Raw genomic sequence first — 70,716 nt, forward strand, 5'->3', positions numbered from 1 at the left:
AAAACTCGAACACTTCTCAGGGACGAACCCATCTGTCGGCTCGACACAACGTCGAGAGACCGACAGAAAGGGAACTTCAGCAGCTCCAGGCACCTGCACAAAAGCGCAAATCTCATTGGTTCGGCAGTTTTTAATGCGGCGCGTCAAACAAAATACAAACGAGCCCGAGGCGTTTTTTTTAAATAACGCTTTTACGCCTGCCTTTTTTGCGTGTTGGTGTGCATAAACACATTAGCTGGGTTTCCATCCAAAGTTGCGAATTTAGCTTATGCGCAAAATTGGAATATCGCATAAAATTTGCGAATAAGTACCGTTTCCATCCAAATAGTAAACCGTCACTTCTTAATAAACTTCCACTAAATATCAGCAAGAAAAGTAAGAGAAGCCACTGAATATAATGATTTAATGCTTTTATCAGCTCTGTCTGCAGCCTCACATCAACGCACGTACACCTGGCTCCGCCTTCACACAATGACGCTGTATCGGGGAGGGGGCGTGGCCAGCTGCATTTTCAAGTCCACATTGAATTTTGCAACACTCGGCACACTGTGTAATGAAAATGCAATCCAAAATGTTCAACACGTGAATGTTAATGCATTTAGGGAAAATAACATTTGAATGATCATTTTGCAACAGTTTTGCTTGGCTTATTTTAAACACATAATACTCAATCCGGGAATGCATTTTCATTTAGTTTTGCAACTTAAAGAGCGTTAAAATATGCATTCAAAATACATATTAAAAGTAGTGTAGGAACGGACAAATGTCAATTGTGTTATTGAATTTTCATTTTCATTTTCATTTTGCACCTAATGTTGCACATATGTTATTTTAAATGTATTTTTTTACATACTGCATTGCCATTTTGCAAATTGCATTTCAATTTGGTAATTGCTACCAATATGCTTACATAAAGAAAGGGAGTGAACAGGTGAATGTAGGCAAAACAGAGTCCAGTCACTAGTCCAGGCGATCGGCGAACAGTATCCAGACGGTCAAGACGACAGGGTAATCCACTACGAACAGGTTATAGTCCAGGCGATCGGCAGACAGAATCCAAACGTGCGAGACGACTGGGTAAACCAACACAAACAGGCAATAATCCAGGTCAATCGAGAAGTTCAGGCGATAAATCCAAGCCACGACGAGAGAGATAAGGCAAGACTAAAGCAGCGGTCAGACTTGACTTTGAGCATGCAAAGATCGTAAGGATGGTGATACGAAAATGGGTGGGCACAATTCCTCCATTTTTTACATTTCTGTATCGAGAGGCCACGCTGTGACGTTTTGATCTTTAATTGGTCTCACGCACTCACGTAATGCAAATTCGCAGTTCAGAGTTCACCAAACTTGAACTTTGCTACGCAGTGAAATGCAAGATATCATTGGACGGGCTTGCGTTTCTGGTCTGTTGCATTTGCATGCGAATGAATGGAAGTCAATGGAGGGAAAAGTCAAGTGTGACCACGGCTTAAGACAATAACTTGACTAGGTTACTAAAAATTGCCTCCATAAAGATGCCATCAACGAATACTTTGATAAACGCATACAAGACTCGGCAACAAGGAACTGAAAGTGACGGTAAAATAGAGTACGTTTAATGAGTCACAGCTGTAGATATAATCAGTGCAATGGCTTCTAGGAAGTGAAGTCCGGGATGTGATATTACCAGTGTTGGGTAAGTTACTCTGAAAAAGTAATTGATTACTAGTTACTAATTACACATTCAATAATGTAATTAGATTACTGTACAAGTTACTCTCTTCAAAAAGTATTTAATTACTTATTACTAATTACTTTTTAATTATCAACCTTGATGAGTTAAGTGATTCAAGGATAGACATGAAACGGCTCTTTTAATTCATTCAAATAAATAATATAAAACTACATAAAGTATTATTATTAATTACAAATGTGAGAATTATACATTAAAGCATGGATTTTAAAGTTAGACTTTGAATTTTGATGTCAATTCCTCTTCTGCACACACACATATTACACAAAGTATTTAGTTTAATTACATCAGAAGTAACTGTCATTAAATTACAGAAAAAATAAGATTAATCCCTTACTGTACTTTTTCAAGGGAAAAGTAATTAAATAACAGCAACTAATTACTTAGTAACTAGTTACACCCAACACTGGATATTACAGTCTGTAGGTTGAATGGTGACCTCTAGTGGATGGAACAGCAGGGCGCAGATCTGTGACAGTATGCAAGTCATCTGCAGATTTATTTAGAAATTGTAATCCTTTTAAATGTAATTAAACCACAGGGACACAAAATTGAGCATCACGTCATTGACCCCCACACCAGAGGTTGCGCTAGACCTTTTCATTGTCCGTCATTTTAACAGACAGGCTAAAAAAATCTGTCATAATCTATTTTTACCCGTCACTATGGTGCAATGTGATATTAGGTGCCAATTAACATGTTTGTGACGTCATCGCGACGTACATGCGTTCTTTGAACTTACTGTATTTTAATACCCAATGAAGCCGAAGTCGTTTACATATTTAATATTTCTGTTTTCAGACATAAAATACTAATTACAGCAGTGGTGAAAAGTATTGGAGTAAATGTACTTAGTCACTTTACTTAAGTATCTTTTTGGCTACTTTGTAGTTGTACTGAGTATTAAAGATATTAGCAACTTTTACTCTCTACTTAACTACATTTTTGAACAAGTATATGTACTCTTTACTCCACTACATTTGTAATGACTAATGCATTTACACCTTACATTTTGCATGGCACCTATCTTATAATTAATATTGCCATTTGGGCAATGAAGGTACTACAATCTTGTGGATTTTGCCCTAACTTACAAAAACTTGTCAACATGGCTTCTTTATATGAATATGAGTGCAGTATCAGGTAGATGTCAATTGCTGGCGGTTTATACACGGTTAGCCCTTACCCGCTATTTCTACAGTAATATATTGGCAACACTGTTGCCAGCTAGTTACTGTAGGTCACACATCTACAAAAGCTCTTATTTTAAAACTAACTCTTCCTAAATGTGCTCTAAACATGTTTGCTCAAAATTTGACCACATGTGGGACTATTGCCATGAAGTGATGTAAACCAGTAAAAAGAATGTATAGTATTTCAATTTTAAAAAGTGCTCTCACACTATATAGACAAAATATTAACCTATAGAATGAGTCGGACACAGAGAAATGAACAATCCACATATGAATCTCAACAATGGTGACAATCAACAGAACAGCTTCATGCTGCAATGCATGCTGGGTACATAGTACAAAACTCATTCATGATTGTTTGTCACCATTGATGAGGTTTGTATGTCAAGTGTCTAACTGTGTCTCAATTGCAAAGAAAGATTTTCTGACAGAGATCTTTCCATTATAACATGTAATCACTTTACCAAACATATCTTAATAAATCTTAAATGCTATATTATTATTATTATTTAATGATTGAATTCTTTCAGATGTATCTTCAGTTACTAAGCAAACATAAAGTTGCGGTTCCTGTAAAGTCCCTTTCAGTGTTATTGTATAAGTGTACATTTTAAAGCTACAAGAAAGTCAAAGAGTCCAACCAAAGCAAACACTGGTCGCCATAATGGTGACTTAAAACATAATTGAACCACTATGAACTAGAGTTAAATCTCAATAAGATCTTACACAGATGACAGAAATAAAGTGAAAGTGGTGTCTGTAATATGTGAAGATGTTATTGATGTTTGTGTTTAATTCTCCTCTGGTGAAATCTTGACGGATTTATTGTGTTCATCTGTTATTTACACTTGTTCATCTAAGACTGTGTGACTTAAGTGCGTTAATAGATTCTTTAATAATGTATCTTCAAACAGCCATTGCAGTAGTTTACTGTAAAACACCTACAGTAACTAGCTGGCAACAGTGTTGCCAATATACTGTAGAAATGGCAGGTAAGGGCTAACAGTGTATGTGAAATGAGGACATGATTGCAGCTGGCGATGAGGCCCAAACCAGCATGTCCAGTGCAAAAGGATTTGACTTTTTAATTCTACTTAACATTATTTTATTTATCCGTTATATTGAAGAGACCCTTTTGAAGGAGATTGGTTTACTTATGAGCACTTGAGCTTAAATGAGACTTAGGGTGTTTGTAATGACGTAGGTTATGGTGTCGACCATGATTTGTTGCAATTTTGAGGTGTTCAGTCTTATTATGATTTAAGAAAATAAATGTGATTGCTCTCCTCACTAATCAACTGTTTCTAGTTTTTCACTGACGTGTCTCTTAAGTGTTGAGGACTAGTGCTTCTTTGAGCCTACATTCAGTATGAGTAAAATACTCAAGTACTGTTAAAATCAGATACTCGAAGACTTTTACTTAAGTTGTTTTGGAATTGGTGACTTGTAACTTGTAATTTTTACTTAAGTATGGTTTTCAGGTACTCTTAACACCTCTGAATTACAGACAAATGTTCATGTCCAGTCAGTAACAATGGCAGGTGCTTGTACACACTGTTTGGTAATCATTCACTTATAAGTAACTTTAAGCTGCTGTTAGGTCATGAAAGGAGAAGACGCAGAGAGACTTTTTTCCACTCAATGAAAGTTAAGGTTTCTCCAAAATGACACTAGTCCCCATCGGACTGTAATTACCACTGGTTTGTGCGCTCCTGTGTATGTGTGAGAGCACGCGACGAGAGGCAGATGACAGATGTGCACTTTGCAGAATCAAATCCAGAAACAACACAACAAACAACGTTAGAGATCGCTGTGTTATTATAAAAAGTGCAAAAAGATTTTCAGTTCATTTTGAAATTATGGCGAAACACATTAGATGGTGGTGGGCCGTCATAGTCGTCTTGATTATACATGCCCCTGGCTCATATGGCTCGGCTCCGTACCGCGAGTCTCCACTGATCATGCGTGGGTTTTCCTGAATGGACGAGGCGTTTATGAGTAATGAATGGGAAACGTATTCGTCCCTACGATCACGTTCTGATGAAAGGAAATGATTGGATGCTACCTGTAACAAGATTTCAAGGGAACAGGAAGGAAGAGGCTGGAATCAGGGTAGAGCTGACGACTATGAACTTTATTATAAAGAAATTACACAAGCGCTGTACGCGCCTAAATTAAACACCGCCACTTCCGTGGACGAACAGTCTTTCTTGTGGTCAGAGCCTCCCGCTCTAAGCCCTCCGCTCACTCGCTCAAAGTCACTCGCCACCAGCCGTCAGCTCCGGTCTCTCTCCCCGACTGTCTCTGCCTTGCTGCTTTTAAGCCTCTCCACGCCAGTTACTGGAACAAGGCACAGGTGTTCATTATTTGTGCGAGCGCCACTCACTCTCAGCGTACACCAGGAGATTCTCCGGAGGTAACTGCAGCGCCGCCACCTGGGCCTCTCCAGAAAGGAGCGGTATGAGGTGTAGGGCCCACTGATCCTCCGGCCAACCCCTCGCGACCGCTACCTGCTCAAAGAGTCCGAGGAAGGCCTCGGGATCATCCTGTGGCCCATTTTCTGGAGGACCAGGTCGGCGCGAGGCCCCGTCCGAACCTCCCGGTGCACCCAGCTCCGGAACGACTCGCGGTCCTCTTGCTGAACCAGGAGGACCGCCTGGAAACGTACATCCTGGTCCTCCCGGAGCTGCAGAAACGCTCTATGTTGTTCCTGATGGAGGACCGCGAGTGAAGAAATCACCTCCGCAAACGGCGAACCGGACGGACCAGACCCCCCGGTCACGGTGCTCCTACTTCCTTCCATCCCGGGTTTCGGCACCAGTGTAACAAGATTTCAAGGGAACAGGAAGGAAGAGGCTGGAATCAGGGTAGAGCTGACGACTATGAACTTTATAATAAAGAAATTACACAATTGCTGTACGCGCCTAAATTAAACACAGCCACTTCCGTGGACGAACAGTCTTTCTTGTGGTCAGAGCCTCCCGCTCTAAGCCCTCCGCTCACTCGCTCAAAGTCACTCGCCACCAGCCGTCAGCTCCAGTCTCTCTCCCCGACTGTCTCTGCCTTGTTGCTTTTAAGCCTCTCCATGCCAGTTACTGGAACAAGGCACAGGTGTTCATTATTTGTGCGAGCACCACTCACTCACCGCTCGTCTCCTCACTCTCTCTCCCGCTGCAGACTTCGCTGAACCACGCCCACCTTGCCACACTACCAATTTGACAAAAAGGGGAATTACAAACTGCCCTAGTTGTAATCCGTCAAAATGACGGACGGCCTTCAGATTTTTCTATCACTGGTATTAAAAATCCGTCAATGACGGAGAATTTTATGTTAACGCGACCTCTGCCCCTCACAAATTTTTATGGTCCCAAAAGACATTCTACTGACTGTACAAAACTTTATACCCAACCCTAACCTTTTTAACCTGGCAGTTTACGTCCTAATAGCGTTAGTTCCCTTTCTGTCGGTCAGAATGGGGTTTGTCTTGAGAACCTATCATCTTCTGAGTATTTAGAAAAGGCCAAGGAAAATTGGCGAATGAAATTTGCATGCCGGACTCCTCACCGGATGTCCGGGTATAAGAAGGAAGCCAGCGTGCTCATTCATTCACCTTTTGTTCTTCAGAGCCTACGCATCTGATGCGCTTCTCTACGATCTTTGGTGATCATTTTTCTGCTGGAATCTACGACGTGGACAGCGGACGGTCCCTTCCTGCAGTGACTCTCCCCTGGGCGTCTCGGCAGTTCCGGAGGTGTTCGAGCAAATTTCCTTTTCTAAAAGAGCAAATTTCTCCAGCGTGGCTTGTCCCGCTGTTCTCATGGGTGCAACACACTCATCGAGGAGGGGGACGGACACAATGCCTGCTTCCAGTACGCTGGGGCAGACGTTGTGGATACGTCCTGCCCGCACTGCGGGCGGTGACGATTCAGACGTTGCGTCACAGGTGGCTGTGTTCCCACGGGACTCAGCCACCACCTCGTTTGCTCCCCGTTCCGTGGCGGCAGGACTACGGCCCTGCCGTCCGCTATGGCAAGCAGCGAGGGTGAGAAGAGGATTACTGTGAGCGATAATCCGCCAGCCACGGCTCACGGACCGTTCACACCTCGTTTCGCTCGTCTGACCGTTCCCCAAAAAAGACGGTCCGCCGTCTTATTCCTCAATCACGTATTCGGACACGATGCGTGATGATGAGAGGTCTCTTGCAGCATCGGGGGGTGACGTACTGCCATCCGACTCCGACGATTCTTCGGGCTCCCTCCCTCGGGGGGTCGAGCCCAGGAAAAAGCGGATGTCGAGATGTCGGCCATGCTTTCCCGGGCCGCCGTGAGTGTTGGGTTGCAGTGCCCGCACTGCCTCTCCCGGCGTTCGCGGCTGGCTACATGGCGCCTCGGGTTTGAGCGCGGCTCCAAGCCGCGCCCGCCCCCAGTGCCGTGTTTACCGGAAGTGCATGAGGAACTTAGTAAGACCTGGAACGCCCCCTTTCCGGCACGTTTCACATCAAACAAAGTTCTGTCACCCTCTCTTCCCTCGAGGTTGAGACAGCTAGAGGATACATTGATGTCCCCCAGGTGGTGCCGCCGTGGTGCACTCGTGCCCGTAGGCGGCGGCCACCTGGGGGGGCTCGACCTAGACTCCCGTCCAAAGCATGTGGTGTCTCGGCATCTCTGGTGTCGAGAGCTTACATTGCGGCGGACCAAGCTGCCTCCTCTCTCCACGCTATGGCTCCTGACAGGCCAGGGCGTTGAGAGAGCTCCACGAGGGTAAGACCGACCCAGCGCTTATGCAGGAACTCCGCGCCACCACCGACCTCGCTCTACGGGCGACCAAGGTGACCACGCGGGCCCTGGGTCGGACGATGTCCACACTTGTGGTCCATGAGAAACTCCTCTGGCCGAACCTTGTGCAGATGAGTAACGCCGAGAAGGTCCGCTTTCTCGACGCACCCGTCTCGCAAGGGAGGGGGGGGGCTGGTTGGTGTTACTGTCGAGGCCGCAGTTCTTGACAGTAAAGAAGCAGTCCTCTGTGCCGTGACTCGGCCGTCGAGTCCCGTGCACCGTTTGCTTCCCAGCAGCCCTGGTCCTCTTTGACGCTCTCCAGCTCTGGCGCCCCCCACTTAGGCAGCCCCCCCTGGAGGAGACAGCGAAGAGGAGACCATCGCCCCATCAGCAGCCGCAGCGAAGCGGCCCTCATGGGAAGACCTCAGTGGGATCGAGGCTACCATTGGGCCCGACCCCAGCCACATCGCTGGGAAATCGGATAGGGACGGATCCTGCCCCGTCTCTCCATCTGCTGGCCCCCTCCGGGAAGGAGGTGTTCAGGTACTAAACTATCTTGACGACTGGCTCATCTTGGCACTCTCGAGATCTGTTGTGTACACACAGGGACCTTGTGCTCCGGCACTTAGATCGGTTGGGGCTACAGGTCAACTGAGAAAAGAGCAAGCTCTCCCCGGTGCAGAGCATCCTCTTTCTCGGGATGGAACTCGACTCTGTCCCCATGAAGCAGCGTGACTGTCTTCAGAGTGCGCCCAGTCAGTGTTGAACTGCCTGAAGCTTTCAGGCAGTCAGCGGTCCCCCTGAAACTTTTTCAGAGGCTCCTGGGATACATGGCATCCTCGGTGGGGGTGGTCCCTCTCGGGTCGATGCACATGCGACCACTCCACTGGCTACAGAGTCAGGTTCCTTGGAGAGCGTGGCACACTGGCAGCAGGCGTATGGTCATCACGCTTTTCTGCCGACACACCCTAACCCCCTGGTCTCCCATGACCTTCTTGCGGACAGGGGTCCCCTTAGGGATGCCTCCCTGCAGGGTTGGGGTGCTGTGTGCAACGGGCACACAGTGTCGGGGCGGTGGACGGGCCCCCACCTGCGTTGGCATTTCAACTGCCTAGAGTTGTTGGTTGTGCTACTTGCATTGAGGAGGCTACTACCTCTCGTGCAGGGCAAGCACGTGCTGGTCCGGTCGGACAGCACAGCTGCTGTGGCGTATATCATTTGGTGGCATTCGCTCACGGCAGCTAACATGACTCGCCCGGCGCCTCCTTCTCTGGAGTCAGCAGGTGATCAGTTCCCTGCGAGCCACACACATCCCAGGCGTCCTGAACCAGACAGCCGATGCGCTCTCTCATCAGTCGACGCCTCGCGGAGAGTGGCGACTCCATCTCCGCGCAGTCCGGCTCATTTGGGAGCAGTTCGGCCAGGCACAGGTGGTCCTGTTGCCTCCCCGGACTCCACCCATTGTCCGCTTTGGTACTCCCTGTCCGAGGCAACCCTTGGCACGGATGCCCTTGCGCACAGCTGGCCGCGGGACAAGCGGAAGTACGCTTCCCTCCAGTGAGCCTCATTGCACAGGTCCTGTGCAAGGCCAGGGAAGAGGAGCATCGAGTGGTACTATTTACGCCCCATTGGCCTAACCAGGACTTGGTTCTCGGAGCTAAGGCTCTGAAAACAACTCCCCCCTGGCCGCTCCCCCTGGCGAAGATCCTGCTTCCCCAGGGGAAGGGGCACGTTACGGCATCCCAGGCAGAACCTGGTCTTCATGTCTGGACGGGACGAGGAGATCCTGAGTGACCCACCCCCGGTCTGGTTGGGACGTCACTCAGGCTAGGGCCTCGGCCACTGGGCAGCTATACGCCCGTAGGTGGCGCCTCTTCTCGTCCTGGTGCTCTTCTTGGCAAGAAGACCCGCGGAGTTGCTCAATCAGGTACGAGCTGTCCCTTCCTCAAGAGAGACTAGGAAGTAACCTCTCCCCCTCCACACTGGGAGTGTATGTAGCCGCTACGGCCGCTCATCATGACCCAGTTGCTGGGTAGCCTCTGGGACAGCACGACCTGTCATTAGGTTCCTAAGGGGCGCGAGAAGGTGACCACCTTATCCGCGCTCCGTACCCTATTGCGACCTAGGTGGCAGGCCTCAACAGGCCCCGCCCCCTTCGTGCCTCTTGGAGTTGCCGCTCTTTCTCACTCTTGATAAAGACGGCTTTCCTGATGGCGCTTACCTCCAAGAGGGTAGGGGATCTGCAAGCACCCTCCGTGTCCACAGATTGCCTAGAACTCGGGCCCGGGATTCTCACATTATCTTTAGACCCCGACCCGGCTACGTGCTCAAAGTTCCCACCACTCTCCCGAGAGACCAGGTGGTGAACCTGCAGGTGCTCCCCACCGGGGAGGAAGACCCAACCTATCCGTGTTGTGTCCAGTACGCGCACTGCTCCTCTACTTGGACCGCACGCAGAGCCCAGAAGCTCTGAGCAGCTCTTTGTCTGTTTCGGAGGTCAGCAGAAGGGAGGGCTATCTCCAAACAGAGGCTGGCGCACTGGATCGTGCATGCTCTCGTTATGGCATACCGATCTCAATTCGCCCCTGCCCGTTGGGAGTGAGGCACACCCCTCATTGGCACTGGCTCAGGGCGCCTCTCTAGCAGACATCTGCAGAGCTGCGGGTTGGGCTATGCCCAACAACTCCGTGAGGTTCTAATACCTACGCACGGAACCGGTGTCAGCCCGCGTTCTGCAAGGCAGTGTGTAGGATCGGCAGCCGGTAGGGCGTACGCCTGCGAAAGCCCTTCCCCCTTCCTCTAGGGGGATCAGTGGCTATTAAGCCTCCCCTCTTTCCCCTACTGGGTAAAGAACAGGCATTTTATCCATCACTAGCACCTTCCTCGGGGCAGGCTGGGCAGAGCAGCCCTGCCCCTTTAGGCCGGGAAACAGTTGAGTTTTCCCACTTAGCTCTAACCGGACCTAGTGCTCCAGACGTGGTAACCCCCCTCCGTGGGTTGTTCCGTCTGATGTATCCTCATGAATGGTTCCCACCTTGGCAACCCATGACCTCCCCAGGTGGACTCCCACCTTGCGGTTAACTCCTGCAGTCCGCACATTTTCCCATGAGTTCTCCCCTGATGGTGAGACCATGTGGTGCCTCCACTAATTCCTCCCTACGGTAGGTAGTGGTCTCTGCAGCATTTTTCCCCCGGGGGGAATAATGCTTACCCAGTGGCCCTTTCGGTGCCAGGCGGCTTCTCGCCATTTAGAGAACTAGGCCTCCGCCCTTGACGGCCGGTGGCAGGGGCTTCCCAACTTTGTGGTAAAGCTCTGGGTCCCCCTTCCTCTCCACTGGATGGTCATAATTTCGCGTTAGCATCTACATCTGACTCGCCCAGGCCAGTCAACGTCGCTCCGCTAGAGATTGTGACGCGGCTCAGTGCTGTGGCGTCTTACATAGGAACCCCATTCTGTTGGTTCGACACAACGTCGAGAGACCGACAGAAAGGGAACGTCTTGGTTACGGATGTAACCTCGGTTCCCTGATGGAGGGAACGAGACGTTGTGTCCCTCATGCCGCAACACTGGCCGCCCACCCCAGCGGTCGGGGGAGGATGCTTTAGGCTCCTCAGACCAAAGGTGAATGAATGAGCACGCCGGCTTCCCTCTTATACCCGGACATCCGGGGAGGCGTCCGGCATGCAAATTTAATTCGCCAATTTTTATTGGCCTTTTCTAAATACTCAGAAGATGATAGGTTCTCAAGACAAACCCCATTCTGTCGGTTCGACACAACGTCTCGTTCCCTCCATCAGGGAACCGAGGTTACATCCGTAACCAAGACGTTGACCTGCAGTTGCAAAGTTAATTATACTTAGTAGTATGTATAGTTAGTAGTAGGCAAAGCAAGGCAAGTTTATTTATATACCACATTTCATACACAAGGTAATTCAAAGTTTTTTCTTTACATAAAATGATTGACAAAGGAAAGATAAAATACATAAGACATCTTTGAAAAGCAGATGATTTAAAACAAAAACAGCTTTAGAATTTAAAACATAATAAAACTGAAATTAAATGTATTTAAAATTTGTGTTTATATATAAAACAAATAAAATCAAAGGAAAATAGAAATAAAGTGCAGTTGATGTAAACCAGCACAGTGCTCTGGTTGTAAATGCACGGCTAAACAAGTGTGTTTTTAATCTGGATTTAAAAATGGCTACTGTTGGTGAACATCTGATGTCTTCTGGAAGCAGATTCCAGCTACGGGTGGCATAATGGCTAAATGCTGATTTTCCTTGTTTTGAGTGAACCTTTGTTATATCTGACTGACTTGATCCTAATGATCTGAGAAGTCTGTTAGGTTTATATCCAATAAGCATATCTGAAATGTATTTAGGTCCTAGGCCATTGAGTGATTTGTAGACAATTAATAATACTTCTACTTGTAACTGGTAGCCAGTGTAGAGACCTGAGGATTGGGGTGATATGCTCAGATTTTTTGGTTCTGGTCAGAATTTTGGCAGCAGGAAGACGTTTTTGGGAAGACTTGTAAGGAGTCCATTACAATAATCCACCCTACTGGAGATGAAAGCATGAACTAGTTTCTCTAAATCTTGGCTTAAGACAAAACATCTGATTCTGGCTATATTTATGAGGTGGTAGAATGCTGATTTGCTTATTACTTTGACATGACTGCTGAAACTAAAGTCAGACTCAAGAACAGGAGTCCTCAGGTTCCATCCTGGAGGGCCGGTTTCCTGTAGAGTTTAGCTCTAACCCTAATCAAACACACCTGAAGCAGCTAATCAAGATCTCACTATAGGCACAGCATAAACTTGCAGGCAGGCATTGAAGCTAAACTCTGAAGGACACCGGCCCTACAGGAACAAGTTTGGGGACTCCTGCTCTAGAATGACACCAAGATTTTTACTTTACTTTTTGTCTTTAGACCTCTTTAGTTTCATCCTTGTTACCAAATACAATGACTTCAGTTTTGTCTTTATTTAACTGAAGGAAGTTTTGACACATCAAGCTCTTAATTTCATCAATTCACTGGCAAAGAGAGTCAATAGGCCTGTAGTCATTAGGTGAGAGGGCTAAGTAGATCTGAATGTCATCTGCATAGCTGTGGTAAGCAATTTGGTTCTTTTTCATTATTTGGCCAAGTGGGAGCATATACAAATTGAACAGGAGCGGAGTAAGAATTGAGCCCTGTGGAACACCATATGCCATGGTTGTCCACTCAGATTTATGGTTGGTTCACATTATGTTCACATAGTAACCCCTCCCTTTAATGTATGACCTGAACCGTTTTAGGATCAACCCAGAAAGACCTACCCAGTTTTCCAGCCTATATGTCATGGTTTCTCCCCCCGGACTACATTACCCACGATCCTCCAAGATCCCGCACCTGTCAGTGATCCCCTCATCATCGGACTATATAAAGAACCCTGTTCTTTGTCCTGTCTTTTTCAATGTGTTCTCTACAGTATTGTATCGCTTGTGTTTATGCATTCTGGGAACATTAAAGCTGTTTTTGTCGTACCTCCTTGTCTGAGGTCCGTGGCAGTCCGTGACACTAAGTAGGAGTATGGTATGATCTACCATGTCAAAGGCAGAATTGAGATCTAGTAATACCAGAACTGATATCTTGCCTGATTCAGAATGTAATCGAATATCATTTGTTATCTTTATGAACACTGTCTCTGTCCTGTGATGCTGACGGAAACCAGACTGATAATTGTCCAGGTAGCCATTTGGTTTTAAGAGTTTGGTCAGCTGATTGAAGACCACCTTTTCAATGGTCTTGCCTAAGGAAGATTTGAAATTGGTCTGTAGTTAGACAGTTTAGTCTAGATTGCTCTTTTTTTTAGTAGAAGCTTTACAACTGCAGTTCTTAGGGACTCTGGGAAAGTTCCTGAAAGCAGTGAGGTATTTACTATTTTTTAGGAGATCTGTTTATAAACAGTTTAACACGTTTTTGAAAAAGGATGTGGGGAGTGTGTCAAGGCTGCATGTTGAGGCTTTAAGATGCTGTACTTTTCCTCCAAGGTTTTGTGATCAATTGTCTGAAATTCAGATAAAGAAAATTTCTGAGGCTGTTGTACTGAAGTCAGACTGACGTTTTGCTGATTGCCATGCTGATATTATTGATCGTCTCAAGGAAAAAAAGTTGCAAACTAATTGCATTTGCCATCAGAGAGCATTTCCCTGGCAACTTGACTTGGGGGATTTGTTAGTCGCACTACAGTAGCAAAAATTAGCATTTGGGAGGTCTGTAAATAATTGTAAAGAGAATGTGTGGTACTTATAAGTATTCAAAGGATGGGTAATCACCAAGTAACGCTTGCATTGAAAGATCTTTAAATCGAGCAGCTTTTCCTCCACCCCTCCTAATAGCTCTGCAGACATTTATAAGAGTAATGTTTGGGGAGGGGCTGATACATTGGGGATTGTAGCACTACAGCTGTCATCAAAGTTTAATTTCAGAAACATGAAGTCCAGGTTGTTACTGGTGTTGAGGTCATTAACCAACTAGGATGTTTTTTGTGAATGGATGTTCTAATTTAACAGTAACTGTTCCCCCCCATCATTCTCACACTCTAAAAATGGCTGGGTTAAAAACAACCCCATTGGCAACCCAGCGCTGGGTAAATATTGGACAGAACACATGCTGGGTTAAAGTAATTTTAACCCAGCATGCTGGGTTATTGAAAAAACCCCAAATGTAGTCATTTTAACTATTCATGTGTTTAATTCTGGGTTATTCTTGCTGGGTTATTCTTAATTTCTCCTGTGCTTCATTGTCAATCAAGACAATTGACATTTATTTAAAAAAAATGATTTTATTTGACTGTAAAAATAATTGTTAATAAAAATGTAAACTTTTACAGTCAGTAGCAGCAATATTTATAGATTTGCTTAAATAAAAGAAAATTGTTAAATTATAATGAATAAAAATGTTTCATATAAAACATTAACAAGCATTATAAATAACATGTTAATAAATAACATTATAAATAACTAATAAACATTTTCCACAATATGTAGCAACAAATGACAATTAATAAAAATAACTAACTAAATAAAAATATGGCTAATATCAAACATTAGCAGTATAGATAACACGAATGAATAAAATTCTGCACAATTACATGTTGCAACAGACCTATGTCACATGTCAATTAGAACAATTATCAGTGAATTATTAAAATCATTCATGAATCAGTCAAATTTGAATTCTGAATCAGTAAAAACATTAATGTGTAAATGTATACTTTCACTGTATTTAAATTAAACGAATACAGATATTAACAAAAACATCAAGGAAAAAAATAAAAGTTAAGTTATTCCTCAGCAAGCAAAGAGCAGCGAATAAATCGAATAGCAGATGATTCATTCCCCTTCATTTGAAAAACAACAGTCTGGAGAAATTCCCAGGTAGAAGCGCATTGCCTGGGAAAGTTAACATCAAACACATAAAATGCGTTGAAACATACATCAACAGCTGAAAGCAGCGTGGTTTGTTCCAGAACTTGTCCATTCAAAATGACAAAAGTGTCACGAAAAGTGAGGCGTGGAGAACCCAATTGCAGGCAGGCGGTGGTAAAGGGGTAAACAAAGGACTTTTATTTAAATAACACAAAACAAAAGAAATACCCACTAGGGGGTGACTGACAAGATAAACTAAAATACAAAACTACAAACCAAAAACTTCCCTCAAGGGGGACAAACACGAGAACTAAGGTGATAAACAACTCAACTTACATATAGGGATGAACAGATCAGGACAAGGTAGGAACTAGGGGAACAAGAACACGAAGCACATCAAACGCGTACAGATACAATGACAGAGCACAGGACAATGAAACATGAGGACTATATAAAGTGGAGGAAATCAAGAGGGAACAGGTGTGAGACATGAACTAATCAACAAGCAATAACGAGGGATACAAAAGGGCGGGAACATAGACAAAGACCGGAGAGAGTATCGAAGACCGAAAGGGTCAAAAAGACTCTCTCCACACATAACAAGGGATCCTGCCGTGATTCTGTCCCATAACCAAGATAGACATGACATGATGAGGTAGAATCACGACACAAAAGCCTGAGATATATGCCGGATGTTTCCCATGGCGGAACAAAATGAAAGGGCTTCGTTAATTCTGTCCGGTGAAGAAATTCCACCACGTTTGGTCCAATCTATAAAGAAGAAAACCAAATGATAAAATATCAATACTCCGATACACTTAGCACTGTGTCTTGACATCAGGTATATATGCAAGTAATTGAAATGTTTGGTTTAAAACGGAGGGAGCAATATAATTGACTGGCCGCTTAATGTCCAGAGTGGACCCCCGAGAGAGGCGTTCCTGAACCGGGAATGCTGGACCGCGCTCGCGGGGCACTCGCCGGTTTGACTCACTTTTAGTTCAATTCTCACTAAAGTTCATAGACTTAGCTTACATGTGATGGGGTTAACTAAAATTGTATTAATTCGCAGTGTCGCGCATCTTAACAGGACTATGCGAGTCAATTTATGTAATTGCGATCTGAGGTAACAGTTGCTGGTCATCTAAGTTACATCACTAATGTTAGTTAAGACACTGTTGCCTTGCAAAATGTTACAAATTCTGCTCATTTCAATAAATATTTACTTAAAACGTAAAAAACGTACCTTTAAATTGCTCCAACCAGTGGCTTTGCCCCATTGTTCTTTATAAAAATGAAAGTTGCGTAGTACACTCAACGTCTTCAGGGCGGGAAGCGCGTGAGCCTCTTCAAACAACCCAGCGGTGGGAAAAACAACCCAGCGGGTTTAACCCAACACCTGGAAAACTAAAACTACCCAAAAAGTGTTTAACATGTGGAAAAATAACCCAAAAAAACAACCCAACGGACTCAACCCAGCGTTATGGGTTAAAGAAATAACCCAGCCATTTTTAGAATGCAGAGTGACGTCTAATAGGCAGTAGATTACATAGGTTTGCCATACGACTAGAAAGGTCCTTAGTTTTTCTCTTAGGACAGATATAGGGAAAGCTAAAGGAAGGCATTGGGTTCCCACTTGTTCTGTAAACATTTGTGATTGTCTAAGTGTCCATAGGACTGCTGATGTGAAGTCCTGTGGTCACTGAGGTCAGGTGTATGTGTGCCATTCAGGAGTGGACTGGCACACTCTGCTTATGGGTGATGGAGGGAGAAGAGGATAGTGTCCTTTAGCACTCTTGCAACTAGTTGTATTGGGTGGAGGCCATCTGTTGTAAAAAGTTGTCTATAACTCCATAAGAGATTGAAATTGTCAATGAAGTTCAGTCCTCTCATGTTGCAGGTTTTTTGCAACCATGTATTCAGACTGAGTAGCTGAGAACACATATTTGTTCCTCGAGCTGGGAGAGGTCCACTGACGAATGACTTAACTTTCAACTTCCCAAAAGTTTCAAAAAGTGAATTAAAATCCTTTTTTAGGAGCTCTGACTGTTCTTTTGGAATATCATTTTCCTCACATGTATGACAACTTAAGTCTGTAAATCAGATTGTGTCAGGATGTTGGACAGTTCTGTGTTTACATCAGCAATCATTGCTTTAGGAAAACAGTATGTAAGTGTAGCCCTGCTACGAATGTTTCTGATAATAGAGTCCCCCACTATCAGAGTGTTTGGCCTGGCTGCTTTCTGAGCGGAGCGCCATAGCCTGTTTGACACAGAGCATCTGCAAGCTGTAGTGTCCACTTTTGATTTTTGCCTGACCACATTTGGGGATTCTTCACCCACACTCATTAGTGCCTCAAATCTATTTTCAAGACACACAGGGGTGGTAGAATACCAACATTGGCTAGTCGAGTTATAGCCATATCTGGGGTAGATGAAGTTAATGCAGCAATTTGTGAAACTCGTGGCAGTCTGATGTCACAAACACCTTTAGGTCTTGCGCCGTGTGTATGCCATCGGTTTGTGTCTTCAGTTACATTCGTTTGCATCTGTCCTTCAGGTTTGTCTGAGCTTACTATAATCTGTTGAGAAGCACTAGATTCACAGAACTCCACGGCTAGGCTCAGCTGTGTGTTCCAGCAGGGATGGCAGAACCGTAAATAACTTTGTTTCGAGAACTGCAATATTTTGTAGAAGTTTGTGGCAGTTTGAGCAGCAAGTGGCTGTTGATCCAAAAGAAGACATTTTCTCGTCGGTTTGAGTGTGGGCAGCTGTGTTATCATTAAGAATGTCAACTCTCGGCAGTAGGCTGGTAGACCACTATCCCAAATATTTCTGGTTGCTGAGTATTCCAAATGTTTTGAAGTAATTCCAAGATACTTTACTTTTAGTTCCTAATTGTTTAGTCTGTGTTTAAATGAGATAAAGTGGAATAATAATACATTACAAAATGACCAAAACATTTTGAATTCACTATTACATTTTGCCATATAAAAGTAATATATTTTTTGTTGTAATCTTTCAGTTCTATCCAGTTAAGCCACACTTTTGGTGAATATCTTCGTATAGTTTGTTTTAAGCATTTAAGTTTTAACCTTCCTAACCCAAAATGTGGAAATAGTAAAACTCTCGTAGCATCTATGCTCTTTAATTACTATGGACTTTATCTCAAGCCTTTAAACATAAGCATTGTTACTGTATTATGTGATTAACATTATTATTGATTCTGTCCAAAGTAACATGGTTTGTGTTTGTTTAGATGACCCTGTCAGGACTTCCCTAAGCACTATAACGGAAGTCAGCTATGTTCAAAAGTCAGACAGTAGGTTTATGCACTCAAAGTGTTTTATTCTATAATAATTTATCAGTCCCCATAGCAAACCCGTTGTTTTCTCTTTTTTCCTTATCAGAAGGCACAGTGAAAACTAAGTCCTACAGTTACTCCAGCAGCACATCAACTAAAAGGATTGGAAGGTGAGTGTATGAAAGTATTTTCCAGACTACTTTTTATAACTAATTGCAAATTGATTGTATTTACAATTGTGTTTTATATTTGTGGACATATGCATTTTGACACATGCACATGCAAGTCCATTTATTTTGACATTTATTTGTTACTCTGCCATTTCACTTCCTCTGCGTCACATATGGGGTCTGTCAAAATACAAATGAAATTGCAATTCCCTTTTCATTTACAACCACCCCCATAGTATAATTACACCCCCAGCAGAGCCAGGGTTTAAAAATTTGTGAGGTCTGGGGTGGGGTGTCAAGAATTGTGCTATAATATTACCAATGTAAACTTAATACATTTTATAAACTTAATAAGTAAAAGCTTATACCTATGAACACTGTGCCTAGTGTTGTGGCAAATCAATTTCCTTGGTGCTAAAAGATATCTCGGAGACTGGGTTTCAGGTGCCAAGAGGTCAAAACTTGAGCAAACATAGTAAGATGCTTCAAAGTTCATCATCTGTCCATACAGCATTTGAGTCCTACATTTATACAATATCCCCAAGTTGTTTTCCACTTTATTACACCAATCAGGTTTTGCTATGATATCACCTTATTTTATTAGCCCATCCTCTCTCTGTTCGCCACAATTGTCTCATATTCCCTATTTCTCAGATTTAAACGTAGCGCGGCTTTCCTGGAATATTTAAAAAATATATACCTCTCTAGTCCACTAGAGGGCACTCCCCTCATCACCCAGTCTGCCAACACGCACTACATTTCCCATAACCCTTTGCCCGGACTCATCAGCCATGATTGTATTCACCTGTGTCTTTGTGTCTATTTATACCTGGTCCATTCTGTCATTCAGTGCAAAGTTTTGTAAAGTGTTACAACTGCATTTCTCTATTGGATTAGTTGCGTTTTGATTTTTGGACTTGCTTTTTGTTTTGTGAATCTCTGCTGCCTGCACCGACCATTGTCTGTGCTCTGATTTATGATTTTGCTGCCTATCCTGACCTACTGCCTGTTTATCTCAAAGCTGCATTTAGATCCTCAACCCCTTCGAATCTCGGAGCAATTTGTAACAAACAGACAGGTGCAAATATTTGGGCACCCCAATGGAATAATCACATCAGTATTTAATAGAGCCACCTGCTGAAACAACAGCCTGTGGACACTGCTTATAGCCACTGATAAGTCCCTGAATTCTGAATGCAGGTATTTTGACTATTTTTTCCTTTCAAAACGTCTGCCAGTTTGGTGGCATGCATGCTTGAAGTCATTCCACAGATTTTTGATAATATTCAAGACTGGGGACTGGGCTGGCCATTCAAGAAGATATATCTGTTTGTGAATTCCTATTGGGGTAATTTGCTAATTTGGGGGAAGTAGTGGCCTAATGGTTATAGAGTCGGACTCGTGACCAGAAGGTTGCCGGTTCGATTCCCAGGGCTAGCGGGTAACGACTGAGGTGCCCTTGAGCAAGGCACCTTACCCCTACTTGCTCCCCGGGCGCTGCAGTGATAGCTGCCCACTGCTCCGGGTGTACGTGTGTTCACGACTTGTTGTACGTGTGTTCACTACTTTCTGGATGGGTTAAAAGCAGAGGTCACATTTCGGGTATGGGTCACCATATCTGACTAATAGGTCACTTTCACTAATTGTCCTGCTACACAGCCCCAAAGCATGGACCCTCCACCAAATTTAAATGTGGGGAGCAGGTTCTTATTTTCTGCCGTGCCTCTGGTGGCGATCAGGTAACTCTTGGTTTCATCTGTCCATTGCGCATTATACCAAAATAATTCTGGCTTGTCCAGACGAGCCTTTGCATACCTAAATGAATCTGCTTGTTGGCCTTCTTCTGCATCATCCCTCCATTGAGCCGTTCCTCGTGCAAAGTGTGCTAGACTGTGGAACAATGTACTGTTGGAGATTGTCTGTGACCATTATTCATTCTTTGCTGTAGCCTTTGAGATATATTTCTCGCCGAACCAAATCTTTACTTGACAATGAGTAAATTCATGTGGGCTTCAATTTTCAAACTATATTTCCGACTGTGGAAACAGAGAGACCTTAAACCTTTGAGAAAATATGTGTATCCTTCTCCTAATCCACATTGACAAATTATCATAGTTTTTAGGTTATTACGAAGTTGTTTTAAGGCAACTCTCTAGTAGAGATTCGGGGAGAACCACAACTAGCAGTAATCTACCTTAAAAATATGTTTTCCATGATGGGTTGCACCTTAGTTTGCAGTGTTAAGGCCAATCAAATCAATATTGTGAATTTGATCATTTTTCAGTAATAAGAGATTAAAGCAATAAAGTATTAAAAAAAACAATGCAATTGAAAGGGTCTGCAGAGCCTATTTTTCATATTTGACTTTCAAACAACTCAGTACTGCTACATGAAAAATTTCTGTCTGCAGCTTTCTCTAAAAACTGAATGGTATATCACTACAATCTTGTTCTTATAAAGAAAAAAATTACGAATTATTATGCAGCCTCAGAGGGGTGCCCAAACTTTTGCATAAAACTGTACTTATTATGAAATAAAAACAATAAATTCAGTGCAATTCAATATATATGTATTATGTGCTTATGATTAGTGCAAATCCCATATATGTCAAATAAAATATTAAACATAAGGAATCCCACCATATTGGTGGTTTTTCCAAAATTACAATCCACCCAGCATTTTCACTGGCCACAATATTGCTGTTAGGATATTATGTTTTATATGATTAAAGTTGGCAATAGCATGCTCAAATTAAATTAGGCTAAAACCTTTTAAATGTAAATGTACACACCCAAATCGTTGTCAATATTTAGCTCTGATAAGTTGGTCTATAGACGGTTTTATACAACTACAACATAAACAAAGATTACTCCCCATGCATGCTTGTGTGGCCCAAACTAAACTTCTGGTACATCTCCGCAAAGAATATAGAGTTCCCTTAGATTATTTCTGATAACAAGCAAAAGAGGTAAAATACATTAGCTAGCAAGTTAAAGCTATGTCTAGCCTGTGTTATTTTTGGATACCAGTAGAAGAACCAAGGGCGGACTGGCCCTCTGGATCACTGGGAGTTTTCCCGGTGGGATGCTGCTCATGTGGGAACTGAAACGAGATCGTGAACAGAGCCAGGCACATGTGTCTGATGAAACCTATTGACTATAAACCTTTTTATAAAAAATACACAATCTAAGCAACTATTAAAGTAGTTTTCTGTTGCAAATAATATGAGTGGTGCTGTATGTAGTAATGAATAAGAAAACACTTTACAGTACACAAACTATTTACATGCTATTTGCTGTATTTTGGTATGATGAACATTGTTAAATTAGAAATAGAAATATAAAAATTATACATTACATCACAAGTTGTTAATTGTTTACTATAGGCTGAGATTAGGGTCCAAAGAGATGGTTGCTTATTAGCATGCTTAGGATGTTTATTAGTATGTATAAAGCACATATTAATGCCTTAATCTTCTGTTTTTGTTTTGTCTTCTGTGTTCCTTGTCTGTGTTCTTTATTAGTTAATTAGTCCCGCACCTGTTTCTGTTCAGCCTGATTATGTTCCCCTGTTTATTTAATCCTTGTCTGTTCCTGCATTCTCTGTCTGCTGTTGATATTGTTTCGTGTGGTTGTATATCTCAAGGGTTTGCGCCTGTTTGTTTATTAAAGTTCTATTTTGGATCTTCTTTCTCATCGTGCGATTTTTATCACAGCCATTCTGTGACAATGATCTTATTCTACATCCCTTAATCCAAATACCTAAACCTACCAACTATCTTCTAAGCAATAACTAGTACTGTGTACTAAGGCAAAAGTCGTAGTTAATAGTGATAACTGGACCCTAATCTAATAAGTGAGACTGATCATTTTATTATTGTCTTATTTTTTTAAATGTAGCTAACAACACCTATTTCTGGAATAGTTCATAAGCATTGCATATGGGTGATAAGAAATTAAACAATCAAATCTGATATTATGAATGTTTTTAGCAATGGGATTTACTAAAATGAATGAGATGGTGTAGCCTTCTTCTGCTCCAGTGTTTGCATATTTTACTCTGTAACCTGTCCTGAAGATTTGTGCACTAGTGTAATGTGACTATTTTTCAATGTTTCTTACTTAAATTATCACGAGAATCACATTTTTGTTACTGGATTGGATAACCAGCCTGCACTTTCTTTTGCTATCAATTTAAGTGCTGCAAGATCATGTATAGAAAAACAAGACCAAAATAAAAAAGACAAAAATGTTGCATATCCTAAACTGCAAATTGCCAATTTATTAACTTCATAAAGTATGTTATTATTTGAAAAATTCCAAAGATGCGTATAAAATCTGGACCTGTCAATTCTGCTTAGACTGCACCCGTGCACTCTCAACTCTCAAGCAGATGATGCCACCAGCCTGCTATCCATCTCATTCATTTCCACGCACAGACAATAAACAATTTTACTTACATTCTGGATACGTTGTGGTATGGAGTGCCAAATACCCCCAAAAGGTTTTTTCATTGAACCTTGTTTTTCCTTCAATATACAGCGCTAGAAACATTTAAGAGACCATTTCAAAACAGCATTTCTAGATGTATTGTGGCCATTCCAGTCCAGTGTCTGTTGAATTTCAATAAAATCAAACCTCGGGAGTGACTTTAAGTCATCCAACAGCAATGTGAAAGACTGACAGCATTACAAGACTTTAAAACTGTGATAAAAATCCTGCTCATCACATAACATTTTTTTAACTTTTCTTAAATACATGTACAAATGTTACTGTTATATTGCTTAAAAGTGAATATGAACTTGTTTTCTTTGCAGTATTTGAGGTCTGAAAAAGCACAGAGCATCTCTTCTGTTATTTTCACCTGTTTATTCAGTTTTTATTTTCTGTAAATAAATGTAAAAAGAAACAACATTTTTATTTGAAATTTGGTAGAAATAGTGTTCGTAGTTAACTGAATAAAACAAAAATGATAATTACCTATAAATAGTAAATTTTAAAATCAGAAAAACAGTCTCTGAAATGGTCTCTTAAAGGGACAGGTCTCCCAAAAATGAAAATTCGGTCATGAATTACTCTCTAGTTGTTCCAAACCTTTATAAATGTCTATGTTTGGTTGAACACAGAGAAAGAAATTTCGATGAATGCTTGTATCCAAACAGTTCTTGTACCCCATTGACTACTATAGTAGGAAACATTACAGTAGCAGTCAAAAATGCCCCAGAACTGTTTGCTGTCCCACATTCTTCAAAATATCTTTGTTTGTGTTTAGCTCAAGTTCACTTTATTTGTATAGCACATTTACCAAAGCGCTTTACAGAAGAGCAACAATTATACAACCCATTTAAAAATTACCATATCCCAGTAGTCAATACGCTAAAGAAAACAAATAAGTGTTTATTGCATTGATTTAAAAACAGAAAAAGAAGGAGCCATTCTAATCTCTAAAGGCAGGGTATTCCAAAGTCGTGGCCCTGCCACCGCAAAAGCACGCTCCACTCTACGCTTCAGCCTAATGTGAGGGACTACCAATAAAGCCTGGTCACAGGATTGTAGGCTTCTAGACGGAGTGTAGAGATGAAGAAGTTGAGAGAGGTAAGCAGGAACAAGGTTATGTAAGGATTTATATACAAAGAGGATAATTTTAAAGTGTACAGTATTCTCTGACAGACCGGCAACCAGTATAGAGATCTAATAATTTTGGACAATCTGAAAACGCGCACTTTGAGATTTAGAATTACTGCAATACAAAGAATTGCAGTATTCTACACGAGATGTAACAAACGCATTAACAGACATTTCTAAGGTTTTTCGGGTGAGAAAGTGTTTAATTTTAGAAAGTAAACGAAGCTGACTGAATCTGATAACAGAAGAATGTGTTTATCAAATTTTAAATGCTGGTCAACAAGAACACATAGGTTCCACACATGTGAGGATCTTAAAACGAATAAACTTTTTAGCTCAGGGCTCATATACTGAGAGTTCTCATTTGGATCAAAAACAGTTACTTCGGTCTTGTCTTCCTTTAGGAAGAGGAAATTTTGGGCGAGCCAAGTTTTAACCTCCTCTAAACATTGTAAAAAGAGAAGTAATAGCAGTGGAGTTATTTCTTTTGATAGGTAGATAGATTTGAGTGTCATCCGAGTAAAAATGAAAAGACACACCATATTTCCATAGCATAGAGCCCAGAGGTGGCATATAAGGAGAGAATAGAGAGGGAGATAAAATTGGGCCTTGTGGGAGTCCACAGGTCAGAGGAGCAGGGGGAAAGGAATAATTACCCAACATTTACTTTTAGACCTACCCAAGACTGTAATCTAGATAATAGTAAGGAGTGGTCTATGGTATCAAAAGCAGCCGATAAATCTAAAAGAATAAGAACCACAGAATCTCAGGAATCAGTAGAGGGGTAGATATAATTTAACACTCTCAAAAGGGCAGACTCAGTGCTGTGAGCAGACTTAAAACCACATTGAAAAACCTCATAAATACAATTACTAGTTAGAACATGTTGCAGTTGACAATTTTCTCCAAAACTTTTGAAATGAAAGGTAAAAAATAAATCTGCCCATTATTTTTTTAAACAGAAGAATCCAGTGAAGGCTTCCTGAGCAAGGGAGTGACTGTAGCCACTTTAAGATTGGCAGGAATAGAGCCAGTTTGGAGACACCAAACCTGGCCCTGTTGAATCGATGATAATCAATCAATCAATGTTTAAACCACCAATGCGGACCAAAGTGCTGTACAAGCAGATAAAATGACTAAAGCAAGAGTATGCCAGTACATTCAGCAACATCATCAAAATTAAGATAAGAATGATCAATTAAGGAACATTAAAAGCAAGAGAAAATAAGTGTGCTTTGAGTCTGGTTTTAAAAATGGAGATATATGGTGCAGTTTTAACATGCAATGGAAGGCTATTCCAGAGTTTCGAGCCAATAGTGGCAAAGGCGCGATCACCTCGATTTTTAAGTCTTGATCTGGGAACCATTTGTAACCCAAGTTCACGAGATCTCAAGGTTAATTTTTCCTACTATGGTAGTCAATGTGGTCCACAAACTGTTTGGTTTCAAGCATTCTTCCAAAAATCTTTCTCTGTGCTCATCAGAACAAAGAATTATACATAATTATAATTTATACAGATTTGGAACAACTCGAAGGTGAGTAAATGATGACAGAATTTTTGGGTAAACTATCCCTTTAATTTTTTTCCACGGCTTTATGTCATATGAAGTAAAATGGGGCTTGAATTGAGGTTTGAATGTTTTTTCATGTTTTTTTATGTTTGGCATTTAGAATAAACATAATTAATGTGATTGAAAACAGCTTTGTTTGGAGATATATCCTTGTGTTTAAAATGTATTTTGTAGTACATCTAGTGATTTTGACCTTGAGAATGACATTTATCACTGTAATGACTCTTGTAGTGAAAATAGGACATCAACTCTTGATCACAGACAGGCAGAAAGAACTCAGCTAATAAGGGCTCAGACTCTGCCCAAGACATCTGCAGCCCATGCACAAAAGGCCATCGCTGAGAAGCTTGAGAAAGACGCTGTAAGGTAAGCCCGAGGTATCGAATAAGAATTGGTCACATTTAGTTGTCAGTACCTCCTATTCACCATTTTTTCATGTTCACGTAGCAACTCTGCAAATACAAAAGTAAACAAGGTGCAGCGTTCCACCAGCTTTGGTGTCCCCAGTGCAAACTCCATCAAACAGATGCTTCTAGACTGGTGCAGATCCAAGACGTATTCCTATGAGGTAAGCATTACTGGAGAATCAAAACCTCCAATCCTTAATGATCTTTATGAAATGTTAGTATTCTCTGACACAACATGGCATAATCCAAAATTTAAAGTTTCTGAATTACAAATATAATTTGAGAGTCATGTCATTGGATCTTGCATATTGCATAGCCAAACCCAAACACCATACAGTGCCTTTAAATATATTGATTTTAACACAAGCATGAACAAGACATGGGATAGTAAATTAAAATAGTAATTTTTGAGTGAACCGTCCTTTTAAGATATGCTATATTTATACAATAACATGCATGTTGCTTGTCTTCATCTCCCACACATCATGAAGAATGTGGACATTCAGAACTTCTCCTCTAGCTGGAATGATGGTATGGCATTCTGTGCTCTAGTGCACAACTTCTTTCCAGAGGCATTTGACTACTCCAGCCTTAGTCCCAGTAACCGTAGACAGAACTTTGAGGTGGCCTTTAGCACGGCAGAGTGAGTATATTTTAATATTTTTGAATCTTCCTTAATACGCTTCCATTTTTTGTACATGTACAATGGAAGCTTAGTTCATTAAAGTATTAATTTGATTAAATGCTTTTATCCAAAGAGACTTGGAGTGCATTCATTTTTTTTAAGCAGTGTGTTTTGCCTGGAAATTTTACTTAACAGATTATTAAAAATGGTTTTCACACACTTATTTTATAACTAAACATTTAGATTAATTCCAGTACAAGAACATGGCAATTATGAGTACATTTGACACAAATGAAATTGTTATAAAATACTAAACTAATACTGCTGTAACAAAGCAGACTCGTGAGACGTGGGTGGATCCATTCGCAAAGAGTGTTAAGCAAGAGCAGAGTGGTAGGCCAGGCAATAGTCCAAAAAACAGGTAGTCAAACAAACCAGGTAACCAAGTCTAAAACTCGATAGGAAAAGAGTGCAGCAAAGCAAAATATTTGCATAAAATATGCAACTACAACACAAATGCCACCATCAGAGATTACAGTTTAATCAATGGCTTTAATCTCTGTGCGGATTCGAAGAGGAGATGAACGGAAGATGGCTTTCTTTACTCCCACTGGTCATTACGAGTGACTTGTAATGCCGTATGGACTTGCCAATGCTCCCTCAGTGTTCCAAGAGTTCATGCATAATGTCCTCCGTGAATTCCTTCATCAGTTCGTGCTCGTCTATACAAGACGATATCCTCATTTACTCCAAAGATCCACAAGAACACCATCACGTTGCAGAGGTCCTCTAGCATCTGCGGGAACATCAACTCTTCTTAAAAACCGAGAAATGCAGCTTTCACCAGACCTCCATGCAATTCCTTGGGTATAACATCTCCCAAGAAGGGATTACAATGGGCGATGGAAAAGTGACCGCAGTTCGAACCTGGCCCATCCCAAACACCTTTAAAGAACTCCAACGCTTCCTTGGGTTTGCAAACTTCTACCGTAGATTCATTAAGGACTTCAGTACCACTGTCACTCCCATCACAAACCTGTTAAGCAAGCAAGCCAAAATCCCCATCCTAGTCCCCCTTGGCCACTGAAGCGTTCAACCTGTTGAAGAAGTTCTCATTAGCACCGCTCTTACATCATCCAGACCCCACCAAGCCCTTCATCGTGGAAGTGGACGCCTCCTCCACTGGAGTGGGAGCGGTGCTGTCACAGTGGCAGGGGACGCCCCTGTACTCCATCCATGTGCCTTCTATTCTCACAAACTCACCCCGGCGGAACGAAATTATAACATCAGTGACAGAGCGTTGTTGGCCATCAAACTCGCCCTTGAAGAATGGTGACACTGGTTGGAGGACACTAATCATCCGTTCCTTATCTACACGGACCATAAAATCCTCTGATATCTCCGCAAAGCCAAACATCTGAACCCCCGCCAGGTCCGACGGGTGATTGTTCTTTTCCAGATTCCAGATCATACCGCCCAGGATCCAAAAACTCTCGTGCCGATGCTCTCTGTCCCGTATGTTCAGCCCCCCTAATGAAGAACTCTCAGACGAACCCATTATTCCTGAGTCCCTCTTCGTCTGCCCAATCCAATGGAAATATGATGAAGCCATCACAGCGGCCAACACTCCCAATGCCCGTCCGTCCACGTGCCCCTTTCACGTATGTATGTACCTCTCCCTCAACGTAATGATGTCATCCGTTCTGTTCACAGTTCACTGGGCACTGGCCACCCAGGGGCCAACACAACCCTATCGCTAGTTAGAAAGTGCTTCTGGTGGTTTGGCATGGCAGCGGATGTGAGACGGTTCATCCAAGGTTGCAGAGAGTGTGCCATCTCAAAAAGTGCTCGTCATCTGCCAGCAGGAAAACTTCTACCGCTCCCTGTACCCAATCGCCCTTGGTAACACCTGGGAGTGGACTTTGTCACAGATCTGACCCCGTCGTCCGGTAACGCATGTATTCTCATAGTTATTGACCGATTTTCAAAATCTTGTCATCTGATCTCCCTGAAAGGTCTACCGACTGGAAACTGCAGAACTCCTGTTCCAGTGCATCTTTCTCTACTTTGGCATCCCAGAGGACGTCGTATCGGTCCGGGGGTTGCAATTCATCTCCAGGGTATGGAAGGTCTTCTTCAATCTCCTCTGTGTTTGTTGTCAGGGTACCATCCACAGTCCAATGGGCAAAGAGAGCGCAAGATCCATACAGTTTGTAGATTCCCTACACGTTCTGCCATGACCACCAGGAGACCTGAAACCAGTACCTCATTTGGGCCGAGTATGCCCAGAATTCCCTACGTCAGCCCGCCACTGGACTCACGCCCTTCCAATGTGTACTCGGATACCAACCACCCTTGTTCCCCTGGTCGGGGGAACCGTCTGAGGTACCTACTATCAATCTCTGGTTCAAGGACAGCGAGAGGCGCAGCACATCACCACCTCCAGAGAGCAATCCTCCGAGTCAAGATCCTGGCAAACACCACAGTACCAGCTGGGTCAAAAGGTGTGGCTCTCGACGAGGGGCATCCGGATGAGGCTGCCTTCAAAAAAGCTAAGTCCCAGATTTGTTGGCCCCTTTCCCATAATCCGCCAAATAAATCATGTTACTTACCTCCTAGAACTCCCACCTAACTAGCACATTCACCCTACATTCCATATCTCGCTACTGAATCCTTATCTCTCACCCGCATCTGATATTTCCACAGAGCCTGGTCTGTCAGATTAACCCCATCCTCCTCTTTATCTTCATCTCTTTTCCCTCTGCATAAGTGTACAGTAGCTTTAAGGAAACATGGCCAACCCTAAAACATTAATAAACGCCTGAGCAGTGTACTGGTCTCTGCAACTTTGTTTATCACAGTGTCATTGTCCAAAGACATGAGAACTTATTTTCAGTGCACATGAGCATGAATGCCTAAATGTGCTTCTGTGTTAAAGTGCTCCTGGGCCTGTTTTTATGAATTTCACTGTTGAGAAGCTTCTCTCACATGCTATTTGTGTGATGGACAGTGTCGATAACAAATTGTAGGCGAGACCAATCACATGGTAGACATCAGTTAGACGATTGTACTGAGAGAGGATGAGATGAACACAAATGACAAAGTTTTTACAGGAGGAACAAGGTTTGCTCTCTAGTTCCACATCCTGCTGCTCCATGGAAGGATCCTCATCACTTTCTTGTGGCATTTTACTAGCTGTCCTGACAGTGTAACCCTCCAGAGGGGATATCTTTAGTTTATCCCACTGAGATGCAAGGCTATACAGTTCACTACATAATGTGCCACTTGTAGCCCTGTTGTCAAACTTAGGCAGACATTTGGTTATTTCATCCAGAGCTGAGCGGGGTAGTCCATTTTCCCTCACATGAGCAACGTTTCTCTGGTCTAAACAGGCAAAATCTGAGCAAAGTTTTGCATTGGCAGAAAACCTCCTATGGATACTGCTTCTTACTGTGTCTACAATGACATTGTGTACTGTTACCTTGAAGTCGGTATCAGCTGATGCCAGCTGCTCATTATCTGCCAGCTCTCCTGGCATCCTTTTCTTTTTTTATCCTTCTCTCATGAAGGGCAGCCTGCACTACAAGCTCACAATCTTCCTCCTCTTGCAACTTTTCATTAGCCCACTTTACAAACTCATCAGCTGCACACTTATCTCCTTCAAAGTCCACACTTCAAAGAACACTTCCTGAGACCCTCCTCTGTCCATTCAACCACACGTTGAGCTGTGATGATATCCATTCCCTTTGTCTGTAAGTATTTTGAAAGAGGGGATGTAAGGTCAAAAATGCGAAGGAAGAGTTGAGGAGTGAGCACTGTCTCATATTTCAAAAGAACTTCTATGAATCCCTTTGCCTTGGCCCTCACAGTTGGCTTTTGTGTACTGTCATCAACAATGGTGTCTAATGTCATAAGCACTTAAAAAAACAAGCCTCCCTGAGGATTCCCGAAGCACCCATAAACTTTACGTAGTGCCTGATCCTTAGCCCACCACCTACCACCTAGTTGGCCCTATTGGGCACAGTCGTCTGCGATGCTTAACCTGACTCTTCTCTTCCCACTTCTGCACGCGCTTGTATGACTCTCTTAGAAAAAGTGCTATATCATTAAGCAGTGAAAACAGACATGTAGTGTTGCTTTCGTCAACGAAAATTATGACTAAATATCGTCGTCAACGAACCTTTATCACGTTACGAAAACGAGACGAGACGCAACGTAAATGCTGGTCAAGTGATGATGACTATAATTAAATGTATAATGCAATATTGTTGACGAATAAAAACGAGACTAAATGTGGTTTACAAAATAAAAACTATCCTAAAATGTTTCTTCATTTTCGCTGACCAAAATGAGATGAGACGAAATGTTATAACGGTATTTCGTCTGATGCTTTAACCTAACAGTTAGATGCGGAGCGGAATCCTGTTATTTAAATGTAATCTGGCTGTTCTGCGTGTCTGAGTGAATTATGTGCACAGTTTAACATACAACACGAGTGATGGTCGAGGATTTATCTGCACTGTATGAGGACATGAACACATGAACTTCATCTCCAGAGTTGCTCTGAGAGTTTATTTTACGAGCGTTTACTGTTTGAGTGAAGCTATCTGCAAACACAAAAACTCATGCGTCTTCCCAAAGACCGTCTAAATAAAAGTCCCATTAAATTTAACACTCAGACAAAAATACTTTAGTGAACTATAGTTCCCTTTCTGTCGGTCTCTCGACGTCGTGTCGAACCGACAGATGGGGTTCGTCCCTGAGAACCAATCGCTTCCGACTACTTAGAAAAGGCCAATGAAAATTGGCAAATGAAATTTGCATGCCGGACTCTGCCCCGGACATCCGGGTATAAAAGGGAGACGGCGTGCATCATTCATTCACCTTTTGTTCTTCGGAACCTTCGCTGATGAAGTGCAACTCTTGCTACTTAACAAATTCTACATTGCCGGTTCTACGACGTGGTGCAGCGGACTGTCCCTTCCTGCAGCGACTTCCCCTGGGCGTCTCGGCGGTTCCAGAGGTGTTCGAGCTGCAGATGGTGAATCACCGTCTGCATTCTAAAAGAGCTAATTTCTCCAGCGTGGCATGTCCCGCTGTTCTCTTGGGTGCGGTGTCCTCATCGAGGATGGGGACAAGCACGATGTCTGTGTCAGGTGTTTGGGGGTCCAACACGCTGAGACAGCCTTCGTGGACTCATCTTGCCCGCACTGTGGGCAGATGGTCATAGAGACGTTGCGGTCACGGGTGGCTGTTTTCTCCCGAGAATTAGCCACCACCTCGCATGCTTCCCGGGCTGTGACGGGGATGGCTAAGGCCATTCCGTTTGCCAAGGCGAGCGGCGAGTGTGATATGGGGGTTTCTGCGAGCGCTAATCCGTCAGCCAAGTGCTCGCGTACCGCTCGCACCCCGTCTCGCTCGCCTCATTGTTCCCTAGCTGGCGGTGCCACACCGTCAGCGTCCTCCTTCACGCAGTCGGACACGATGCGTGATGAAGATGAGATGTCCATCGCAGCATCGGAGAGCGAATTGCTGGCATCCGATCCCGACGACTCTCTGCAGCTCCCCCCTAGGGGGGGACAAGCTCAGGAGGAAGCGGATGTCGGCCATGCTTTTCCGGGCCGCCGTGTGCATTGGGTTAGAGTGTACTCCGGTGCCTCTCCCCCAGCGCTCACGGTTGGATACGTGGTTCTTGGGCTCTGAGCGCGACTCCAAGCCGCGCCCAACCCCGGTTCCATTCTTCCCGGAGGTGCATGAGGAACTGACGAAGACGTGGAACGCCCCCTTCTCGGCGCGTACACGTCAGACCGGTTCCGTCGCTCTCTCTTCCCTCGATGGTGGGGCGGCTAGGGGTTACGTCGACGTGCCCTAGGTGGAACGTGCAGTCGCGGTGCACCTGTGCCCGCAGGCGGCGTCCACCTGGAGAGGACGACCGAAACTCCCGTCCAAAGCATGTAGGACTTCGGCATCGCTGGTGTTGAAGGCCTACACTGCCGCGGGCCAAGCTGCCTCCTCTCTCCATGCCATGGCCATCCTGCAGGTCCATCAGGCCAAGGCGTTGAAAGAGATCCACGAGGGTAAGACCGACCCGGGGTTAATGCAGGAACTCCGCACCACCACCGACCTCGCTCTAAGGGCGACCAAGGTGACCGCGCGGGCCATGGGTTGGGCGATGTCCACCATGGTGGTCCAGGAGAGGCATCTCTGGCTCAACCTTGCGCAGATGAGCGACGCCGAGAAAGTCCGCTTTCTCGACACGCCCATTGCGCAGGGTGGACTGTTTGATGACACTGTCGAGGACTTCGCTCAGCAGTTCTCGACGGTGAAGAAGCAGACAGAGGCGATTAGCCATATTCTTCCCCGCCGGGACTCGGCCGCCCATAGGCCTTCGAGTTCCCGTGCGGCCTCTGCTCCCCAGCAGCCCCGGCCCCCTTCCCTACCCAGGCGGCACCCCGGAAAAGGGCGTCGAAGGGGAGACCACCAGCCCGTCAACAACCTTTGAGGAAGAAGTTTTCCTGACGGGAAGACCCCAGGGAGGTTAACAACTTCGGGCCCGTTTCCAGCCATGTCATCACTGGACGGTCGATCCAGGACGGTTCCTGCCCCATTCCAACATCAGCTAGGCGGGGGCCTAGCGACCACTTTTTCACGAAAAGAGTTTCCTATCTCCCTGGGTGTTCTTCACAGCTGCTCTCACCCTCTGTCAGACGGTGTTCGGCCACTCGACGTTGCGTCTTGGTGAGGCGCAACATCGAATGTATTTTGCAGCCCTCAGCACTCTCAAATCGACGGTGCGGGGACCTGCATCGCCAAGCAGGCAAACCAGCAGATCCAGTCTTCTTCCCGGGGGCTCCCCGGCGAGAGACCCGCACTGCCAGCCATTGAACCACCCCCCGGGCCCAAGTTTCGGGGCATCCTCGTCACCTCGGTCAGAGGCCGGGATGCTCCCGTACTACGGAGCGAGGTCGCCACCCTTCTGGCGAAGGGTGCGATCGAGTCCGTCCCCTTAGCCGAGATGTCCAAGGGGTTTTACAGCCCTTACTTCATCGTCCCCAAAAAAGGCGGGGGGGGTGCGCCCCATCCTAGATCTGCGTACCCTGAACAGACACCTGCACAAGCTGCCGTTCAGGATGCTCACTCAGAAGCGCATCCTGGCATCTGTCAGATGTCAGGATTGGTTCATGGCAATCGACCTGAAGGACGCTTACTTTCATGTCTCGATTCTCCCTCGTCATCGCCCGTTCCTACGGTTCGCTTTAGAGGGTCGGGCATATCAGTACAGAGTCCTCAATTGCCTAGAGTTGTGGGCTGTGCTACTTGCACTGAAGAGGCTGCAGCCTCTCGTGCAGGGCAAGCACGTGCTGGTCCGGTCGGACAGCACTACTGCAGTAGCGTATATCAATCGTCAGGGTGGCGTTCGCTCACTGCAGTTAACACGACTCGCCCGACGCCTCCTCTGGTGGAGTCAGCAGGTGATCCGCTCCCTGCGTGCCACGTATATCCCAGGCGACCTGAACCAGACAGCCGACACGCTCTCTCGTCAGTCTACGCCTCGCGGAGAGTGGCGACTCCACCCCCGCGCAGTCCAGCTCATTTGGGTGCAGTTCGGGCAGGCCCAGGTAGACCTGTTTGCCTCCCTCGAAACCACCCATTGCCCGCTTTGGTACTCTCTGACCGAGGGACCCCTCGGCACGGATGCCCTAGCGCACAGCTGGCCACGGGACAAGCGGAAGTACGCCTTCCCCCCAGTGAGCCTCATTGCACAGACCCTGTGCAAGGTCAGGGTAGAGGAGCATCAAGTGTTACTCGTTGCGCCACACTGGCCCAACCGGACTTGGTTCTCGGAGCTAATGCTCTTGACGACAGCTCCCCCCTGGCCGATTCCCCTGACGAAGGACCTGCTTTCCCAGGGGAAGGGCACGTTATGGCATCCCAGGCCAGACCTCTGGAACCTCCATGTCTGGCCTCTGGACGGGACGAGGAGATCCTGAGTGGTCTGCCCCCGGCGGTGGTAGCTACCATTTCTCAGGCTAGGGCACCTGCCACTAGGCGACTGTACGCCTACAAGTGGCGCCTCTTCTCGACCTGGTGTGCTTCTCGAGGAGAAGACCCACGGAGTTGTGCGATCGGGTCCGTGCTGTCCTTCCTACAAGAGAGACTCGAGACTAACCTCTCCCCCTCCACACTGAAAGTGTATGTAGCCGCCATTGCTGCTCATCACAACTCAGTTGCTGGGAAGTCTCTAGGGCAGCACGACCTGGTCATTAGATTCCTAAGGGGTGCGAGGAGGCGTAACCCGCCTCGTCCGCACTCCATACCCTCTTGGGACCTGGATGTAGCCCTGTCAGGTCTCACCAGGCCCCCCTTCGAGCCCCTAGGGGATGCCTCTCTTCCTCATCTTACGATGAAGACGGTTCTCCTTTTGGCGCTCGCCTCCATCAAGAGGGTAGGGGATCTACAGGCTTTCTCCGTGTCCCCTGACTGCCTAGAATTCGGACCCAGGGATTCTCACGTTATCCTGAGACCTCGGCCCGGCTACGTGCCCAAGGTTCCCACCGCTCCCTTTCGGGACCAGGTGGTGAACTTACAGGCGCTCCCCACTGGGGAGGAAGACCCAACCCCGTCCGTGTTGTGTCCAGTACGCGCGCTGCGCCTTTACTTAGACCGCACACAGAGCTTCAGGAGCTCGGATCAGCTCTTTGTCTGTTTCGGAGGTCAGCAACAGGGGAGAGCTGTCTCCAAGCAGAGGTTGGCCCACTGGATTGTGGACGCTGTCAAGGCAGTTTACCAATCCCTAAATCGCCCGTGCCCCCTAGGAGTGAGGGCCCACTCCACCCGGGGTGTTGCCTCCTCTTGGGCCTTGGCACGGGGGGCCTCTCTCGCAGACATTTGCAGAGCTGCGGGTTGGGCTACACCCAACACCTTCGCGAGGTTTTACAACCTCCGCGTAGAGCCGGTGTCAGCCCGCGTCCTGCATGGCCACATGTAGGACCGGCAACTGGTAGGGTGTACGCCTGTTCGGTTCTTTTCCCCCTCTCTCGAGTGGGTCAGTATACCGATTCAGCCTCCATTCTTTCCCCACTGGGCGAAGAACAGGCACTCCATCCATCACTAAGCAAGCACCCCCTGGGGCGGGCTGGGCAGAGCAGCCCTGCCCCTTAGGCCGGGTATCTCCGGAGTTATTCGCAACATAGCTCTAACCGGACCTAGTGCTACCAGACGTTGCAACTCCCCAGTAGGGCGGTTCCGTCTGATGTATCCTCATGCTGGTTCCCACCTTGGTAACCCATGACCTCCCCGGGTGGACCTCCACCTCGCGGTTTTCTCTTCAGCCGCACTTTCTTCCCATGAGTTCTTCCCCATCGGTGAGACCATGTTGGTATCTCCACTATTCTCCTCCCTGCGGTAGGAAGTGGTCTCTGTAGCGCATCCCCCACTTGAGGAAGTAGCGCTTACCCAGTGCCTTACGGTTCCGGGCGGCTTCTCGCTGTTAGAGAAACAAGGCCGCCGCCTGTGAGGCCGAAGGTAGGGGCCTTCCCACCTTTCAAGAAAGCTCTGGGACCCCCTACCTACCCACTGGTAGGTTACAATTTCGCGGTAGCGCTCACGGCTGACACGCCCAGGCCAGTCACCGTCGCTTCGTTGAGATTGTGACAGGGCACAGTGTTATGGCGTTTTCCATTGGAACCCCATCTGTCGGTTCGACACAACGTCGAGAGACCGACAGAAAGGGAACGTCTCGGTTACGTTTGTAACCTCGGTTCCCTGATGGAGGGAACGAGACGTTGTGTCCTCTTGCCACAACACGTGCTGTCCTCTGCAGCAGTCGTGAGAGGTCTCAGGCTCCTCAGAACTAAGGTGAATGAATGATGCACGCCGTCTCCCTTTTATACCCGGATGTCTGGGGCGGAGTCTGGCATGCAAATTTCATTTGCCAATTTTCATTGGCCTTTTCTAAGTAGTCGGAAGCGATTGGTTCTCAGGGACGAACCCCATCTGTCGGTTCGACACAACATCTCGTTCCCTCCATCAGGGAACCGAGGTTACAAACGTAACCGAGACGTTTTTGCTATTGAAAATTGTAGTGCCCTTGTAGTAAATTGATAAACACTGTATACTTTAGTAAAGTTCATAAACACGATAGTATCTAAGAATTTTACTGCAGTTTACTATAGTAAATACTATAGTATACTACAGTAATTTATGTGGACAAATATACCACTATTGTATAGTTAGGTACTTATACTATATTGACTGGTTTAAATAGAATTGCATTACTAAAAAGAGACTAAAATACAATTTTCATTGACTAAAACTACTCTAAAATGTCATCGGTTTTCGTCGACTAAAACTAGACGAAAATAGTCATGGAAAATTTAGACTAAAATAAGACTAAAATGCTCAGACTTTTAGTCGACTGAAATTGACTAGACTAAAGAGTATGAACGTGACTAAAAATAATAAAAACTAAAATGATAGCTTGACACAAAGACTAGACTAAAACTAAAATTAAAACAGGCCGCCAAAAACAACACTACAGAGATGCACTTTTCACAACACTGCCTGTTGTGTCCGCCAGTACAAGATTCAAATGATGTGCATAACACCAAATATGAACCTGATTGGGGGAATGCTCAGAAAGGAGTGTAGAAAACCCCCTAAACTGTCCCTGCATATTAGCTGCACCATCTGTTGAGTTGCCCACACATGTGCTAATGTCAATATTAAGGTCCATTAGAACAATTTTCAGAAGTTCTACAAAATTCTGGCCAGTAGATGACTCACAGTACACCACAGCAATCAGTCTTTCTTGAATGACATCTGTTACATATCTAAGTATGATTGAACAGTTGATTGGTCTTTGGAGCTGATATCTTGGGTTGTGTCAATTTGGACTGAAAACAAGCCAGCTTGTCTCACTTCTTCTGCTATAGTCACCTTTATCAGTTGGCTAATGACATCCACAACATTATAAAATGTTTCTTTTGACAGCTGAGTAACTAGAGCGCCTCTGCCTTTTGCACCAGTTTCATGATGCTTTTTGCTGTTTTCAATGCAAGTGTTGACATGCTGTTGGAGGCAATTGTCATATTTACTCAAGAGTAGAATTAACTCCAGGACGTTGCCATGATTAACAGCAATGTTTTCTAAGCTATAACCTGCCTCCCCTGTAGCTTAGGCCACATTTGCCTATGATTTTAAGAACGTCCACTATGCGCTCCATTACCTGACGTTTCTTTCTTACTTGCTCAGCACGTAATATCATTTGGCTGCCAGTCAACAGGCTCTTCACGTCTGCCTTTTGTATTTTCATAAAGTAAGCATCTCTGTGTATCCTACTTTTTTCGAGTTCCTCTATCCTTTGGTGAATGTGTTTCCAGTCTTTCGTGCCTCCTTTTATGAAAGGTCTATGAAGGTATTTCAGTAGCAAAACTTGAGAGCTTGTACATCTTAAATTGAAAACTTGTAAATTAAGTATTTGTACTTGTATGCTAAAATGTACACTCGCAGCCCCAATGTGAAAACCCGTAAAGTAAATATCTGAAGTTGAATGTCAAGATTTGCACCCGTAAACAATAATCACAAACCTGTGTTCTGAGTTTAAAGCTGCAGACAAATAGACCCAAATGTATAAAATGGCATTTGCAAAAATAAATCGACAGGCACAAATGTGTAGTGCACATTTGTACTTCCTCATAGATTCAGATTCGTAGTGCAACCACAAATAGGCACCTACAACTTCTCAAATCTGTCACTGCAGTTTCAAATCTTCCCGCCTTGACTTTTTCTACTGCTTTCGCGATAAACCCGTTGCAAAAATTAACTTGTGCACTTGAAAGCTCAGAGGCGAGAGAAAGAACGGCATTTGATGACGTCATGTAGCTGAGCCACACCGCCGCCTAATGGCTGGAAAAATCACAATGAAATGAGTTTTTTAAATCACTAATACAGTACTTAATTTAAGATGAAACTCTAAATCAGTAAATACATTTTCCGTAACAGTTCCGTAACTGCAAGTTCACCACCTGGTCCCGGAAGGGAGTGGTGGGAACCTTGGGCACGTAGCTGGGCCGTGGTCTCAGGATAACATGAGAGTCTCCAGGCCCGAATTCTAGGCAATCAGGGGACACGGCGAATGCTTGCAGGTCCCCTACCCTCTTGACGGAGGCGAGCGCCATCAGGAGAACCGTCTTCATCGTGAGATGAGGAAGAGCTGCATCTCCGGGGGGCTCGAAGGGGGGCCTCTCGAGGCCCGCCAGGACCACATCAAGGTCCCAAGAAGGTACGGAGCACGGACAAGGTGGATTCCGCCTTCTCACGCCCCTTAGGAACCTGATGACCAGGTTGTGTTGTCCCAGAGACTTTCCAGCAACTGGGTCGTGATGAGCGTCAGTTTCAGTGTGGAAGGGGAGAGGTTAGTCTCAAGTCTCTCTTATAGCAAGGACAGCACGTTCCCGATCGTTCCTCTTCCCTGACCTTGCACAGGACCTGAGCATTGAGGCTCACTGGGGGGAAGGCGTACTTCCGCTTGTCCCGCGGCCAGCTGTGCGCTAGAGCATCCGTGCCGAAGGGAGCCTCGGTCAGGGAGTACCAAACTGGGCAAAGGGTAGTGTCCAGGGAGGCAAACAGGTCTACCTGAGCCTGCCCGAACTGCACCCAAATGAGCTGGACTGCATAGGGGTGGAGTCTCCATTCTCCGCAAGGTGTTAACTGACGAGAGAGCGCATCGGCTGTCTGGTTCAGGTCGCCTAGGATATGTGTGGCTTGCAGGAAGCAGATCACCTGCTGACTCCACAAGAGGAGGCGTTGGGCGAGTCATGTTAACTGACGTGAGCGAATGCCACCCTGGTGGTTGATATACGCTATGGAAGTTGGGCTGTCCCTCCGGACCAGCACGTGCTTGTCCTGCACGAGAGGTTGTAGACTCTTCAGTGCAAGTAGCACAGCCACCAACTCTAGACAATTGATATGCCAGCGCAGGTGGGGGCCCGTCCAATGCCCCTACACTGCGTGCCCATTGCACACTGCATCCCAACCCTGCAGGGAGGCGTCTGTCGTCACCATGATGCACCTCGTGACCTGCCCGAGAGGGACCCCCGTTCGTAAAAAGGTCATTGAAGACCAAGGTGTTAGGGTGCGTCGGCAGAGAGGCGTAATGACCATACGCCTGCTGCCAGTGTGCCAGTGTTGGAGCGGTCTCATGTGCATCAACCCGAAGGGTATCACCCCCGCCGAGGATGCCATGTGTCCCAGGAGCCTCTGAAATTGTTTCAGGGGGAACGCTGACTGCTTGAAATGTTCCAGGCAGTTCAGCACTAACTGTGCACGCTCGGTAGTTAACTGTGCTGTCATGGAGACAGAGTCGAGTTCCATACCAAGAAAGAGGATGCTTTCCACAGGCGAAAGCTTGCTCTTTTCTCGGTTGACCTGTAGTCCCAATCGATCTAGGTGCCAAAGCACTAGGTCCCTGTGTGTACATAACAGATCTCGCGAGTGTGCCAAGATGAGCCAGTCGTTGAGAAAGTAAACGTCCTTCAGGTCGATTGCCATGAACCAATCCTGACATCTGATAGATGCCAGGATGCGCTTCTGCGTGAGCATCCTGAACGGCAGCTTGTGCAGGTGGCTGTTCAGGGTACACAGATCTAGAATGTCCTTTTTGTGGATGATTAAGTATGGGCTGTAAAACCCACTGGACATCTCGGCTAGAGGGACGAGCTTGATCGCTTCCTTTGCCAGAAGGGTGGCGACCTCGGCCCGAAGCACGGAAGCATGCCTGCCTCTGACTGAGATGGAGAGGATGCCTCGAAACTTGGGCGGGCGTCTGGCGAATTGGATCGCGTAGTCGAGACGGATCTTTTCCCGTAGCCACCGTGACGGTGTGGGAAGCTCGAGCCAAGCTACCAGGGACCGAGACAGGAGGACTAAGGGTACGATCTGCTTCATCGATCCCCCGATGAAGGATGGCTGGCAGTGCGGATCCCTTGCCGTGGGGGGCCCCCGGGGAGGAGATTGGCTCTGCTGGTTTTCCTGCCTGGCAATGCCGATTGATGTCAATGTCGATTTGAGAGGCTGAGGGCTGCAGTGTATGTCCAACATTGTGTCTTGCCATGACGCAACATCGGGTTGCCGAACATCGTCGTGTAGAGGGTGAGAGCGGCTGTGAGAAACACCCAGAGAGATTAGAAAATAGTTTTGTGAGAAAGTGGGCGCTATTCTCCTGGAGGAATCTAGCTGATGTTGAGACGGGGCAGGAACCTTCCCGGATCGACCGACCAGCGATGTTATGGCTGGGATCGGGCCCGATGATGTCAATCTCCCTGGGGTCTTTCCGTCAGGACCGCTTCTTCCGCGACGGTTGCTGACGGGGTGGCGGTCTCCTTTTTTGACATCCTCTTCCGGGGGGCCGCCTGTTTAGGGGGTGCCGGAGCTGACGTCGGAGAGGGCCAGGGCTGCTGGGGAGCAGACGGCGCACGGGATCTCGAAGGCCTGTAGGCGGCCGAGTCATGGCGGGGTAGGATATGGCTGATCGCCTCCATCTGCTTCTTCACTGTCGAGAACTGTTGTGAAATGTACTTGACAGTGTCGCCGAACAGCCCACCCTGCGCGATGGGTGCGTCGAGAAAGCGAACTTTCTCTGCATCACTCATCTGCGCCAGGTTGAGCCAGAGATGCCTCTCCTGGACCTCACCCGACCACCTTGGTCGCCCGCAGGGCGAGGTCGGTAGCGGTGCGGAGTTCCTGCATCAACCCTGGATCGGTCTTACCCTCGTGGAACTCTTTCATCACCTTGGCCTGGTGGACCTGCAGGATGGCCATGGCGTGGAGAGAGGAGGCAGCTTGGCCCGCAGCAGCGTAGGCCTTCGACACCAGAGATGCCGAAGTCCTACACGCCTTGGACGGGTGTCTAGGTCGAGTTCTCCAGGTGGCCGTCGTCTGCGGGCACAGGTGCACCGTGACTGCACGCTCCACCTGGGGCACGTCAACATGGCCTTTAGCTGCTCCACCATCGAGGGAAGTAAGGGCGGCAGAACTGGTTTGACGTGAACAAGCCGAAAAAGGGGCGTTCCAGGTCTTACTCAGGTCCTCATGCACTTCCGGGAAGAATGGAACCGGGGTTGGGCTTGGAATGTCCAGCCGCGAGCGTTGGGGAAGAGGCGGTGCGGTGCACTGCAGCCCAATGCTCACGGCGGCCCAGGCAAGCATGGTTGACATCTCAATATCCACTTCTTCTTGAGCTCGACCCCCCGTGGGAGGGAGCTGCAAGGAATCATTGGGATCAGATGCCAGCAGATCGCCCTCCGATGCTGCGATCGTCATATCATCATCACGCACCATTTCCGAATGTGTGACTGAGGATCCAGGCGGTGTGCAACCGCCTTCTTGGGAACAGTCAGACGAGCGAGACGGGGTGCGAGCGGTCCGTGAGCGCTTGGCTGACGGATTTATGCTCGCAATAGCCCCCATATCACCCTCGCTGCTCGCCTTGGGGGACAGTCAGGCCTTAGCCACTATCGTCACGGCCCGGGAAGCAAGAGAGGTGGTGGCTAGTTCTCGGAAGACAGCCACCCGTGACCACAATGTCTGGATCACCATCTGCCTGCAGTGCGGTCAAGATGTGTCCACGACGGCTGCCTCGGCATGCTGGAGACCCAGAGACTTGAGGCAGACATGGTGTCCGTCCCCCTCCTCGATGAGGGTACCGCACCCACGAGAACAGCGGGACATGCCACACTGGAGAAATTAGCTCTTTTAGAAATCTTGAACACCTCTGGAACTGCCGAGATGCCCAGGGGAAGTCGCTGCAGGAAGGGACAGTCCGCTGCACCATGTCGTAAAATCCATCCCTAGATGTCCCTGATCTCATATTTCTCTGGATTTCGTCACAGGCTTGCCTCAGTCTCAGGGAAACACAGTAATCCTAGTGGTGGTGGATAGATTTTCTTAGACATGTCACCTTTTACCCTTACCCAAGCTCCCCACAGCTAAGCAGACTGCAGAAATAATGATGAAACGTGTTAAAAATCCATGGCTTTCCCCAGGATATGGTTTCTGATCTAATGGCCAGACTGAGAGGGTAAATCAGGACATTGAGAAACAACCAATCCACTTGGAGCTCTTGGCTTATGTGGGCTGAGTTCGCTCATAATACCCTGTACTATTCTTCTTAACACATGTCACCCTTTGAGTGCCTGTATGGCTACCCCCCCTCTGTTTCCCAGACAGGAGCCAGAGGTTGAGGTCCCAGCCACCACACAGTTCATCCGCAGGTGTCGACATTTCTGGCCCGTGCTGCCCTAGTTAAGGCTGCTCATCTACAGTGAAAACAGGCTAACAAACGCCAGAGGGCAGGACCGACATTTCGTGGCTCTCTACCTGAGATCTTTCCCTACGGGTGGAATTCCGCAAGCTGGCTCCTTGATACATCGGCTCCTTTTAGATTCTCCGAAAGATCAACCCAGTTTCCTATCAACTCCTTTTACCCAAGTCTATGAAGATTTACCCCACTTTCCATGTTTCTCGGTTAAAACCTGTTGTTTGTTCCACTGTATCTCCAGCCAGGAAGTCTTCCCCAGCACCCCACATCATTGAGGGACAGTCAGCATACACAGTTTGCAGGTTGCTGGATTGCCGCTTGGGAGGGTGCAATCTCTGGTAGACTGGGAGGGCTATGGCCCGGAGGAGTGGACCTGGGTTCCAGCTCGGGATATCTTAGTTCCGACTCTCATCTCAAGTTTCTCCAAGCCTGAAGAGACCACCTGGGGAAAGTCAGAACGTTCTTAGGAGTTGGGCTGCTGTAATGCTCATTTCTCGCACCAGAGACCCGGGTTCAATCCCCACTATAAGCAGCCGCTCACATTCCAAGTCTTCCAAGCCCATCACGCCTTCACCCTGCACTTCCCAGATCCCAAGCCTGTCATCCACGATCTCCTGCAACACAAAGACAGTATTATTAATCAGCTCATTCTACCAGATATCCATATTCATCAATATATACCTGTTTACTTACTTGTGTGTATCAATACATATTGTTGAAGTTCTTTCCCCATCAAGAACTTCCCCATCAAGCCTAGTGGTTCTGTTACACCCTTTATGATTGTGAAGCGTGAAAGCACACCCTTTATGATTGTGAAGCATGAAAGCACATTAAAATATCCTGTTTTCATAGAGGTAAATTTTGGCCTTTTAATTATGTGTTTATATCTTTCTTCTCACTAGCCCTTTTCTCACTGTTTTCCAGTTGGACACCTCTATTTCTTTCTACACTATCCCTATTTTTTTTCATCTACTTACATTCTACTTGTTATCTTGAATCTTGTGGTTTGTCCATCTGTTCTATGTAATTTCTCCTGTCTTTAAATCCTTCATTTAGTCTTCTATGAGAGTCAGACATTTGCAGACTTTTCCGCAGCTTTTGGATGTGGTGCAAATGCAGGAGCCTGCCTGGAAGTGCATGTACCCCCAGGAGATATACAAAGGCTTGGTGCAGAAGGTCTTGTTCAAAACCAAAAACTTCTTCTAGGGTCAAAATGGTAACAGTCAGATCAGACCTTGAAAAGGAAACCAGTCTTCAGATTTTTATTTATTTTAAACATAATGGTGGATTTCAACAAACCTTTGAAAAGGTTGCTTTTCTTTGGAATTTTTTGATGAATAGAGAATACTACAAAAAACAATTTGATTTAATTAAATGCGGTTGACAATAAAATAATCTGGATTAACTGAAAAAAGAATGAACAAATAAATACACAAATAGTACCATTCACAGCGCATCACCGGTAACCAGGTAAACACTGCCACTAATTACCAATCTGAAACTGAATTGGAACTGGAATAATAACAATATGGCCTGAGAGAGGCTATAACGTAATTGTGGAGAAAGATTATTATTATTATTATTGTTTGTCAGTTTGTGATTATTAATTTTTCATTATTAAATAGGTTGTTTGCATATGATGTCACATCACAACACTGCGCGAAGTTCAGATGGAGGGCAGGAAGTGCTTTTCTACATAGGAATTCACTATTACGAACTCAAAATGCCAATGCTTTGCTTTGTTTATGGTTGTTCATATGGATCGAACCACAAAACCACAAGGCGCTGTTTAGGCTTTGAATAGCAATAGTTGTTGTTCATGAAGAGGGGTAATGTTTTGACTGAAAAAAAGCAGAGAAATGTGGCTTGTAAACCTAAACCGGAAAGACACTTATTGTACAAAATGGTTTAATGCACCTAAACAATGACCCAAATTTCTGTCAAACCTTACTTCTAATAAATAATAGTTGCTGTTTAAGGGATAGTTCTGTCATCATTTGCTCAGCAACAACTAATCAATAAAATCGATAATAATCGATAATGAAAATAGTTGTCAACGAAGTTCATTATTGATTAGTTGGTCTGTGACGTTACTTGCGAGCTGTGCCATTATAAATCAATCGTGTCTTCTTCCCTTTTAAATGTCCCTCCGTGCAGCATGAGCTGCACAGTTTTAAAGCCAAACGTGTCTCTCCGTGCAGCGCGAGGTGCGCAGTTTTAAAGTCAAACGTGTCTCTCCGTGCAGCGCTTTTAAATCATACGTGTTTTGCATGCATCTCTTAAAGCCACGCAGTTTTAAAGGTGTGATGACGTGGTGTTGTTTATTGTTTTATACTGTTGTACAATGTCTACTTATGACGTTCGCGTGGTTTTTACTTTAAAAACCATCAAAATCAATAAGTAACTATTTTCTACCCAGGTTTTGAGGCCAGCTCTGCAAACGCTCGATTTTAATGGGCGTGCCGCATTGAAGACTTTATAAGTAAAGGCCCACCGCTTTGATTGGATAGCAGTTTGCGTAGTTGGAGCCTTCTGTGAATTTGGTTCGAGAAGTAACGTTAGGTTACACATTAGCGCCATTCACAGTTTTCGCAGGGCATTAGTATTATCTGGAGACCTCCTGTGATTTATAAATTACCTCCCCACATCAGTATTTCATGTGACGCATTCGCGGATGTGATGCCAAGGCTTTGCGTATAGTTTGTATAGCCTATAGTTGTATTGCGTTTAATGATATATGACCGTACCTGTCAGCATTTGAGACCCGTCATCGCGAACTGGACAAAAGATCACCGCGATCGCGGGTCTCAAATGTTACGAGTTTCCATGATAAATGAACAAACGGGAGACTCCCGGTAACTTATGGATATCACCCAGCACCCGAAATAACACCAAAACATTTCAAACAGCCTCCATTGTTCACAAACGGTGGATAAAACCTTGAAAAATTATATATGAGCCCGCCAAATCACAGAGATCCTGATTCGCATGGGCTTAAGATCACAGACAACCTCTGCATAGATCAATCGATCAATAACAACGCAATAGTGACGCATAGTACAAAAATATTTTACTCACATAAGATTGCTGCGCCATTCCTATCGGATCCAATATGGACGATACAGCACTGCTTTTTAATTTTAGTCTCTCCACAAATCCAGTGCCTTGTTCACGAAGGAATCCTCGGAGAAATGAAACGAACAAACGCTCCATGTTTTTCCCACATGAGCTGGAACGTCTTTAAAAATAAATTTTAACCCCGCATTCCTAATATCAGAATCCGAAGGAAGGTTATGCAGCGACTGTATTCTTCCACATCCTGGGATGGCACAATAACGACTTGTTTGTTTATTGCTTGCTCACGGACCGTTCACGCACCGTCTCGCTCATCTGACCGTTCCTGAAAAGACGGTCCTACCCCGTCTTGTTCCTCCATCACGTACTCGGAAGTGCATGACGAAGATGAGATGTCGATCACAGCATCGGATGGCGACCGTTTGGCATCCGAGCCCGTCGATTCCTCGGAGCTCCCTCCCCCGGGGGGTCGAGCCCAGGAAGAGGCGGACGTTGAGATGTCAACCATGCTTTTCCTGGCCGCCGCGAGCATTGGGCTGCAGTGCACAGCACCGCCTTTACCCCAGTGCTCGCGGCTGGATACGTGGTACCTGGGGTCTGAGCGCGGCTCCAAGCCATGCCCAGCTCCGGTCCCGTTCTTCCCGGAAGTGCATGAGGAGCTGAGTAAGACTTGGAACGCGCCCCTCACAGCCCGTTCCAGTCAGAAAAGCTCAGTCGCCCTTACTACCCTCGATGGTGGGGCGGCCAGGCGCTATGTCGAGATTCCCCAGGTGGAGCGTGCTGTCGCGGTGTACCTGTGCCCGCAGACAGCGGCCACCTGGAGAGCTCGGCCTAGACTCCCATCCAAGGCGTGTAAGTTTTCGGCATCGCTGGTGTCGAAGGCTTACACGGCTGCGGGTCAGGCCGCCTCCTCCCTCCACGCTATGGCCAACACCAGGCCAAGGCGTTGAAGGAGCTCCACGAGGGTAAGACCGACTCCGTACTGCCACCGATCTCGCTCTACGGGCGACTAAGGTGACGGCACGGGCCCTGGGTCGGGCGATGTCGACCATGGTGGTCCAAGAGAGGCACATCTGGCTTAACCTTGCGCAGATGTGGGACGCCGAGAAAGTTTGCTTTCTTGACACCCCCATCTCGCAGGGAGGGCTGTTTGGTGACACCGTTGAGGATTTCTCTCAGCAGTTCTCGACGGTGAAGAAGCAGACAGAGGCCATCAAGCACATCCTGCCCCGCCGTGACTCGGCCGCCGTCAGGCCTTCGAGATCCCGAGCGGCATCTGCTTCCCAGCAGACCCGGTCCTCTTCGACTCCGGCTCCAGTGCCCCCTTCTCAGGCTGCCTCCCAGAAAAGGACGTCGAAGAGGAAACCGCCTCCCCGTCAGCAGCAGTCAGGACAAACCTCTAGTCCCCCTGTCTCAGTTTCTGGGAGCTTGGCTTCAGCTTCCCAGACTGTCAGGCTGGCTGAGGAAGACGATCCGTCTCTGGCTACGCGATTCAGTTCGCTACACGTCCGCCCAAGTTCCGGGGCGTCCTTTTTACCTCAGTCAGAGGCAGGGATGCTCCCGTACTTCTGGCGGAGGTCGCCTCCCTTCTGGTGAAGGGAGCGATCGAGCCCGTCCCACCAGCCGAGATATCCAGCGGGTTTTACAGCCCGTACCTCATTGTCCCCAAGAAAGGCGGGGGGTTGCGCCCTATCTTGGATCTGCGTGTTCTGAACAGGCACCTACACAAGCTGCCTTTCAGTATGGTCACGCAGAAGCGCATCCTGACGTCCGTCAGGCGTCAGGACTGGTTCATGGCAATCGACCTGAATGACGACACCGACACCGGCCATTCCTACGGTTCGCGTTCGAGGGACGGGCATATCAGTACAGGGTCCTCCCCTTCGGTCTGTCCCTGTCTCCACGGGTCTTTACGAAGGTCGTGGAAGCCGCCCTCCTTCCCCTCAGGGAAGGAGGTGTGCGGGTACTAAACTATCTTGATGACTGTTGTGTACACACAGGGACCTGGTGCTCCGGCACCTAGATCGGTTGGGGCTACAGGTCAACTGGGAAAAGAGCAAGCTCTCCCCCATGCAGGGCATCTCGTTTCTCGGTATGGAACTCGACTCTGTCTCCATGACAGCGCGACTGACTACAGAGCGCGCCCGGTCAGTGTTACACTGCCTGAAGCACTTCAGGCAGCCAGCGGTCTCCCTGAAACAATTTCAGAGGCTCCTGGGGCACATGGCATCCTCGGCGGGGGTGGTCCCCCTCGGGTTGATGCACATGCGACCGCTCCAATACTGGCTACAGAGTCGGGTTCCCTGGAGAGCGTGGCACACCGGCAGCAGGCGTATGGTCATCACGCCTCTCTGCCGGCGCACTCTGACCCCCTGGTCGTCTATGGCCTCCCTAAGGGCAGGGGTCCCCCTAGGGCAGATATCAAGGCACGTCGTGGTAATGACGGATGCCTCCCTTCAGGGCTGGGGTGCTGTGTGCAACGGGCATGCAGTGTCGGGGCGGTGGACGGGCCCCCGCCTGCATTGGCATATCAACTGCCTAGAGTTGTGGGCTGTGCTACTTGCACTGAAGAGGTTCCAATCTCTCGTGCAGGGCAGGCACGTGCTGGTCCAGTCGGACAGCACAGCTGCCGTGAACAAACGCCACCCTGGTGATTGATATACGCCACGGCAGCTGTGCTGTCCGACCGGACAAGCTAACACAACTCGCCCGACGCCTCCTCCTGTGGAGTCAGCAGGTGATCAGCTCCCTGCGAGCCATACACATCCCGGGCGACCTGAACCAGACAGCAGACTGGCTCTCTCGTCAGTGGTCACCTCGCGGAGAGTGGCGCCTCCACCCCCACGCGGTTCAGCTCATATGGGAGCAGTTCGGCCAGGCGCAGGTGGACCTGTTTGCCTCCCCGGACTCCACCCATTGTCCGCTTTGGTACTCCCTGTCCGACGGTCCCCTCGGTACGGATGCCCTTGCGCACAGCTGGCCGCGGGACAAGCGGAAGTACGCCTTCCCCCCAGTGAGCCTCATTGCACAGACCCTGTGCAAGGTCAGGGAAGAGGAGCATCAAGTTCTACTAGTTGCGCCTTACTGGCCCAACCGGACTTGGTTCTCAGAGCTGGTGTTTCTGACAACAACTCCCCCCTGGCCGATTCCCCTGAGGAAGGACCTCCTTTCTCAGGGGAAGGGCATGTTTTGGCATCCCAGGCCAGACCTCTGGGACCTCCATGTCTGGCCCCTGGACAGGACGAGGAGATCCTGAGCGACCTACCCCCGGCGGTGGTAGAGACCCTCACACAGGCTAGGGCCCGGCCATTAGGAGACTGTGTGCCTTCAAGTGGCGCCTCTTCTCGTCCTGGTGCTCTTCTCACGGAGAAGACCCACAGAGATGCTCGATCAGGTACGTACTGTCCTTTCTCCAGGAGAGACTTGAGAAGAACCTCTCCCCTTCCACACTGAAAGTGTATGTTGCCGCTATAGCCGCACATCACTATCCAGTTGCTGGTAAGTCTCTAGGACAGCACGACCTGGTCACCAGGTTCCTGAGGGGCACGAGACAATTGAATCCGCCTCGCCCGCGCCCCGTACCCTCTTGGGACCCCGAAGTGGTCCTGGAGGACCTCCAGAGGCCCCGCTTCGAGCCCCTAGGAGAGGTCGATATTTCTCGCCTGTCAATAAAGACGGCCCTCCTGGTAGCGCTCACCTCCTTCAAGAGGGTAAGGGACCTACAAGCATTCTCTGTGTCCTCGGGTTGCCTATAATTCGGGCCTGGAGACTCTCACGTTATCCTGAGACCATGGCCCGGCTACGTGCCCAAGGTTCCCACCACTTCCTTCCGGGACCAGGTGGTGAACTTGCAGGCACTCCCCACCGGGGAGGAAGACCCAACCCCGTCCGTGTTGTGTCCAGTATGCGCACTGCGCCTCTACTTTGACCGCACGCAGAGCTTCAGAAGCTCTGAGCAGCTCTTTGTCTGTTTTGGAGGTCAGCAGAAGGGGAGAGCTATTTCCAAACAGAGACTGGCGCACTGGATTGTGGATGCCATATCCTTGGCATACCGGTCGCTAGATCGCCCCTGCCCCTTAGCAGTTAAGGCACATTCCACTCGGGGTGTCGCCTCCTCGTGGGCACTGGCTCAGGGCACCTCTCTGGCAGACATCTGCAGAGCTGCGGGTTGGGCTACGCCCAATACCTTTGCGAGGTTCTACAACCTCCGCGTAGAATCGGTGTCAGCCCGCATCCTGCAGGGCAACAGGTAGGACCGGCAACCGTTAGGGCGTATGCCTGCAGAAGCCCTTCCCCCTCCGGGGGGAGCAGTGGCGATCCCGCCTCACTTCTTTCCCCTTGGGTAAAGAACAGGCATTCCATCCATCACTAAGCACCCTTCCAGGGGGCAGGCTGGGCAGAGCAGCCCTGCCCCCTTAGGCCGGGGAACAGTTGAGCTTTCTCCCAGATGGCTCTAACCGGACCTAGTGCTCCAGACGTGGTAACCCCCCCTCCGTGGGCTGTTCCGTCTGATGTATCCTCATGAATGGTTCCTACCTTGGCAACCCATGACCTCCCCAGGTGGACTCCCACCTTGCGGTTAACTCCTGCAGTCCGCACATTTTCCCATGAGTTCTCCCCTGATGGTGAGACCATGTGGTGTCTCCACTAATTCCTCCCTTCGGTAGGTAGTGGCCTCTGCAGCATTTTTCCCCCGGGGGGGGGATAATGCCTACCCAGTGGCCCGTACGGTGCCGGGCGGCTTCTCGCCATTTAGAGAACTAGGCCTCCGCCCGTGACGGCCAGTGGCAGGGGCTTCCCAACTTTGTGTAAAGCTCTGGTTTCCCCCTTTCTCTCCACTGGATGGTCATAATTTCGCGTTAGCGTCTTCGTCTGACTCGCCCAGGCCAGTCAACATCGCTCCGCTAGAGATTGTGACGCGGCTCAGTGCTGTGGCGTCTTACATAGGAACCCCATTCTGTCGGTTCGACACAACGTCGAGAGACCGACAGAAAGGGAACGTCTTGGTTACGGATGTAACCTCGGTTCCCTGATGGAGGGAACGAGACGTTGTGTCCCTCATGCCACAACACTGGCCGCCCACCCCAGCGGTCGGGGGAGGTTGCTTAAGGCTCCTCAGACCAAAGGTGAATGAATGAGCACGCTGGCTTCCCTCTTATACCCGGACATCCGGGGAGGAGCCCGGCATGCAAATTTCATTCACCAATTTTCATTGGCCTTTTCTAAATACTCAGAAGATGATAGGTTCTCAAGACAAACCCCATTCTGTCTGTTCGACACAACATCTCGTTCCCTCCATCAGGGAACCAAGGTTACATCCGGAACCAAGACGTTTTAATTCATGGCACCCTTAAAGTTTAAAGGGGAGATGTGTTTTAAATAACAAAATTAAAGATTATATTTGTAAAATCCAATTTGTGGCGTTTGCACTTTGCAAAGTGCATAATAGGCTAAATACCCTGATTTGGGGGTTTATTTATATCTGAGGTGGGAAGTAACAAAGTACACTTTTTGTACTATACTTGCGTATTATTTTTCCTGGATACTTTTTACTGTACTTCACTACATTTGAATGACAAATATCTCACTTTTCATGCCACAAAAAAAAAAGATTTCTTTGGCCAACCGTCCTCTCCCTCCTACGCTTGGGAGAGACTATTGTCGGCTGCTTCTAATATGACACACCTGAATCAACCCAGCCTTGGTGTGTTAATTAGGGAGACATCCACAACATTTTGGGAGAAGGCAAATGAGTTCAGTTGTGTATACTTTTCCCTTCTCTGATTTAATCATTACTGTATAAGCAAAATACCTAATTAAACTTTTTATCCGATTAATCGAAAAAATAATCACTCAACTAATCGATTATCAAAATAATCATTAGTTGAAGCCCTAATTTACTCATCTTCGAGTTGTACAAAATCTGTATAAATGTCTTTGTTCTGATGAACACAGAGAAAGATATTTGGAAGAATGCTTTTAACCAAACAGTTCTTGGACCCCATTGACTACCATAGTTGGAAAAATGACTTTATATTTTTTTGTTCTGTTGAACAAGATTTTGAACGATGTAGGACAGCAAACATTTCTGGGGCACTTTTGACTACCATTTGTCATTTTTCTACAATGGTAGTCAATGGGGTCCAAGAACATTTTGGTTACAAGCATTCTTCCAAATATATTTCTCTGCGTTCAACCAAACAAGAAATGTATACAGGTTTGGAACAACTAGTGAGAAAGTAATTCATGGCAGAATTTTTGGTGAACTATCACTGTTCTCCTGGGGTGAACTATAGATAAAGCTCGTATTAAACGGATAAAGTGAAAAATCTCATGCTAGGAGTTTCTCCTCCATAGAAGTCCATTGTAAGGAAACAGCTTAACGTACAGAAACACTGATTACGGACAACAAAATTTCTGTTAAACCTCACTTACCATAAACACTTATTCCACTGATAAGATAAATGGTTTTACGTTAAGCTTGTTGTCCTCCGTAAAAGCCCATTAGGAAACAGCTTTATGTGGCTCAATGCAGCGACAAACTGAGAACAAAAAACCTTTTTGTTATCATGTTGGTGTTTCATAATTAACTTTATCCATGTTATAAGGGCTCATTGTTTTAACAGCAGCGTAGAGAATCTAGCATAAGCCAAATGGTCGGAGTCATTGAAAGAAGAGCCATCAACCCCCACTCCCTTTTGTCGTGGTTTCTTTTACTATCATCATCAAAAGACCATAGCAAAAATCTGGCTCCAGGGGTCTGGTTTTAGAGTTTTGATAATGGCTAACCAGAGAAATGTCCCTGACAATAGGAACTTATGTGATTAAACTGTCCTTTTCTATACATATATCTAACTATCTAGGTTGTGTGTTGGCGCTCGTGCCATTTTAAATAGTCTGTCACAGTTAGATATACAAGTTTAATTCAGGCTTTGTTTGTATGCATTCCATCTGAATGAATCATGACTTGTTGCAATTCAAACCTGTCCATTTTTGATATCTAAATGTTTGTCTTTACAATTCCTCCTTGTTTATATATATATTGTGTGACCATAGAACACTTTCTTTGCATTATGTTATAATTGGGAATGATATTTTGTAAAGTTGCCAGGAGGTCATAAAGATGCAAATTAGCTGTTGAGTGGACAAAGAACCTCTTCCCTGCTCAACTCTGATTGGTCGATTCAAACTCAGGTGGGCATGCCCTTTCATGAGGTTAAATATCGAGCCTGCTCTGAAAACCTTTTCTTGTCTTGTCGCCCTCTCTCTTCTCTTCCGGCTTTGTCTCTTCCTCTCGTCTCGACTTCTACTGCCACGTGGTTAAGCCATGTGGGCCGATCACGAGGCCCGCAACTTTCTGCAGGACTGCCTTTCTGAAACCTTTTGAACAATTCCATCTGTACACGCGCATACGGATACCGGTCCAGCACAGAGCTTGCAAGTATCTGTTTCTAGCTGCGTTAAGTCTGTGCCTCTTTGTTAAAGATGATTTTTATTGGTGTTCAGAAATCGCTGCCATGCCCTCTCTCTCTCTCTCTCTCTCTCTCTCTCTCTCTCTCTCTCTCTCTCTCTCTCTCTCTCTCTCTCTCTCTCTCTCTCTTCTCACTCCTTTTCCCTCCCTCTTCTCACTCCTTTTCCCTCCGCGCCACCACAGCGTATTTGTGTTTAAATGTTTTGTTCGTTTTATGCGATCGTCATTGTTTTGTTATGTAGAGTAGAGTTTAATAAACAACCATATACGTATATTCGTTTGTGATGGGTTTTCTGTATTCACTCTCACAAACTTGGTCCCTTCTACTGTGTTTCGATTTACGCTACCTTTGCTCTAAATCCTGTTTGGTAAAGTCACGCTACTTATGGCCATGAGATAATGTAAAGTATATAATATCATTGAGGCATTTGCTGGATGAATGTGTAGTGTATTTCGGGGAAACTATGAGTTTAACCACAGTAACATACGTATAATTAATTGTGATTAACCATTAATAATTTTATACACTTTAACCTGATGCAGCAGAGCTAATAACAGCGACAAACTAAAATGTACTCGTCCAGCGAGTGATCAGCAGGTCATATATTAACTCTAAGAAATATTACTCCCCTGGCCTGGAAAAACAATATTCTTACTGTAGTACAGTACCACTTCAGAAATCTTAACGAAATCAAGCAGTTTAAGTGACCTTGATATGTGATAAATAAACACAGAAACAATTCAAGCGTGGATACATATGCGGTTTATTTATCTACACAACGGGGGAACTAAAACCAAGTACTAACAAAGACCAAACATTAACAAACAAACATAAAAACGTAAAACAGTAGAGAATGAAAGAAATAGATAAAGCAAAGAAAAAGGCAGTATTAAATCAGCTATTCACATCTGCACGAACCATCAAGGACAAATCTCCTTATTTAAAAGGGGCAAAGCTTATTCGCAACTGGTTAGCAATAGTTCAGATACTTGCATTGGCTTCTTTGTTTCTCGGGACACGTGCTGGCGCGCGTATCAAAGGGTCCTGATGCGTTCAGAGCGGGCCGTGAGTCCGTTGATTTAATTTGAAGCAAAACTGCCTGAAGAAAGCTGTCTCTGAGGAGAGGCAGGTCTTGAGAGGTTGACAGAAAACTAGCGAGCGAATGCGCAGGAGCGCGAACGCACCCAAGCGAACGAACATACACAAAAGAGCAAGCTTTCCTGCGTGTTCAGATGTTTTAACACGGAGGGCGATCCAATGTGATGAGATAGTTTTGGGCGCGAAAACATGTTTCTTTGTCTGGCACACTAACACTACACTAGTCGCCTGGTAGTTTGGAGCAGGAATAGACTTCAAATAGAATAAAATGAGTATGGTATAAAATACATTACTGTGCTATACACCATATTCTAAGACATGAAAAGGGAAACACGTAGATATGAAACATGAAAGGGTTACAATTACATTGACCTGTAGTTTGGACAAGAATGTAAATATACACAGAATACCACTAAGCACATATGCCTTTGAGGTTATAGGTGAAGGAGAATAACATAGAGGCAAGCATACAATGTGGAGATTCATGTGTATACACTTTAAACCAGTCTTTTGTGGCTAAGGAAAGAGAAAGAGACATTCTTTAGGAAGAATTTGAGGCTCTCAGTCCTTGGGGGTCACATGGTTTTTCTCACTTTGGTGAACAGTCCTGTCCTCCCCCAAGAACCTCATTTGAAGTCTAGGGGAGAGTATCCGAATCTGTCCTGGTCAGTGATGAAGGTGTTGAGAATAGGACATTTGGCCAGACTTGTTGGTGCCTGGTCGTAGTCCTGCTGGGAGGTTTCTGTGTTTTACAATCACAGATGGTAAACTTTGATCCGACCATACCCTACAAATGCATACAAGTATTGTTATGCTTTATATTACTAGTCAGAGACCGTAAAATATGTATATTTGATCACTAAACTAAATTAAGCTAATTCCTTGACTGAAATTGATGTTTCATTGATATGATCTTGAAAGATCTGTTGGAGAACCATATTTGGTGAGCTTTGCTCATCAATATAATAATGTTAGCTAAAACCGCTAGAGCAGCTATAAGCCCTTTTCACATGACGTCACGCATCTTCTGTTCTGCTGCGAAGCAGTGTAGCATTACTTCCATTAGCGGATCAGGATGGAGTTTACCAAGTCCCTTGCACAGCTGACACAAATACGGCTATATGATACAACATCTTGCAGACAAATTTTTCGCTTACGACAAGATCAAAGCTAGATAAAGGATACAAATTATTTGTTGAACAGTAAGCCTAGCTGTTTGATTATGAAGGTAAGTGTTTTGTTTTCTTTTTGTGTTAGCGAAGGTGCTAGGATAAGTACTTGAATAAGTGTTCGGTTCGTTTTTTTTCACTGTTGTTAAATTCCTGTGCGACGGCAAAACGGAAGTTCTTCTTCTTGTTTGTTGCAAGACGGGTGTTATGATGCACTGCTTTGCAAAAAGGCGCAAGTTAAGTGACGTCATTGTGAAAAGGGCCTATTGTTTATTACAAGTAAGGTTTGACCGAAATTTGTGTTTCCCTGTGCGTTGTTTATGTACATTAAACCCTGCTAAGCATTAAGTACCCATTATGCTACTCCACTCCTCCCGACCATGCATATCGGTTTACAAGCCACTTGTTCCTGCTTTTTCTATCAATACTTGCTTTCTCCCCTTCATAAACAATAATTTAAGCTACACAGTAAAACGTCTTGTGGTTTTGTGGTTTAATCCATGTGAACAAACATTAATGAGGAAAAACATAGGGATTTTGAGTTTGTGATAGTGAATTCTTATAGAAAATCACTTCTTGCCCTTCATCTGCACTTTGTGCGTCATCAGAACCACGTGTCTGCAAACAAGCTATTAAAACATTTTGTCAGCTAGTTTACCAGGTTTGGTAAATAATCAAAGCTTTGGTGGTTTACGTTGATCATCATCAAGTTTTTACAATCATGAGAAAATATCGTGTCTTTACTTTTTGGTGAAGTTAGTCCATTTAAATTCCATCTGATTTTACCAGTAATCAATATGCCATGTGCTGTGAATAGAGTTTAAAGCGGGGGGAACACACATAGTTTCTGCCAATCTCATATTAATGTTTAGTACCTATAGAGTAGTATTGCATACTTAATATCTTCAAAGAGTCTTAAGTTTGATCACATTTATAAAAGACAAATACAGCTGTACGATTATTTCAGAAAACAGTCGAGCTCCTGAAGGCGTGCACTGGGTGGAACTAAAGCACGAGCACATAATACATCATTGCATTATTCTTGCATACCTGTTGATTCACAATAAGTTTGTGTTGTTTACCTTATGTACGTACGCACCGATTGCCAATAAAACACAGACATGTGACTCAGTTTCACTTACCGTGTGTGATACATGACCAGCATCTTTCAGCTCTGGGACCACTCCAACTATCAGTTTCAAACGATCTGCAAATCCAGCGTTATATCCACCGTTTATATAACATTCATCAATGAAATGCAGCCAACAAACACAGCTGAACTTCCGTAACGGATGTAGCACATTGATGGGCGTGCTCTTTCTCTAGCTGGTTTACGTGTGGGCGTGCTGTTTCTCTCGCTCTCGCTGGTTGACATGTGGGTGTGCTTTTCCAGGAGAATTGTCCAATAAGCGACTAAGAAAAGTTGTTACGTAAAAAAAGTATGTTCGAAAAAAACTTCCCAAAACCTATACAAACATTGTGTGTATCGAGCACAGAAATACTACGTCATACATCCAACTGTTTTTTTGACAAGTTAACCATGTTTAACATTGTAAAGTCAGAATGCATGAAACAGTGTTGCAACCCCCCCACATCCCCCCCCCCCCTTAACTTATTGATCACAAAGCATACTTCTGATGCCAGCTGCAGTAACACAGTTTAACACATTAGATATTATTCCCTTACACTGTTTCACAATGTATTTTAATTCTTATTTCTCTGTCTGTTTTGAAATTAGGGCTTATGCTAACTGTATGCCTTTACTGGAGGTTGAGGACATGATGATAATGGGTAAGAAACCGGACTCCAAATGTGTTTTTACCTATGTGCAGTCACTGGTCAATCATCTACGGAAATATGAGATGACAAAGGCCCGGGCTCAGCAGAACACTGACTTCTGATGCAGCATTTCTGATGAATATGTAAGGAGACACCTCACTTCTATTAAAAACTGTTCAATGAATAATAATTAATTCAATTAATATACTAATTCAGGTCATATTGTAATCTGTATATTGTCAAATCCACGAAAATGTCAACCTAACCATAAAAAATAAAGCTTTTACCAAAGGTAACTTACTATAGTGATAGTTAACATTTGATGGTTCAAATACCCATGTGATGTTTCTCTTCAAGTTTTTAAAGCATTTGTTTTATTTTTAGTGCATGATTTTTCATAGTCAGGTAAGTGCCATTTTCAGGATTGTCACATCCATAACGGTCAACCCAGTCTCACGGCAGTTCGTGGCATAGACACAAAATTTGGAATCTTTTAATTTGTGTTGGTGGACACAAATATCCCCATTTTTTCGTGTCAGTGAGCACAACCATTTTTAATGTCACTCAGCACGACTTTCAATACACAGACTGTGTGTGTATTTACATTTATATATTTATAACCTGATATCAAAAGAAGTCGTACATATTTTAGGATGTGGCTAACCAGCAGGGGCGTAGCCAGAACTTTTTTTTAGAGGTGGCCAGGTAAGACCCAGTGATTTTATTAGGGTGACCAAAAAATCCTCACAGACAGAAATTCTTTAACTTATACTGTAATTTACACCAATTCTTCATTACACATAGTTTGCTGGTCAAAAACATAAACGAAGAACATAAAGTAAACAAATTATTTGCAATGCTTTCATGTGCTAACATTATTTTAAAATAATTTGCTAGCTATCATTTGCAGTAAGTTAGCATTTTTTATAGAAAATAAACATTGCAGTACCTTCGCGAAAAGGTAATTAATGAATGAAATCAAATTAAACAAGACTGATTTTACTGACCTGATCCTACTGCCTGCGATGAACTTCCATGGTACACAGACAGTACACTGTCACGAAGCGGTTAGCAGCTGTTCAGCTATAGTGCTCAGACTGTTTGCGTCAGTGCGTCAGTGTATGACATCATATTAACGCGAGAGTAATGTTCTCATGTTACTGTCAGTGCATACGCTAAATGATCTGCGCAGCACTCCGTATAAACTCCGACACACATCTTAAAACTGCTTCGCACAACAGAGGTGGCCAGATAGGTGGCCATCCATCATGCAGGGGTAGCCATGGCCACCCATGGCCACCATGTAGCTACGCCCCTGCTAACCAGCACTTTACTTCACCCCAAACCCACAGCAGCAAAGACTAATTTAGCTAAAAACGCGAGTTTCACGAGGTGGAGAAACATTGATAAATGGCTCCCCTAACACCACCCCTAAACCTAACGTCACAGGGGAGAAGTCAAATCATAACAAAACATACCAATGAGATCGTAGGAAATCGGAATTCACACGAGTGAGCCACCTTGTAAAATAGGTATGAATTCCCATCAGATTGCGTTGATATACTGTATATTATACATATGAAAGATACCGTGTATTAAAATACATTAGATTGAAAGTCATGCTGGGTGACACGAAAAAAGTCGTGCTGACTGACACAAAAAAAGGGGGAAATAGATTACAGTTTGTGACAATGTCACAAATTCTCGTAAGACTGTGTTGTAACGGTACATATTCCTCATAAATGGGCACAAGAAAATAAAATTATTTACTCTTTTTTGTTCTATGAAGAGGCATCCCTTCTCCATTTGTTGGGTATAACTGCTTCAGGTTTCTGCATTTTAATTCACAAAAATCCTACAAGTTTTCATGTCACAAAAACCATGTCCTTTTTTTGTCATATACATAACACGTTTATTTTTATTAAAAAAAAAAAACTTGTGTATTGACTGATATTTTATGATGTTTAAACTCTATCCTCAAGGGTTAAGTAAAATATAAACAACTCAACTCAACTTTATTTATATAGCGCTTTTTTCAATTTCCATTGTTACAAAGCAGCTGTACATGAGACATATTGACGATAAGCAAAACAATTAAAGTTGTACCTGTAAATACAAGAAAAAGGTGAAAACACAAAAGACAGACATACCCACATACAAAACACTCCACACACACACAATATGCACACGTACTAACACACATAGACATAGACACACACACACACACGGACGCGCACGCACGCACACACACAGACACGCACGCACAGTGAGAGCACACATTTAAGATAAAGGAGAGAGAAGCACAGGTCAAATATAACAGACTATAAATTCCTATATGCCATATTAATCTAGTAAAACTTTAAAATTCTAATTCTAACAAATGCAGTATAATAACTACAATCTATCTATCTATCTATCTATCTATCTATCTATCTATCTATCTATCTATCTATCTATCTATCTATCTATCTATCTATCTATCTATCTATCTATCTATCTATCTATCTATCTATCTACCTTCCTGCCTGCCTGCCTACCTACCTACTGGTGTTGTGTCTGGATATGCAGGGTATGCAGGTGCAAATGGGCCCTGGGGATTGGGGGCCTGCATACAAGTTTTATTCATGGCCATCTAATACTGTAGAAAATGACTAGATGACTGATTTCAGATCTGGTCTACACATGGGAAAATGTGAGTGGGTCCTCCCCGCAAAAAATGTAGAGAGTAAAAACGACGCTACTTCGCCAGCAGCTTCTCTGGTGTAGTGACTAATTTGCTTGATAAGTAGTTCTGACGCGACATATGAATGCAAGACCAAATCCGCCTTTTACCGAACTACATTTTCACATCACATATCAGATCTTACAGGCATTTATTTTCAACGAAATTAAGAAAACATTTTAAAATGTCTAACAGGTGTTTAATAAAAAAAAGTGTATGGTAAGGTTAGGTGTAGAGAGGTCTTTATTGTCCCAATTAGTTGGCATCCATTTAATACATGGATAATCCGTTTAGTACATATACGTGTCATTTACACTATTATAAATGTATAATGTGCATTACTTTACTTACCTTGCTGTGTAGAAATGGAATGAAGTTTAATTTATATGAACTGTGAATGAGCTTGTCAATGTCAATCTGAATGAGGTGGCCAAACAAATGAAGGAAGGCGTGGATTACTGTCAAAATCAAATGAAAGTTTGTTCTATAAACACCATGCACTGTGCTGTGTTTTACATTCTCTGTGTTTTTCTGACGGAGGGGCCCGTTCAAAGTTTTTGCATATGGGCCCGGACCTGACTTGCTACGCCACTGCATCTATCTATCTATCTATCTATCTATCTATCTATCTATCTATCTATCTATCTATCTATCTATCTATCTATCTATCTATCTACCTATCTACCTACCTACCTACCTACCTACCTACCTACCTACCTACCTATCATCTATCCATCTATCATCTATCATCTATCTATCTATCTATCTATCTATCTATCTATCTATCTATCTATCTATCTATCTATCTATCTATCTATCTATCTATCTATCTATCTATCTATCTATCTATCTATCTATCTATCTATCTATCTATCTATCTATCTATCTATCTATCTATCTATCTATCTATCTATCATCGTTCTATCTATCTATCTATCTATCTATCTATCTATCTATCTATCTATCTATCTATCTATCTATCTATCTATCTATCTATCTATCTATCTATCTATCTATCTTATCTATCTATCTATCTATCTATCTATCTATCTATCTATCTATCTATCTACCTATCTACCTACCTACCTACCTACCTACCTACCTACCTACCTACCTATCATCTATCCATCTATCCATCTATCCATCTATTGTTAGTTAAATGCAGAAAAAATTGCAATTACTCTGTGATTATTTTCATGATTTTACGTTTGTTTTGCATTTACAAAAGTATTAAATGTTGCTTGTTTTTACACGTGTATTACCTTTAATAATAGGGGTTAAGTTATATTATGATTTATTGTTTTACACTTGGAATGTAACAATGTTATATAGTTACTAATTATTAATATGTGTGCACTTAGGCCAGGGGTCGGCAACATTTGCGACCAAAAGATTGCAATATATTTTGCTATCTTTAGCACATACGCCGTTTTTTGGCGTATTCCTTTGGGCGGAGGTTATTAAAAGCACTCAGAATGGTGACATCATGTACTCGGGAAGTAGAGGGCTGTAGTCCGATTCCAGCCGTTCTCGTAGTCCTTGAAAAGCGAATTCTGTTAAAGACAATATCTCGCTTGGCACTGAACTTTGAGCTTTATCATTTTGCAGGTATTGTTTATGCTCTAACAGCAACATTACACACTAACTAATGGTTGAAAAATGGGATCGCGGGGAATGGGACCTTTAATACCAGGCATAAACGGGGCCTTATAAAGATGGCAAGGAGCCACAGCAAGGAGGCAGAAGAGCCACATGCGGCTCGAGAGCCAAAGATTGCCGACCCCTGACTTAGACCTACCTGAGTTGATGAAGGTTGTTATGTTGTTAACCTGTGTGTGTGTTTTATTAAGTAAACGAAAGTAGTAAAACAATTATGTATTAGATTAAAAATATTTTAATGTAAAATGTGGTGTAGCAAATGAAGTATATATTTCAGACTAAAAAGAGACGAGTACAGCGGAGACGAGCCACGCAAAGAGCAAACAGTAGATGCAGATTGTATCGGAGATGCTTCAAAAAGACTGTGGAAGCCTTGACTAACTGCAACCATAGACTGCTTGGGTATAAAAGAAGGAAGAGCGAGATGCTTAGCAGATACTGTTTGACCAGTGTCTCTCGATGCGTGAAACCCAGCTGATTACACCTTTGCTCGAAACTTATATACAAATGTAATTGAGTTAATTTTGCTTTTATTTGCAAGATATTTTATTTAATAAATATAATTATAATAATTATAATACTATAATAAAGAATGGTGTCTACCACTTGTGTGTTTGATAAAAACTTAAAGTGAGCACGTACCACGGAGGAGTCTTTTGTCCGAATTGTAAGTATTATTTAAATGCTTATGGTTTAGGTCAGATTCGACTTACTTTACCTAACCTGAGAATAATAAATTAAAAGGTGTAAAGGATACACTAAACACTTTAATAAAACACTATATATAGTTAGCTGATAACCTTAACTTTCGGTTCCCAAACTGGAGATTCAAGGTATGCAAGTAACCATAGCAACTTACTCTGAAGAAAACCTGCTCCAGAGCAAGTTATGTTCCAGGTTTAGTTCATTTCAAGGAAATGTTATCAAGATTCAGGGGTTGTCTGCACATGCCTATGCTTTTGATGAGCATCAAGTGGGCTTGGAAGCACAGATTATGTATAATAATATACTTTTACAGCGATATTACAATTACATTTCAGTTACATCTCACCCATCGCCATTCAGCATTCACAACTAATTTTATTATTAACTTTGTTATTAAACCTTTTAAAATGAAATAATCTTTAAAATAATGTGAGCTGTTATTATTAAACGGATTTAAGGCTTTATGTATTTACATGGTATATACTTTAAATTAGGTTTATTATTAAACATCTCCAAATATCACTAGATATGCACACCTTATAATTTCCAACAGTTAAAGGATGTTAATAGTGAAGAATATTAAGTTATTGAGCAATTGCATATCATTACTCCTGTCCACTTACTAGGTAATATTTAATACACCAGGTCAAGGAGAGGCCTAATGGTTAGAGAGCCAGAATTAAAACTCAAAGCTTGCAATGTTGATTCCCAGGCTGGCAGATTTGATTTCCAAGACATGCTTTATTAGGTGACCCCCAATCTAGGATATTATACACAGATGTTTTCTTATTATAACTTTAAATTAATTTGCATAATAAAATATGTCAAAATGAAAGAAAAAGTGAAAAATTCTGTCATCATTTACTCACCCTCAGGTTGTTCCAAACATGTATACATTTCTTTGTCCTGCTGAACACAAAGAAAGATATTTTAAAAGAATGTCAGTAACCAACGTGACGTCACACCCTATGGTGCATGTTGCAGTGGCACCGCCATCTTGAGAGGATAATACTCCACTGCTATTATTGTTTTGATATGTACCGTTACTTGTTTTGTTTGATATATGGAGAAATCGAAAGTGAAAGAACCATGGGCTTTTCCTGAATGACTCTGCATAATGCTATTGCAGTGTTTAACACAGCAAGACCGACCTACCATAGTTATATTTCCTAATCAAACAAGAAAAACAAAACACTGCATTGAACGCACTAGCAGCCATCCTCCCAAAATGGCGCAACATTCAACGCAGTGTGACATCAAATAACAAGCTCTATATGTGTTAAATTTAATTTCTGCATAAATGAATACAAGCCCGCAAAATAATGAATTGTGAAGTTTTCAAGCTCACTGAATACATTGCTGGTTAAATAGTTGGAAGGGATTCCTTCTGGCTATTCATGGGAGGAGGGGATTCCTTCTAAACTAAACATTCTTTGTCTGACCTGCTATACCTTATTTGGTCATTCTGTGAACCCCTGGACATATGAAACCTGCCAGATATCTTTTGGCACCATATATAAAGACTTGTAGTTTCTAAAATAAATGAGTTCAAAAGCTTGGTACTTCTCTGTGTCTTGTTTTTCTGCTCCCAGATCTGCAGAAGAATTCTCTCACAACATCCAATCTATTTATGATTTGATTTTAATGGTGATCCAAAACACAGAAAGAAACTTAGTGTTCGTAAGGAACAAGAAATTTTACAATAGGTTAATTTTAGGGCTGGGAAAATTTATTAATTAACGTCGACAATTATTTTATCGTGCATTAACGCAGTTTTTTTAAAGTAGAGGTTGTTCGAATGGTTTTACTAGATATCATGACTCGGCGAGGCGGAAGAACCCAAATGCAGGCAGACGGGGGTTGACACAAAAAAGATATTTATTTTTCAGAACATGGAACGTACAACAAAAGAAATACCCTCGAGGGGGTGTCTAACAGGACGCAAAGGATGCAAGGACAACTAAGGATGCAAAACAGGAAAATAAACACTTCTCTCGATGGGGAAAAATCTCAAACTAAAATATGACACAACGTCGGGGCAAGGGCAAATGAACTAACTAGACAAAGTAATAAACAGGATCAAAAACAAAGGTAACAAAATAAGCAGCGACACAAGGCACGAGCTGGTGGAATCAGGGAAATGAACTCACACAAACCAACAAACTCAGACTCACGCAACGGGACACACGGAACACGACCAAACTCGACGAAAGAGCACAAGACAATGAAACATGAGGGCATTTAAAGGGAACACAAACAAGGGATAATAACACGGGGCAGGTGAGGGTAATGAAACAAGGCCGGGAAACAATACACGAAACGAGAGGGGCAGGGCCAATGACAAGACACGAGAAAACACATGGAATGTCAAAAAGATAAACACCCCATGGCTTTCTCACACTAACCATAAGGGATCTGTCACGATCCTGCCCCAAGACTAGAAAATAATGAACAAGAAGGCAGGACCATGTCACTAGATGTGAAATAAGTCTCTGGTGTCCCCAGAGTGTGTATGTTAAGTTTTAGCTCAAAATACCCAGCGGATCATTTATTATAGCATGTTGAAGTTGCCCGTTTTTGAGTGTGTGTAAAAACGCAACGATTTTGCTTATATCTATTTAAATGTTAATGAGATTTTCGTCCCAGCACCCTCTCCAGAGGAGGGTAGAGTTTCAGGAACTCGTGCGGATGCGTACCGGCCAAAACAAAACATCAAAATGTCAGTAATTGTTAGTGGTGTTCAGCCCTATATGTACGAACCGGAGTCTGACACTGATGGAGAGACACAAGAAGTGACAAACTTAAGAATGGAACAGGACGTTTCCGAATGGTTAGTTGTAATTTTGCAGTTATTGTGAAATGAACATTCTTCAAGTGATCGATAAGCATTAGCATGGTCCATCACGATAATATATAAATCGCTGTGCAGGTGCTCGTGTGGGAATTGCAGTAAAATGACTACAGAGCCAGCGAATAAATGCTGCATGGAGGTCGAGCAGGTACAGTTTAGCGTTACTACAGTTCCCTTTCTGTCGGTCTCTCGACGTTGTGTCGAACCGACAGATGGGGTTCGTCCCTGAGAACCAATCGTTTCCGACTTCTTAGAAAAGGCCAATGAAAATTGGTGAATTAAACTTGCATGCCAGACTCCGCCCCCGGATATCCGGATGTAAAAGGGAGACGGCGTGCCTCATTCATTCACCTTTTGTTCTTCGGAGCCTTCGCTCATGATCAACAGACTTCGCTACAAGTAGAAACTACAAGACTGCCGGCTCTACGACGTGGTGCAGCGGACTGTCCCTTCCTGCAGTGACTTCCCCTGGGCGTCTCGGCGGTTCCAGAAGTGTTCGAGTTTTTTCTCTAAAAAGAGCAAATTTCTCCAGCGTGGCATGTCCCGCTGTTCTCGTGGGTGCAACACACTCATCGAGGAGGGGGACGGACACGATGCTGCTTCCAGTACGCTGGGGCAAATGTTGTGGATACGTCCTGCCCGCACTGCGGGCGGTTGACGATTCAGACGTTGCGTCACGGGTGGATGTGTTCCCACGGGACTCAGCCACCACCTCGTCTGCTTCCCGTTCCGTGACGGCAGGACTACGGCCCTGCCGCCCGCTACAGCGAGGGTGATATGAGGATTACTGTGAGCGCTAATCCGTCAGCCACTGGCTGGCGGACCGTTCGCACCTCGTCTTGCTCGTCTGACCGTTCCCCATGAGACGGTCCCACCGTCTCATTCCTCAATCACGTATCAGACACGGTACGTGATGATGAGATGTCTGTTGCAGCATCGGAGGGTGACTTGCTGGCATCAGACTCCGACGATTCCTTGAAGCTCCCTCCTTCAGGGGGTTCGAGCTCAGGAAGAAGCGGATGTCGAAATGTCAGCCATGCTTTCCCGGGCTGCCGGGAAAGGCAGGGGTCTTCCTACCTTTCACAAAAGCTCTGGGACCCCTACCTACCCACTGGTAGGTTACAATTTTGCGGTAGCGCTCACAGCTGACATGCCCAGGCCAGTCACCGTCGCTTCACTAGAGATTGTGACAGGGCAAGTGTTGTGGCGTTTTCCATAGGAACCCCATCTGTCGGCTCGACACAACGTCGAGAGACCGACAGAAAGGGAACGTCTTGGTTACGGATGTAACCTCAGTTCCCTGATGGAGGGAACGAGACGTTGTGTCCTTCTTGCCACAACACGTGCTGCCCACTGCAGCAGTCGTGAGAGGTCTCAGAATCCTCAGAACTAAGGTGAATGAGTGAGGCACGCCGTCTCCCTTTTATACCCGGATATCCGGGGGCGGAGTCCGGCATGCAAATTTCATTCGCCAATTTTCATTGGCCTTTTCTAAGAAGTCGGAAGCGATTGGTTCTCAGGGACGAACCCCATCTGTCGGCTCGACACAAAGTCTCGTTACCTTCATCAGGGAACTGAGGTTACATCCGTAACCAAGACGTTTTTTGCCCCCATTTTTCATGAGCTGAATTCAAAGACTTTTTCTATGTACACATGAGGCGTATTTCTCTCAAATATTGTTCACAAATCTGTCTAAATCTGTGTTAGTGAGCACTTCCCCTTTGCCGAGATAATCCATCCACCTCACAGGTGTGGCATATCAAGATGCTAATTAGACAGCATGATTATTGCACAGGTGTGCCTTAGGCTGGCCACAATAAAAGGCCACTCTAAAATGTGCAGTTTTATCAAACAGCACAATGCCACAGATGTCGCAATTTTTGAGGGATACAGTTAGGGCCATAAATATTTGGACAGAGGCACATTTTTTGTTATTTTAGCTGTGTATCAATATGTTTTCAAGTTACAGTTTTATAATGGGTATTGTCTTAAAGTGCACACTCTCAGCTTTATTTAGAGTGTATTCACATCCAGATTATCTGAAGGATTTAGGAATTAATATGAAGCTCCCCCTTTTTCAAGGGACCAAAAGTAATTGGACAGTTGAATAAAAAGCTGTTTTATTCACAGGTATGGGCTTTTCCTTAAATAATTTTGTCATAAATTAAGCATTTAAGAGCGGCCAAATCAACAATTTGGTACATTCTAAGAAAAAAACAACACACCGCTGAGCTCAGTAACAAAACAATTGTGGGCGTTCATATGAGATAAAAGTGGTGGATGATGACATTATCCTCTCCATGATAAAGAAAAACACCTTCACAACGTCCAGACAACTGAAGAACACTCTCCAAGAGGTAAATATGTCAATGTTTGTCAATCAAAACAATAAAGAGAATACAAGGAAAAAATAGAGAGGGTTCACAACAAGGTGCAAAAGCCTCAAGAATAGGATGGGTAGATTAGACTTTTGAAATAGCCGAACAAGCTCTATAAAGCATATTTTTGGAGAGATCAAATTAATTTCAGCCTGCATAAGACTAAAAAGAATAAAAGATATGGAGAAGGCTTGGAATATCTCATGATATGAGCATACAACATCTTCAGTAAAATATTGTTCAGGCAGTGTGGTTCCATTTCCATGTTTTTCTTTATCATGGAGAGGACAATGTCATCATCCACCACTTTGATTTCATATGGACACCTGGGATTGTTTTGTTAGTGAGCTCAGTGGTGTGTTTTTTTCCCCCCAGAATGTCCCAAATTGTTGATTTGGCCGCTCTTAATGTTCCTGGCATCTTTCTGAAGGATGTGTAGTGTTTTTAAAATCTAACTAGGGTCTGTTTCACTTGCATGGAGATCTCCCTGAACCCCATGATGTGGGTTCACAGCAACAGCTTCCAAATGCAAACACCACATGTAAAATCAACTCCAGACCTTTAACATGCTTCATTTATGAAGAAATTATTTAAGGAAAAGCCCATACCTGTGAATAAAACAGCTTTTGATTCAACTGTCCAATTACTTTTGGTCCCTTGAAAAAGGGGAGAGCTCCATATTAAAGAGCTGTAATTCCTAAATCCTTCAGCTAATCTGGATGTGAATACACTCTAAATAAAGCTGAGAGTGTGCACTTTAAGACAATATCTAATATAAAACTGTAACTCGAATACACTTTCATACACAGTTAAAATAACAAAAAATGTGCCTCTGTCCAAATAGTTATGGACCTAACTGTACATACAATATAAGATGTCAATCACTCTCTCACCATAACCCGCAGAGACACAGCTAAAAGTACATATCATGTTATATGCTTAAATTGTATGTATCAAGTGAGGGGAAAACAATCATGGATGGTTCACAGGCATGCCAGTCGCATTACTATGAACGCTGCTCAGTGCTCATGCAATGCGAAAGCTCTGCTCATGCATCCAGTGTGAAACAGTAGCACACCAGACACGCATCTCCTAATGCAAGATGAGCCCGTTTTAAATTTATTAACAAAATGTGGGCTTTGAACGTTAATCAATGAATAAGCTCTGTATCACATATGAATGTCCTTCCTCACAGTGAGCATCCTGGATATCTTGATTGACAGGCGTTTTGTCCAATCAGCATATCCCATTCCAATAAAAGACCTACCTTTTCCGGTTTGGCTGATTTGTGGTTGTGTTTTTTTGTTTTTCTGATTTTTCGGACTTGTTATTTTGTTTCCCGAATTGTTGTTGAGTTTTATGGTTTGCTACTTTGTTTTCAGATTTGATATTACGTTATCAGATTTGTAATTGTGATTTTGGATTTTGCTTTTAGATTTGTTATTGTTTTGTGATTTGTTGTTTTGTTTTGCACTTCACGACCACCGTATTAAAGCATTGTGCATAGGATACACAATTAGGGTAATCTGGAGCACCCACGGTCATGAACTACAAATCAATATGTGTATTGTCTCACATATTTATTTTTACGTTTTGTTACCTGTGCCTTGTCACTTTTTTAACCTGTATGTGCACTGGAAGCTTCTGTCACTAAGACAAATTCCTTGTGTGTCCATGCACACTTGGCAATAAAGCACTTTCTGATTCTGATCAATACTAGTTCAATGTCACTAGCTGCGTTTACATGAACACATCGGATTGAATTTATTTAGATTGTGCAATCTGAATGTACTGTTTACATGAAAGGTAAATAAAATGATCTGATTGATGTGCGTGTTTACATGACAAGCTTCAAATCCGACATAATCTGCTGCATACGCACACTCCACAAGTGTTCGCCTAAATACCCACTAAAACAGTGTTTTAAAGCACATGATGTGTATATTTTATTTTACAAACGGCACAAACAAAATGTACAGTTTATAAAGGCAGAGTAATGTCTCGTGTCCATGAAGCACGAGCACATCCGATGCGGTTTTACCATGGTAAAACACTGACAAAACTACCAAGACCCACCAGAGCGTCTGCAGGCAAACAATAATTAAAATAAATGTTTAGCATAAGCTAATATCGAACATTAGAAGTGATAATATGCGGATTCCAACCCAGTCTCACGGCAGTTCGTGATATAGTCACGAAATTTAATCTATTGGTTCGTGTTGGTGGACACGAATTTCCCTCTTTTTTCGTGTCACTCGTGAATTTCCATCTAATGTATTTCAATAGGAAAAGTCTTTCGTGACCTCCACCACGAACATAACCCGTAACGCGAACTTGCATTGTTGGTTGCGGTGCTCTTCCAAGCCAAATCAGGGTCCAAGCAAGGTCATCGGGATTTCCCGGTGCTCCCAATTGCCAGTGAAAATGAAATACCGCCTGAATCATTATCCCACGGAACAGAACAGCCACTGGCACGCTTTTCTTATACTTTTCATACAGAAGACTTTTCAATGCAAACGCGCAATCAGTTGCTGTGGGAACATAATTCTCAGTCGTTTCTGTGAAGGACCAGACACATTTGAAACTCATTGTCAACACAGTGGGCTATACACACGTCAGGGTCGAACACCTTACATTGCCATTATTTAGAATAAACTCCTACTACAC

The 70,716-nt window shown here is 44.7% G+C and overlaps 1 protein-coding gene across 1 annotated transcript; it reads left to right on the top strand.

Moving 5' to 3' along the window:
* The first annotated feature begins 18,362 nt into the window (after nt 1-18,362).
* Nucleotides 18,363-58,030, top strand: smtnb (smoothelin b). The gene is made up of 6 exons (XM_057327484.1): nt 18,363-18,444; nt 18,533-18,596; nt 26,023-26,157; nt 26,239-26,359; nt 26,690-26,841; nt 57,694-58,030. Exons 1-6 carry the CDS (start codon nt 18,363-18,365, stop codon nt 57,854-57,856), a joined length of 717 nt encoding a protein of 238 aa, XP_057183467.1. The 3' UTR covers nt 57,857-58,030.
* Nucleotides 58,031-70,716: the final 12,686 nt, after the last annotated feature.

Source organism: Triplophysa rosa, unplaced genomic scaffold (genome assembly GCF_024868665.1).
Source record: "Triplophysa rosa unplaced genomic scaffold, Trosa_1v2 scaffold234_ERROPOS151698, whole genome shotgun sequence".
Lineage (NCBI taxonomy): Eukaryota > Metazoa > Chordata > Actinopteri > Cypriniformes > Nemacheilidae > Triplophysa > Triplophysa rosa.

Coding starts and splice junctions, on each gene's coding strand:
- smtnb (XM_057327484.1), top strand. CDS start 18,363: ATGGTTTGTGTTTGTTTAGATGACCCTGTCAGGACTTCCCTAAGCACT. Junction 18,445..18,532: donor CTATGTTCAAAAGTCAGACA/GTAGGTTTATGC, acceptor TTTCCTTATCAG/AAGGCACAGTGAAAACTAAG. Junction 26,158..26,238: donor CTTGAGAAAGACGCTGTAAG/GTAAGCCCGAGG, acceptor ATGTTCACGTAG/CAACTCTGCAAATACAAAAG.